This window comes from Symphalangus syndactylus, chromosome 3 (genome assembly GCF_028878055.3).
Source record: "Symphalangus syndactylus isolate Jambi chromosome 3, NHGRI_mSymSyn1-v2.1_pri, whole genome shotgun sequence".
NCBI classification, from domain to species: domain Eukaryota; kingdom Metazoa; phylum Chordata; class Mammalia; order Primates; family Hylobatidae; genus Symphalangus; species Symphalangus syndactylus.
The window spans coordinates 62,816,073-62,888,161 of record NC_072425.2 but is presented as its reverse complement, the minus strand read 5'-3'; the positions used below and the strand labels follow the sequence as shown (position 1 = coordinate 62,888,161).

The 72,089-nt window shown below is 40.4% G+C and overlaps 1 pseudogene; it reads left to right on the top strand.

Moving 5' to 3' along the window:
• The first annotated feature begins 40,116 nt into the window (after positions 1-40,116).
• On the top strand, positions 40,117-40,484 carry LOC129478331 (CST complex subunit TEN1-like; annotated as a pseudogene).
• Positions 40,485-72,089: the final 31,605 nt, after the last annotated feature.

Sequence of the window (72,089 nt, the reverse complement as noted above, 5' to 3'; positions counted from 1 at the left end):
TTCTGATGGGAATTGCATTGAATTTGTAGATTGTATTTGGCAGAATAGTCATTTTCACAATATTGATTCTACCCACAATATTGATTCTACCGACAATATTGATTCTACCCACATGGGATGTGTATCCATTCGTTTGTGTCATCTATGATTTATTTCAGCAGTGTTTTATAGTTTTCCTTGTAGAGGTCTTTCACCTCCTTGGTTAGGTATATTCCTATGTATTGTATCGTATTGCACTTTTTATAGCTATTGTAAAAAGGTTTGAATTCTTGATTTCTCAGCCTTGTCACTGTTGGTGTATAGCAGTGCTACTGATTTGCATCCATTTATTTTGTATCCTGAAACTCTGCTGAATTCATTTATCAGTTCTAGGAGCTCTTAGTGTGAGTCTGTAGGGTTTTCTAGGTATACAACCGTATCATCAGCAAACAGTGACAATTTAACTTTCTCTTTACAAATTTGGATGCCCTTTATTTCTTTGACTTGTCTGAGTGCTTCCAGTACTATGTTGAATAGAAGTGGTAAAAGTGGGCATCCTTGTCTTGTTCCAGTTCTCCGGGTGGATGCTTCCATCTTTTCTCCATTTAGTATAAAGTTAGTTCTGTGTTTGGTATAGATGGCTTTTATTACATTAATGTCTTTTCAATGCTGATTTTGCTCAGGGTTTTAATCATAAAGAGATGCTGGATTTTGTCAAATGCTTTTTCTGTGTCTATTGAGATGGTCATGTAATTATTGTTTTTAATTCTGTTTATATGGTGTATCACACTTATTAACTTGGATATGTTGAACCATCCCAGCATCCCTGGTATGAAACCCACTGGATCATGGTCGATTATCTTTTTGATAAACTGTTGGATTTGGTTAGCTAGTATTTTGTTGAGGATTTTTGCATCTATTTTCATCAGAGATATTGTTGTATAGTTTTCTTTTTTTTTGTTATGTCCTTTACTGGTTTTGGCATTAGGTTGATACTGGCTTCAAAGAATGATTTAGGGAAGACTCTCTCTCTATCTTGTAGAATAGCATCAATGACTCTTCTCCCTGTAATATCTACAGGTGTCCTTATTTATGAGCTCTTGATTCTTAGAAAATAAAAGACCTTTTGTTCCTTTCATTTCAGGGGCTAATGGGTCTACCTAAATAGCTAAAAGTTTATTTTGATTTCTAGCTTGTTTGCTTTATTGCTATTCTTTGAAAATGTTTACCACGTTAGAAATTTTCTAAATTGGCAATTTCCCATTCCAATCTATTTTTTCTTTCTGAGTCCACTTACAAAAAGAGAAGACAGGGCTCCTTTTACTTCAGCTGTACAATCTACTCAGAATTTTATTTGAAAATATTATTAAGTCTATTTTTAAATTAACTATTGACTTGTCTTTATTTCATTTATAGTTTTTACATATTTGTCTAATTATTGCTTAAGGAAAAAGCTTCTAAATGGGCTTATATAGTGCATTTTCTGTATTCTTACTCTCCCACGTTCAATTTTTTAAATTATGCCCAATTTGGTTATTTAAATCCTCTCCTGTCCTTCCCCTTTTTGCTTCTTTTAATCACTTTTCTCCCTGATTGAAAGGCTAACAATGTATCAACTAGGGAGTACAAATCTTTTCTTCTAAAACAGTAAGTACATTTTTAAATATCCTGAATTCTGCAATATACTTGTCTATATTCCTGATGGTATCAAAGTGTACCTGGAATTTGTTTTAATCAGACATGAGAAGATATGAATATAAAAATGATTGTTGTGAAAAAAGAAATTGATACACACAGATCCTTAGAAACAAGAGGCACAGCAGCCATGCAGGCCATGTAGGGAAACAGCCAGGTGAGGAGGCAAAGTGGGGGAAAAGAGCATGGCCTGAAGCTTTTATGGGGTTCTCAGGGAAGAAAGAGTGGGGCAAGATAGGTATGTTGAGTAAATTTAGGATTGGATAGTTAGAATAATTTCAGTGCACTCTGGAACATAGGGGTGGTCCCTAGTTGTCCACTACCTGGTTCTAGGATTATCTGGGGCAAGGTGATAATTGACTTGGTGTGTAGGAATTTGATAAAGGAGATGGTTGGGGTATGGGCTCTAGATTGGCTTATTTGCATATGAAATCTGTGCCGGAAAGGAAGTCATTTGCTGTCTCTAGGAATTAGCTACCCCTGGTAGAGGCAGCCTCACCAGGTTCTAGACACCAAATGCCAGGGCATCAAAAATATAGAAAATAAGAAAATATAGTCAATACACTGATTTTTTAAAATATTTTCTACTTCTTAATACAGCTCAAAGTCAGTATTTAAGTTCAATTTCTATATATCTGTCTTCTTGTCTAACAATGCAATTATTCCTTTCCTAAAAATAAAAAAGCTATATTGGCCAGGCCCAGTCTCCCTGAGCAAACCATACTGCTGATCTTAGATAGAATTTTTGAGAAGTTTCCATGCTTTGCATTTTTATTCTCACATACTAGAATATAAGCCTCTTGAGGGGAAATCTTTTGTTCACTGTTTTATCCAAAAGTTAGAACAGTGCCTTTTATACAATAGTCCCTGAAGAGTTATTCATTAAATAAACAAATAAATCAAACTTAAGCTTAGCCATTTTACCTGTTCCATGAGCTTCAGCCAATTGCTTTATCTTTTAATAACTTCAGTTTTGTCTGTAAGTGGGTTAATTCATTTATTCCACAGAGTTATTGGGAGGATTAAATTAGGTTGTGCATGTAATGCATTTGGTAAGGTGCCTGATATATAGGATAATTCCAATAAGCAGTGGTGGTCTCTGTTTTTCTTGTTATTGTAGATGTCAGGATAAAGCATAGGAAACAGTTTACTTCCCCGTCGTACTTCCCAGTATCCATACTTTGCACTGACATCCCACTACCTGAAATGGGCTCCAATCCTTCCAAATACCCCTTTATTATTAATTACTTAAAATGTATCTTTTGTATGTCTCATTCTCTAGGGGCCATAACTTAACTCTTTTAAGAGCTAATAACAGCTGATAATGTCATATACATTGATTTTTTTTGACAGGGTGTATTTTCTTACTAGAAACCAAAATAATAACTAATGGTGGAAACCTAGAGTCCTGAGGCAGCTTAGAGATGATGTTCAGCATAAAGGAACAATGTTGTCTACCACCCTTGAACTCACCCTGAGTAAGATGGGGAAGCCAAAGTCCCATGCCAGCCTGCCTATTTCAATTCCCACCAGTGCTTTCTCGTGATGATAAATGTGTCAGTCACTCAGATGTATCAATCTGGAGTTGAGTGGGAGAGGACTGTCAGTCCGGAGATACAGATTTGGAAATCAAGCAAAATAAGTTCTTTAATATGTCCCCTGACCACCAGGCCAGGTATCATGCTCTCCTGAAAGCAGTTTAAGTGATACACTGATGTCTGCAGAAGCTAGACTGAGTTGTTTAGGAAATAATTGAGAAGAAACAAAGGCAAATCATCCTTTCAAGAAGTCTTTGGGTAATAAGGTATGACAACTTGAAAAATAAGGTAAAGGCAAAAGTAGTGGTTGCTGTTGGCCCGTTTTGTTCTTAAAAGGGGGGCAGCTTATGGTAAATTATTATAGAATTAAGAGAAAGAACCAAGATCATCTAAGAGTCTCAAAACAAGGTCTTGGCTGGGCACAGTGGCTCACGCCTGTAATCCCAGCACTTTGGGAGGCTGAGATGGGTGGATCACAAGGTCAGGAGATCGAGACCATCCTGGCTAACACGGTGAAACCCTGTCTCCACTAAAAATACAAAAAATTAGCCAGGCGTGGTGGTGGGTGCCTGTAGTCCCAGCTACTCGGGAGGCTGAAGCAGAATAGCTTGAACCCAGGAGGCGGAGCTTGCAGTGAGCCGAGATCATGCCACTGCACTACAGCCTGGGTGACAGAGCGAGACTCTGTCTCAAAAAAAAAAAAAACAAGGTTGCAAAGGGGCTTACAACCATATGCTATATTGATGATGGAAATAAATAGTAATCCTTATTAGGAGTCACAGTGGCTCCCACCTATAATCCCAACACTTTGGGAGGCCAAGCCAGGCAGATCACTTGAGGCCAGGAGTTTAAGACCAGCCTGGACAATATGGCAAAACCCTGTCTCTAACAAAAATATAAAAATTACCTGGTAGTGGTGGCATGTGCCTATAGTCCCAGCTACTAGGAAGGCTGAGGTGTGAGAATCTCTTAAACCCAGGAAGTTGAGGGTGCGGTGAGCTGAGATCACACCACTCCACTCCAGCCTAGGCAACAGACTGAGACTCTGTCTCAAAAAAAAAAAGGACTTCTTAGGATTCCAAAATGACTATTTCCTTAATTTAAGGTAATCTCAAAATTTTAATCCCATGATATGTACAACTGTACAAAACCATTACACCCCTAATTTCTTTCATGTTTCTTATAGTAATGATAAAATTGTAATTCTATAAACTAGATACTGTGGTAAGTGCTTTGCATGCATGCATTCATTTATCCATTACAACATTGTATTAAAGATTATTTATAAAAGAAAATAACCAAGGTTCACAGGGGTAAGTAACTTGCTCAAGAGGCACATATGGAAAGTGAAGTAACTGGGAATTGGTTGCAAGAATATAATCCAAAAACCCACATTCTTAGGCATTTTTTTTCTCTACAGCATCAGAAACAAGTGGGAGTAAACATCTGTCATTTATTAATTTGCCTCACACTCCCTCCTTTTTGGAGCCTTCCCTCAGTGTGTCTGATTATGGTGGGGTTGACTACGTGGGCCTTACTTTCTCTACCAAAGAATTGGGCACATGAAGGAAGCTGGCCAATCATAGCTATCCAACCCCTTTCCCCTAGGCAGGGTGGGATAGGACTCAAGCTGAGCCAGTCAGACAACTTCAGGGACCACTCATCCAGAGTATTAAGGACAAATATTTCTTTTCCCTTGAGGTTGCTAAGATATCAGTATTTGGCTCTTGAGCTGTCAGTCATATGGAGAAAGTCTATCTGAGAAAACAAACAAAGCCCTGATAATATAATTTAGAACTCCTGGATCCAACTGTGCCTGAGATGATCTTCCTCAGGACTTAGAAGGGCCTATTAATTCCTTATTGTGTTTAATCCTATGTAACTTAGATTTCTGCCATCTAACAACTGAAATATTCCTAATAAAACATAGAGCAATAAAATAAGATTTGGAGTCACACAAATTAGGATTCACATCCCAGCTCCCCAATCTTCTAACTGTATATCCTAACCACATTCCTGAACTTCCTTGAATCTCAAAACCCTTGTCTGTAAACATGAGGATAACAATACTACGTTACTGTATAAGCAAACAGGCTTAGGAATGGTCTATGTTTAAACTCTCACTCCATGGCTAACCTGCTATGTAACCGTAACCTTGGATAATGTATTTGCACTTATTCTCTCTTCATTTCTTCTTTCCAACTTTCCATCTTCCAAGCTATGTTTCCAAAAGAACCTAAGGAGATGTACAATAACTATTCATTCAACAAATATTTATTGAGAACTTATTATGTGCCAGAAAATGAGCTAGTGGCCAGGAAATTAAAGATGAGCAAAATAGACACAATCTCAGCACTCACGGAATGCAGACAAATATTACATAATAATCACATGAATAGATGCAATCCATGTGGCAGCCGAGGCTTTCCATCCCTTTGAGATCCTGAACTGTCCCTCTTCACCCCCATGCCATGATCATGACTAACAGAAGTCTTCCCCAAGATATCTGCCAATTCTGTAGAGGAAAGGGGAAGCTTTACAATCATCTGGCTTTCGGGGCACTGATTTCCTTATGTGTGTCTTGATCAAGCTGCATGGTAATTCCTACATTAAACTGGGCCTGCCTTATTCAGTTTCCACAATAAAATAATCTAACCCAAGCAATTGTAATATTGGTGGTCATTATTGATGGTTTCAGTTGGATCCCAAGAAAGGGTCGGTCCCCTATGCATAGTACACAACCTTCCTCTAATCTCACTACTTTCTCCCTTGTCCCTTATTTTCCTTGTTTCAATTCCATTATGGAGTACAATGCATAGAATATGGAATGGCAAATATGATAATTCAGCAAGAGTTCCAGACTTTTCTCTATCTCACAGGACAGGTACCGCCCCTTGCTGAGCCTATAGTACAGACCAATTCCAGTCCCTCAGGGAGCTTGCTTCAACTCTGAATGCACTCTGAAGAATTTTCCCAAAAGTGCTTTTCCTAAGGGGAATGTTACTGCTACCTGTGAAAGTAACAAGATTTTTCTGCCTTGTGACATGGTTATACACTTTAAATAGCAACAAGATAGAAAACGGGAGTGTTATGAGAGTGTAAAACAAGGGTTGTGACCCAATCTAATAGGTGGGAAAAGTGTTTGCTGGGCTAGATGAGGCATAAATAGACGTTAACCAGGAACAGGAGAGAAGGGGGGGCATTTCAAGGAAAAAAAATACTGTTTTTAAAATAAGGAAGAAAATTAGAATTAAAGGTTAATAAAGACAAGAACATAAAGATGAAGCCAGCTTTGTAATACAGAAAATACGTACAGCAAAGCCCTAATTGGGCTTTACCAGAGTAATTGCCAGAGGTGAGCTACAGATTCTGAACTGAGGTTTCTATCAGCCAACACAGGGAGAAAAGCATTACCATAGTGTAACTGAATTTGCATACAATAAATGTGCACTAAGATGTGTTTCTCCAAGCACATGGCTGATGACTGATGAATAATAACAATGTGAATACACACTGAATGCTTACTTATCTCATTCAATCATCACAACAGATCTAGACAGGAGACATAATGATCACCATTCTAGAGCTGAAGTTTAGAGAGGTCACCTGAGCTGTGCATGGTTGCTCAGCTGCTAAGTGGCAGGGCCAGGATTCCAATCTCAGCCAGCCTTTTGGCTCTTGAAGTGTTTCTCTTATCTACTGAAGTACACTGCACTCAGGTCCTCTGTGTTCTCTGCTTTCCTAGGACAGTACTGAATGGCAAGGCTTTAATACTTGCAACTCATGGAGAGCTACCCTTCCCTGACATCAGCTGGCCACTGTTTCCTAAAAATGAAAGGCTGAAAAATTTCCCGAATTCATGAGACTTGTTCTCCATTTGGTCAAACCACATTACTTTTCACTGTAGATGTATACAGAGCATTCTGTAATGTGTTTCTTGTGTTACTTTTTGGTTACTGAGAACTTCGATACATTCAATTTTTGTGGTCTGTGTAGAGGAATTCCTGGTTTGACATGTAATGTCCTTTTAATAATGGTACTGACAATGCCAGATAATATATTTTTAATCACTGTCATGGATAAAAACTATAAAATGACCAGTAATCTAAGGAGCTCAGACTACAACTAGATCAGCAATGTGAATATGGATTTACACACTCAACCCTGACAAAGTCTATATGACAGAGTAGGTACGATGCAGCCATTTCAGCCATTCACATACCCAATGGGGGTCTTTGCAAGATCAGTTCAGATGTGGTCATCAAAAACTATGGAAAGACTGGAGGAAAGAACAACAAATTCAATTTTCTAAGGCCTGGCCCTGCCCTGCCCTGCCCTGCCCTGCCCTGGGATGGGAGAGGGCTTTCCCCTCTACTCTTTCCTTTTCATTTTTTAGTGCTTTTCTCTCCATCAAGTCATTCTTCCTTTCAGATTGGGGAGTGCCTGATAAAGAAAGCATTATAAGGCTGGATTGCCAAAGCACTGAATTTTTAAACCCTCTAAATAGGACATTAGTTCATAGCTTGAATGTTTTGAAATCTGATCAACATGCCGTTTCTCAATACATTAAGCAAAGCAAGCAAAATTAGTCTGCTTTATGTCAGGTGCTTAGCACAAATCCCTTAATAATGTGCTTGAGTGCAGAAACCATTAATAAATGCATAATTCCCTAAGACAGGCTTGATTAATTAAGTCATATGTGTATCCTTCTAATTAAAAAAAAAAAAGAACATTAGGCAGATGAGTGGAATTTCTGAGTACAAAATTCAAAGGCTTCTTTTGAATGCCTTTTGCCTTTCTCTTCAAGATGAAAGGATGCTGCTGGTTATTGTAGCTGCCAACAGTTATAGCACAAGCACAAAGCACCCAGAACTCTGTGTCTTATTAAAAACAATTTGGTATTCATCTGCCAATTTGTAACTCAGTTCTCAATCAGGGGCCTGTCTGATTAAGTCAAGCAATTCAAATTTGAGGGGGCAGCTGGTGCTGCTATGCAAATAAACAGATGAGGAAAAAATGGGACCAATGAATCAACAAGCAGATGGTAAAAAGCCAAGGCATTCAAAGGGTACTTGAATATTTTTTCCTCTCTACTTCCCAGCACACTATGTCTCACAGAATTTATATTCCAAGGGATTATAAAGATTATCACTTAGTTTAATGATCAGCATAGAACAGTTTCTAACATTGATCCCTTTAGCATTAAGGATTTACACCAAGAAAACACTGGTCGTGGAATGCTAGATTAGATGGTCATCTGCTTCCATATTTTTTCATTTTTTTCTTAATCAATTAACCAGCTACATAACAGAATCAAGACACTCTTATGTGTCCATCTTTATTTCCAACCAAGTGTTTCCCTGCAAAGCTGCAGCACTCTTCATATGAGTAGAAAAGTCTTCCTTTCAGCTTATATAGGTTTGGAATTGTTTGGAAAGCTCCAAAAAGAGACGTTGGGTCCTGAGTCTGTGCAGTACCACAGTTAGCATTTCCTCCTGATTTGGTCAGTGGCATACAGTCCTACTAATTCTTGATCATTTTTCTGCAACTGCTTTAGGCATTACTCATCTGTCCTTATCTGAACTGGATTTATTTGGAAAATGCTCATGGAGTCTACCTTTATTATGGGGCATCTCAAATTTCAAATACAATGTTTGGCAATCATGTTGTCTGAAGCCTCACCATAAACACCTTCATTAATTACAGCCTTTCATCTGCCAAAATCTTTTCTTTGGCTTGCATTCTTCCTGCTGATATCAAGTAGACAGGGCCACATCACGTAGATTGTGTAGGCAATATGATGAGAATAGATGCAGTTGGAAGTTGTCAAAAGGTCTGAAACAAGCATGGTATTATTTGAGATACCTTTTTAAATAAACATACTGGTTCTTATAATGACTTGGAAATTTTGAGAGATTACTTTTAGCACTTTGACAGCTGAGAAGACTTTCTTTAGAATATGGTTACAAATCACTGGTTTTATTAAAAGGGAGGAGAACATTTTCATTTTGATAAGCAAATATTAGCAAAGGACCAATTCTTCACTTCAAGGAGTGTTGAACTCAAGGATGCTTTTCTTGGTAGTAACATAAAAATCATACTATTTTTCAAATAGTTGTTCATACTAAATATTTTTGACCCAGGTTTTGGGGGATGAGTTTCCTTTCTGCTTTCTTAAATATAAAGCACAGTGCATAGTCATCTTGGAGTTCTGAATAGCATGATGCTGACTGCTTTGGGCCACCTTTATATCAGACAGGGCTTAAATGTGCTCTTTTGCATCAGGCAAGGCAAGGCATAGGTTAATGCTACTTTCTCAATTATAAACTATTAAAAGATCCATGTAAGCCAATATAATCTGTGAAAGGATTAGGAACACGGCTATGCAACGTCTCTCTTTTCCTTAAATAACAAAAAGCACCAGAGACCAGGATAAAAAAACCAATTTCCGGAAATCTATGACCAACAGAGACATGCTCAGTTGTGGAAGGTGTTAGGAAGAGTCCACAAATGCAGTCGCTTGCACATATACGAAGCTCAACTTGTACCAGTGTGTTATTTTTTTTTCTTTTTCTTTCTTTCGATACAGAGTCTCACTCTGTTGCCCAGGCTGGAGTGCCGTGGCATGATCTCAGCTCACTGCAACCTTCAACTCCCAGGTTCAAGCAACTCTCCTGCCTCAACCTCCCAGGACTACAGGCATGTGCCACCACACCCACCTAATTTTTGTATTTTTAGTAGAGACGGGGTTTCACCATCTTGGCCAGGCTGGTCTCAAACTCCTGACCTCAAGTGATCCACCCACCTCGGCCTCCCAACGTGCTGGAATTACAGGTATGAGCCACAGCACCCAGCCGAGTTATTTCACTTTAGGGTTTTTATATCTCCCCACAGTACTTCTGTCTGTCTTCATCTATTACTCTACCTGTCAGTTCCAGCTCCCTGGACACTAAATGTACTCCTAAGTTTTTTCCTGATTTTATATTTGATTTTGCTTAGAAATCAGCTGTTGGTTTAATTATTGCTACTTTAGCAATCTCTTGTTCTCTGCCTGCTTATAAGATTTTTCTAGATTAGATAGATATCTAAAGATAGATTTTTGTTCATTTATGCTGCTAAAATGGTACTTCTTGAATATATGGCTTAATGTCTTTAATTGAGTTGGAAATGTGTCAACCATTCTCTCTGTAAATATTACTTTTTCCAGTTTTCTATCTCCTTTCCTTCAAAACTCCAATTACAAGCATATTAGACTGTCACCATATCTTCTATGTCTTTTATCTGTTTACTGTATTTTCCATCCTTGTGTCACTAAATACTTCCATCTGGATATTTTCTTCTGACCTACTTTCCAGTGTGTGAATTCTTTCTTTATTTGGGTCTAATATGTTCAATACCCTATCCACTAAACCCACAAATTGGCTTTATACCTTTAATTTTTAGAATTTCCATTTGGTTCTTTTTTTTAATAGCTTCCTGCTTTCTGCAAATATTCTCAATCTTGTTTTTCATGTTCTTAAATATAACAAGCATTGTTATTTTAAAATCTCTTTGTGACAACTTCAGGGTCTATAGCCTCTATGGGTTTGTTTATTTTGCCTGTTTCTTCTGCTGTTTTTGCTAATGTTTTATTGACTATTTAGAGATCTGGTTACTTTTTATTTTTTGCCAAGCATTTTATTTGAAAAATTATTTGTAGAAATAATTTGATGTGTAGGATGATGATATCTTCCATCAAAGAGAATTTAAATTCGACTTTGGCTTGTAGCTAGAAGAACTAGCAATATGAATTCATTTCATTCTAATTTCAGAAACTGGTATTATTTACATCTGAGCTACAGTCTCAAGAAGGTATGAATTCTCCCAGTTCCTTTTATTATTAGGGATCAGCCCTTTGATTCTTAACCCAAAACATTGAGGGCTCACTACCCCAGCCCTTTGTGACCCTGGACTCCAGTTCCTGCCCCCACCATTTGACATTTGAGTCCTGTCAAGCTTCGCAGCCATTCCCTGGAGAATGAACAAATAGCCCCAGAGGTGAAGGAGCCAAAAGCTCAGCCCTGGGCTCTGAACGCCCCTGGATTCTAACCCAGTTATTCTTCACTCTTTCGAGTTTTAGTTCCTTACCTATAAGAAGATGTTTTTAAATATTTTTCTGGCTATCCTGAGTGGAAGAATTTGTTCATTAAATCAGCTTTGTTCTAAACTTTGAATCTGTGACTCCCAAATCACTCTTGATATACTGATCCTGCCACAAATTTGTGGCAGACTTCACCCAAAAATTAATAATACATTACAGTTTTCACAAACCCATAGAAAACATACACATACCCTGACAAGCCACATTATCACACAGCAACTCACTATCAAAAGAAAATAATGATACCAATAAAGCTGTCAATTTTAATTTTGGGATCAGTTCAAGAGGGCCCAGCCCATACTCACAACTCTGAATCTAGCTCACCTGCACACAAATACACACTGGAACATATAAAAAGATGGCCAAAGACACTGGTCCACATCTGCCTTTCTCCCACACTGTTTCTTCTTCTCATGCTGTCTCTACCCTCAACGTCATCCATTTGGGTCAGTCTCTTGACCCCAGTGTCTCAACTGCCCCCTTTGATTCACAGCTCCCTTGGATCCATGTTGACATCAACACGTTGCTCAATACAAAATCTCTGGCATTTTTCCTCTGGCCCAAATCCCTGATCTTGGATAAGAATCACCCCACAGGTAAAATTCCACCTGGCTCCATTAGATAAGCCTATCAAATTAATGACCCCTGCCCCCCACACAATGCTGCCCAAGGGATAGGAGATAAACATTTCTATACAATTTCCAAATTATAGTGTTCAAATAATTCAATGTTTAACTCAAAAATTACTATTTGCTACCATTTATTCCAGATGTTTTAAACAGAAACTTTTTTTTATTTTTTTATTTTTTGGAGATGGAGTCTCCCTCTGTCACCAGGCTGGAGTGCAGTGGCATGAACTCGGCTCGCTGCAACCTCTGCCTCCCAGGTTCAAGTGATTCTCTTGCTTCAGCCTCTTGAGTAGCTGGGACTACAGGTGCACACCACCACGCCCAGCTAATTTTTGTATTTTTAGTAGAGATGGGGTTTCACCATGTTGGTCAGGATGGTCTCAATCTCTTAACCTCGTGATCTGCCTGCTTCAGCTTCCCAAAATGCTAGGATTATAGGCGTGAGCCACCATGCCTGGCCGGAAACATTATTTTTTATACACATGATAGTAAAGAGTAACAAAAGAATCCAAAAACATGGGTAACAGAAGGAACTGGAGAAGGATTCAAGTCAAACAGAGTTATAAAGACTTCAGACCTTGTGAAAGAGACAGGAAGAGGAAGAGAGAATAGGAGAAATTTGGCTGATTACAAGAAGAAAGGGTCAGAAAATATTCCCATGCACAGCACAGTTTGGGTACAGTTTTCTCAGTAGTACATCATTTTTATTCTTGAGTTATGTAATTAAAGCTCAAGCTACTGGTGAAAAACAAATAGCCCTGAACTTACTTCAGGCTTTTGTTTGCTTTTCTATGATTCTGTTTGGAAATAAGGCACTTTAAAAAATAAGGAGCAAGTAATACTAATGAATAACCGTCACTCCCTCTCACTAGTTTGAATGCCAACTTTCCTCCCTCAAGGAAATCTGAGTTACAAATCTCTAAAAATAGGGGTTTCTTCTAATGGAGACAGAGAAAAGGCAAAACGCAGCACTATAATTTGATAAAGACTTACTTAGTCAAGCCTATCATTTTAAACAGAGTAAAAGGTTTTAAAACATATTTGTTTAGAAATGATTTATTTAGACCACCACTGGCGCCAGGAAGATGAAAGACAGCATTGGCTTGTTATTTAATTGGAGGTCTCTCTAAAAAGGAGGTGATAAATTTCTGACGTATGTCTTACAATTGCTGCTCAGAGAAGAATTAGATCCATATTATAACTCAATTGCTTTATCAACCCACCAGTAACTTCTTGTTGCCTGGGATGTCCTCCTGGTGACTTCAAAACTTGACAAAGATGCAACAATTATGTGGATAAATTCCAGGACCACCCCATTGAGAACCTCGGCCCCTCTGGCTTTTGTGAAAGTTACGGTAATTTATAACCTCATGCTAATGTCCCAAGGCTTTCTAAAGAACAATTACATAAATATTTTTAACTGCATGGTCCTCTTAAGCACACAAACCACAAACCCATCGTAAGTATGCCAAGGTCATCCGTTATCTCCACAAAAGTTTTTACATGATGTGGTAATCTTAAAGACCTTCAGTTAAAACATCTCTGCAAGTTTAGGAGTTTCCAAAGGTCTCCTACTGTTCCTGTGAACTATACAGAATGCACTAATCTCCACGGGCATTTTACTTCTCCCTGTTGCCTGTGCTGGCTAACTCCATGGAACAATTTGCAAGTGATACCAAAGGTATGAATTAATTGTATAGAAGAAACTACAGTCCAGATGTTAACCCTCAGTTTTATGTACACCATAGTTCTCCATACAAGGAAGATAATATGAGGTACGTGCAATCCTTTATTATTGGGCAAAAAAAGTACTTTCTCCCTGCCCTTCCTAAAAAAATTTTTAAAAATTTTTAAAAAATGCTGTAGCAATGCATAGCCACTGTGAATGAGGGTATGAAAAGACAAAGGGCAAACTGAAAGATGTCACACCTAGAACAAAATTATAGAGAAATATATAAGGAGTGTAAAGATGAATATAAGCAGATGAATATAAGAAACTATAGAACCTGACTGGTGCTTTGGCTCACACCTATAATCCCAGCACTTTGGGAGGCCAAGGCAGGCAGATCATTTGAGGTCAGGAGTTCGAGACCAGCCTGGCCAACATGGCAAGACCCCCGTCTCTACTAAAAATACAAAAATTAGCCAGGTGTGGTGGTACGCGCCTGTAATCCCAGCTACTCTGGAGGCTGAGGCAGGAGAATCACTTGAACCCAGGAGACAGAGGCTGCAGTGAGCCAAGATCACACCACTGCACTCTAGCCCAGGCAACAGAGCAAGACTCTGTCTCAAATAAAAAAGAAGAAGCTATAGAATCAATTGCTTCAGGAAAGCAGAGAAATTTTTTAAAGTAACACTCTGCTTGGGAAAATCTGACCCCTTTCCTTTCAAAAAAGTTGGGATGTATATAAAAGCTCTTCTATTGCCACTGAAGAGAATAGAGAACATAAGAAGGGATACCTTTAATCAACTAATTAAAAACTTCAAGGCTTATGTGAGAGAGCAAATTTCACTGAACATTAACATTTCACTATGTCTAGTAACGCTGTTTTTTTTTTTTTTTTTAGACTCTCTCTGTCACCCAGGCTGGAATGCAGTGGTGTCATCTCGGCTAACTGCAACCTCCACCTCCCGGGTTCAAGCGATTCTCCTGCCTCAGCCTCCGGAGTAGCTGGGATTACAGGTATGCACCCCTACCCCCAGCTAATTTTTGTATTTTTAGTAGAGACAGGGGTTTCACCGTGTTGGCCAGGCTGGTCTCGAACTCCTGACCTCAAGTGACTCCCCCACCCCGTCTCAGCTTCCCAAAGTGCTAAGATTACAGGCATGAGCCACTGTGCCTGGGCCCAGTAATGCTTTTAAAATAAAGATAGTGAGTGCTATAGAAGTACTTATAAAAACTCAGTATTTGACCTATGAACTTCAAACAATTGCAGAAACAGGGACAACTGTTAATGAATATAAAACCCCTAATATAAGTCCTGTTTACTCCAACACATGCTGTCATTTAGTATTTCCCACCATATCACGTCAGATAGGCAGATGAGACTGAACCAGTCTAAGGAAATAAGAATCTGGATGTGATTATGACTGAAATATTCTCATACCACTAAGTGGCTAATAATTTCATAAATTCTCTAGGGAAACATGAGTAGTATTTTGTGGTATATGCAAATTATATACAAACAGATTTTCCCACTTAAGTTAACAATGCTATAAATTCAGACAGCATGTCATTATACAAATTCTATCACTCTTCTCATAAATGCATTAGTTGTCTACATAAAGCCTCATATTAAAAGAACTCTGTAAAATATTTTTAAATGTGATTGCATCAGACATTCCTATTTGCCACTCAGCTCCATTCTCACCCATTCCCACCCTGCTGTGTGGTCTGGGAGCCCAACTTCCATGGGTAGCAACAACAGGCTCTCTTATCCTCTGGTTTCCAATTAGGACCAGTCAATGGGAGGTAACAGCATGGAAGGTGAGAGGAAAGAGTTTTGGGGATATTTATTCCACCAGCTATTTCCCTGCCAGGCCTTGGGTTGGCAGCAGCTTTGGTCCACTGCTGGCAGCGATCATTCATGTTAATTCGTGCTGGGCAGTGCTTCTCTGCAGCTGTAGGAGACTGGTAACTACCTGCTCCCCTTTCCCCTTCAGGCCTGCATGCGGTAAGGGCTCTCCACTCTTGCTAGCTTTGGGGTGCTTCACCGTTGCTTACTGCTTCCCTTAACCCTGCCTATGTGTGTCCAAATAGTCCCTTCACTCGTATCACCTCAACTTACCCATTTGAGTCTTCTGTCCCTCTCCTGACAAAACCTGACTGATAAATTATCCTAAGTGAATGGAACTCAATTAAGGAAGTAGCACCTTTACCCAATGAGAAGTGCTCTAATTTGGAAACTTCCTATCTCAGCAGCACATCCAGCCAAATCAGCTGTGTCATCTCTTTCCATAAGCTATAGTGACAGTATTTTCTGCACCAACCGTTTAGACACATGGTCTCAGGCAGTATTTTTTTTCCGATTTATATATTTTGTTTACATGAAAGGTCTTACAATGATATAAAAAGCTAAATCATAGGTGCACATGAAAAGGCCAGTCTTTTTTCCCATAGCTAAATAACACATAAACAAGAGGAATGAAACCCATAAAGCTAAAAAATACTTGGTATTTTAAATATTTTAGGAATGCAGTAATGAGATGATCTTTTCATAGCTTTCTAGCATTTACCATATTTTGATATACTGCTTGATTCATATCTGTTTGCACCCTTGGTATTAATTTCCTTTTTATATGAAAAGGACAAACTTTCTGTTAAAATATTTTGAATGTTTCTCATACAAAATCCAAATAATATCTCCAGAGGAACTGAAGCCATATTCAAAGTAAAGGAGGGGGTGAAACACAATAATAAAGATTTGAAAGTACCTTTCACAAAGAAAGAGACTTCCCGAAATGGAGAGAAAGGGCTGAGGCAGTTGAACTCCCTTTATCTATATCCTAACAAATAACACCTCCTGTGCCTTAAATATTTAATGTGAAATCTGTGGATTTATATAGCTTACAAAATGCCAGGGGCTTATTATCTTTACAGTTTGCATGACAGGAATATTCATACCGCTCAATTCCACGGTCTAAGACAACAGGAATTCCTCCAGGTGCTAATGGCAGATAACTTTCACGTGGCTTCAATAATCCACTAATTATGGAACCCCTCAGGTAGAACAATGTCATTAATCTGATTAAATTATTTATATTGCTGGAAAGCTAAATCTTATTAGGTCTCCAGGATTTTATTTGGTTCTCCAGTATGGATATGCAAAAGGACAACACCATTTCTTTTCTTTACTACATTTTCACGCTGAGAAAAAGAAAAAAAAAAGCAACTAATAAAGAAATAGCCTCATATTTCGAGTTTTGAGGCAAGTCCACCACCTAAGGGCATGGTCCACCCCTCTCCCAGGAACCTTGAAGCTCTGTAGAATTTTTCCAAGTCCCTTTTGGAGCTCTGCTTTTCTGGCTGGGGACTTGTTAGCATGTTTCACTAGTAGGGCCATGAGCCATGGTAAAAATTAAAGTTCTATCAGAGTTATTTGCTGTTAGAGGTCGATCTAAATTAAAATGAAAAGGCTCATTTCTTCTGAAGAGATCACCGAGAAGCTTATGAAATCCGTAATGCTAAATGTGCTACCCAAGTACACTGAACAGACATCCTCTATTGGTTTTTTGGCTCTATACTGAACCATTTTCATATCTGTGCTGGTTTACCAGACATTTAGTTAGAGGGTTAAAGAAGGTCTGGAGATGAGATTAAACCTGCTGCAATTTGAGGGCTACTCAAACATGTACCATTTATCCAAGTACTCTGTGTGGGTAGCAATTTGTAAAATGCTTTATAGCCTATAATTTTAAAATTTCATAGCTGGTCATCTATCATTTCCATTTTACGGAAAGAGGTACTCACTGTAGACATACTTTTATCAGAAGAAATATAAGGCATATAAGAAAATATGCATTTTTTAAAATGGAAATGAAAATACAAAGTGTTGGAAGTGTTATATTCTATCAAATCAATTAGTTGATATGTTTAACTTTATTGACACTTTTCTGAGTCTTGTTGTCCGTATCTACTTAAATGTCTAAAGTTTCTCACTTCTCAAATATTCTTCTTTCTTTCAAGCTTTCCAAGACACTGGGAGAAGCTGTGATAAGCCTTTCTCTTATAGCCCAGGGCTTTCTTTTAATAGATATGTGGTCAAAGACACACAGCCAGCCCAGCTCCTAGCTAAATATAAATCATACGATCCCAGGAATAGAATTCATAATCTTATGTTACAAAAACACCATCCTCTAATAGAACACCCAGGACTTCAAACAACTCTATATTCTTCTTGGACCAGCAGCTAGGAGGCACCATAGAAATAAGCCTGCGTTTAAATCCAGCCCCACACTACTATGATAATTTAAAAGCAGCCAGAGCCAGCAACTTACCCACTGTGTGAGTTTTCCAATTACATTCTTGAAGACAGGCTTTTGGGTCAAGCATGTCCTGAAAGAGTGAGACCACATAAAGTAAATTTTACAGCAGTACACCAGGCCTCTGTCTGTCTCAGGACTTCCTAACCACAGAGTGACTGTATGTGTCCCTGTACCACCCATATTTCTCTTTAGGAATGAAGGAACTAGTCTGCCACTGCTGGAGTGCTGCAGGAAGACCGCTCTCAGCTGTCCTCGCCCCACAAGTATTGCTTCTGTTAAAGAGAGACTCCACATTCAAGATCACTCCCTTCCTGGGGCAGCCCATGTCTGATGAACAATTGTTATGATGCTGTGTCCAGGACAATTCTGAAGGACCATTGCAGCTTCAAAGTTGGGGTCAGGTGCGGTGGCTCACGCCTGTAATCCCAGCACTTTGGGAGGCTGAGGCGGGCAGATCACGAGGTCAGGAGATCGAGACCATCCTGGCTAACATGGTGAAACCCTGCCTCTACTAAAAATACAAAAAATTAGCCAGGCACGGTGGCAGGTGCCTGTAGTTCCAACTACTCAGGAGGCTGAGGAAGGAGAATGACGTGAACCAGGGAGGCGGAGCTTGCAGTGAGCCAAGATCGTGCCACTGCACTCCAGCCTGGGTGACAGAGTGCAACTCCTTCTGAAAAAAAAAAAAAAATTTCCCCATGGGTTTGCTGAGGCTTCCATCATCACTGCATTGCAATTCAATTCTCCCTCTGCCCAGTCTCTCTTTTCTTCCCTTCCACAGCTGCCAATCTCCATAGTACTCCTTAAATTTCATGTGCGTTCATTTCCACTCAGAATCTGCTTCCTGGACAGCTCAACCAGTGCTAAAGTTTAGTCACCATATTTCCTAAGAGCATACCTGCCTCTTCAAGTTCTTCTGGGTTAAATCAGATTTTCTAGGTCTAAATTTTCCTACACTAGTATAACAAAAGATGAGAAGAAACAGGTCTAGTCCCAGAAGATAGAAAGACCAGAAGAATTGAAGAGGCAGTGTGCAAGTGAACACTGCCATATTAGTATTATTATTTTCTACAAGATGAACTTCTTTGGGGATACATGAAATAGGATTGTCAAGGGTGCTTAGTCTGAAATTAACTGACAGGAGAATGACTTAGTACTCAAATGTCAGAGGCGTTTGAACCAGAGCGATTCCATCTTGAATAGGGGCTGGGTAAAATGAGGCTGAGACCTACTGGGCCGCACTCCTAGGAGGTTAGGCATTCTAAGTCACATGATGAGAGAGGAGGTCGGCATAGATATAAGTCTTTCTCTTATAGCCCTTGCTGATAAAAGGCTGTTATAAAGAAGCCAGCCAAAACCAAGATGGTGACAAAAGTGACCTCCGGTCATCCTCACTGCTCATTATATGCTAATTATGGTGCATTAGCATGCTAACAGATACTCCCACCAGTATCATGACAGTTTACAAATGCCATGGCAACCTCAGGAAGTTATCCTATATAGTCTAAAAGGGAAGAACCCTCAGTTCCAAGAATTGCCCACTTTTTTCCCAGAACATTCATGAATAATCCACCGCTTGTTTAGCATATAATCAAGAAATAACTGTAAGTATAATTAGTCAAGCAGCCCATGCCACTGCTCTGCCTGTGGAGTAACCATTCTTTTATTCCTTTGCTTTCTTAATAAACCTGCTTTCACTTTACTCTATGGACTCCCTGAATTCTTTCTTGCACAATGTCCAAGAACCCTCTCTTGGAGCGGGGGTGTGGATCAGGACCCTTTTCTGGCAACAAAAAGACCATTCTGTTTTCACTTCAGCCTAGAGATTGAGGTGTTGTTAAGTATTATATATAGTGCCAATCCTTTCACCACTGGGACAGATCAGGCTGAAATTCAAAATAAGAACTTTATAGGTACATCTCATTCCTGGGAACTGTCATTGGTACCCTGAAATATGGTTACAGGGATATTAGCAGTTTGAGCCATTAAGATAATCTCTCAACTATATCATTTACAACTGCTCCCAAATTCTAAGTGTTCTAGGGCAGGTTCCCTAGAGACAGAGTCTGAAACAGGGAACACTGTGCAAATGACTGATTGAGGGCATGCTTGCAGGTAAAATCTGTAAGGGAGTGATGGGAGGATAGAACAGGAGAAAAACCTAGAGGAAGATGCAGGTTAAGCCAATGTCTACACTTTGTCTTTTTCCACAGGAAATTTTGGAGCATGAATAGCACCACAATCGTCCCACTTTCTCAAAAAGCCCAGATGTTTTTATCCACATATTTGTCAGTCATTGGCTTGGGGTTACCCTCAGTTAAGGGTAGACATGGCAAGAAACATACCTCCCAAACATTTCTAGATGAGGCAGCTTTCTAGGCCCACAACAGGGACAAGTCTGAACTGCTAGCAACCAATGCTCACAGCAGCGGCCAACAGGCACCGTGGCCCCATGTAAGGAATCTGAGAGGGAGGAGGACCACCACTGACTATAACACTGAGCAAATACCATGTGCCAAGGTGCTGTGCAGGTCAGAACTATAAATGCAAGGCTGAATCACAACAAGCATTGCCTCAATGGCTTCCTCTGTCCCCACAGCTATTCCAGGCTAGTCCTAGGCTTTGATTGTGTCGTAGGCTATCTCTTGAGAACAATTTCTGTTCTTGTCAGGAAGGACCCCTGCAGGGATTTCTGTAGGAGGATCCAGACAGGAGAATGGAAAAGAAAAGGCAGTGCTCTCTCAGTCGTTTATCAAGCATTATTCTCTTACAGATTGACCATGTTGAATGATCCTTTTAAAAATTATGAACTTTAGTAGTGAAGTTCCTTCTTGGTTTATACGATTCTCATGAGTCAAGTCATCAGGAATATGTGACTGCAGGGAAGCCAGAGTCCCCATATTCAGAAACAGGCTGAAAGAGGTTGATTAAATTCCAACTACAGAGTCATAACATTCAAGCTAAATCAAACATTTAGCTTAAAATGGACTTAGTCTCACCGAATACCTGAATGAGAGGCTCAAGAAACTATTTCCACTACCTTTGCATCATTGCACAACTAAATCCAATGCCTGATATAAAAAGGGATGGATCCAGTTATTAAGTCTCCATGTTGCACTGGGCAAAACACTTCACCTCGACAACCCTAATTTCTCATTTTATTATGAGGAATTTGAATTAAGTGGTTCATTTATTGAACAAATATCTCTTGAACACCTACTACGTGCAAGACAGTTTGCTAAGAGCCCAGGACAGAATGGCAAAAAGAGACACAGAGCCACTGCCCGAGTGGAGCTCACAGTCAAGTAAAGAAGAACCAACACAAACACGCTCAAAAATATTAACTGTGATAAATGCTATGAAAGAGAGGGGATGAAATCAAAATGGCAAGGATCTATTTTGGATGGGATTTTTATAGAAGGCCTCTGTATAAAAGTAATATTGAAGCTGAAACCTAAAGATGATAAGGAGATAAACAGGTCAAGAACATTCCAGACAGAGGGGCTAGACCATGCAAAGGTTCTGAAATAGGAGTGAACTTAGCATGTTTAAGAAGCTGCAAGAAAGATTAGGGTAGATGGAGTATAGTGAGCAAGGGGCACAGAGACAACACAAGGTTGGACAGAACCTGGTTGTATAGGTCAGAATAAAAAGTACAGATTTTATCCCAAGAGCAATCAGGAGCCATTGCAGAATTTTAAACAGCAGCAAAACATTATCCACTTTACATTTTGGAACACACTAGCTGCTGTATGGAGAATTAACTGGAGGTGAGAGTAAAATCTAGGCGACCTGTCAGGGATGACTATTGTAGTCTAGCAAGAGATGATGGCAGTCCAATTAAGGTACTGGCAGTGACAATGGAAAGAAGTGGAAAGAAGATGTATTTTGGCAGTGATGACATGTATCTGATATATCTGTTATATTGATTATGGTTTGGATGCAGGAGATTGCTAAAAGAGGAAAAAAAATTAAGAATGATGCCTGGGTTTCTAACATACACAATGAAATGATGGTGATGATATTTACTTTTGAAGACTGGTGAATGGGTAGGAAAAGCTTTGGGATAAAGCCAGGAATTTACTCGGACAAATTAAGTTGTTTAGGAGACATCCAAGAGATATGTCAAATAAACAGTTAAATATGTACATCTAAGAGATCGGTGGAAAGATCATTATTAAGCAAGCCATTTAAGACGATGGAGAGTCAGTTTCTTTATAAATGAAATAGGGCTAATAATATCTACTTTCCTAATTCATACAATTATTATAAGGATCAAAATATAATAATATATGAGTAACCACTTTGCAAACATACACACACACATTAAATGTATGAGTATGCGTGTATGTATGAATAATATTTGGCATTTCAATGGAAAATGTGAAAATCTTTTTTTTTTTTTTTTTTTTTGAGACAGAGTCGCACTCTGTCACCCAGGCGGGAGTGCAGTGGTGCAATCTCTGCTCACTGCAAGCTCCGCCTCCCAGGTTCACGCCATTCTCCTGCCTCAGCCTCCCAAGTAGCTGGGACTACAGGCACGTGCCACCATGCCTGGCTAATTTTTTGTATTTTTAGTAGAGACGGGGTTTCACCGTGTTAGCTAGGATGGTCTTGATCTCCTGACCTCGTGATCTGCCCGCCTCAGCCTCCCAAATTGCTGGGACTACAGGCATGAGCCACTGCGCCCGGCCGAAAACCATTTCTTTATACTTGAATTTCTATCAACTATATTCACACATTGTTGCCTTAGAACGTGTTAATTCTACCAGTTCTTAACAGTTAAATCAATGAGAATTCGTCCTTTGACTCTCATGATGTGTAATTGGCTCTAGATTATGATTTCCTTGTGTCTGTTTAACCTATGTGTGTGATTTCTATGTGTCTGTCTAAGGAGGTATAAGAGGTATATATAAAAGTAGTTCTGAGCATAGAAAGAGGGCAACCAAAATTGTCAAAGTTCATATTATATATAGTTCAGTAAATATTAAGTATTCAAAAGGTAGGACTTCCTTCAACAGATAACAAGAGTCTATAGAAAGATACTCTTCCTTGTGCTTCCCTTCACTTTCCTTATTATACTAACCCATGAAATCATTTTCTCCAAAGAAACAAGAAATATTTTCCTGTTAAAATTTCCTGTGTATATAAAGGACACTCCTTTGGCCTCTAAGAACACCATTCCAGGAAGATGCAAAGTGAGTGTTGACGTTCCAGTAACTTCTGAGGGGTTAACCCTATTTATACAGAGCTCTGTCTCTTTGAACAGACCTTCTGGAGTCATAACCAGGCTAATTGATCCTCTCCATGGAATTGCTCTGCCAGACAGAGTCTGGTGCCAATGCTATAAAAATGTAGAGATAGAAAAAGAAAAGTACTGGAGTTTTATCACCAAATATCCTAAACTGACAACCAGATAAAGTGATCAAAGATAATAAAGCAAAACTTCTGGAAACCTGTCATGGAGCAGGAAGTATTTGTCTCAATGACCAATTTCTGCAATAGACTTGGTCAGTTGAGCTTCTTTTTAAAGCCAGTTAAAAGATAAAATACATTACTATAGCTATTGTAAGTAGTAGTAGTGGCATTTTCAGAAACTTATTAATCTTTAACTTTGCAGCAGGCTCTGAGGGTACCTTTCAGAAATGTAAAAATAAAATTATCAATAAGATGTTTGAAATTATCAAATTAAGCTTTTTAAAATTTATGTTAATTGATTTGATTGCTTAAAGATAGTCAAGACTATAATCCTATCTAAATACCAATTGTTAGAATTCATTATCATGAAGAATATTGGGTGTCTTTAAAAAGGTTAGGTTGGCCAGTCGCAGTGGCTCACCACCTATAATCCCAGCACTTTGGGAGGCCCAGGCAGGCGGATCATGAGGTCAGGAGATCAAGACCATCCTAGCCAACATGGTGAAACCCTGTCTCTACTAAAAATACAAAAATTAGCTGGCCATGGTGGCATGTGCCTGTAGTCCCAGCTACTCAGGAGGCTGAGGCAGGAGAATTGCTTGAACCCGGGAGGCAGAGGTTGCAGTGAGCTAAGATTGTGCCGCTGCACTGCAGCCTGGTGACAGGGTGAGACTCCATCTCAAAAAAAAAAAAAAAAAAAAAGCCGGGTGCAGTGGCTCACGCCTGTAATCCCAGCACTTTGGGAGGCCGAGGCGGGCAGATCACGAGGTCAGGAGATCAAGACTATCCTGGCTAACACGGTGAAACCCCTATCTCTACCAAAAATACCAAAAAAAAAAAAAAAAAATTAGCCAGGCGTGGCGGCAGGCGCCTGCAGTCCCAGCTACTCAGGAGGCTGAGGCAGGAGAATGGCGTGAACCCGGGAGGCGGAGCTTGCAGTGAGCCAAGATCGTGCTACTGCACTCCCACCTGGGCAACAGAACAAGACTCCATCTCAAAAAAAAAAAAAAAAAAAGGTTAGGTTGATGTGACTAGAATTTGAGACAGACACATAGAAGGCTTTCTGAGTTTAGGGTGATGCAGTGGGTTGGGTAGTAGAAAAGATGAATCTCTCAGTGGGTGGGGACACAATTTTTCTTGGACGTATAGCCATTAGTAGGACAAAAAGGGGCCCATTTTAACCATCTTCCCTATTCTAGTGATCTCCTGATCTCCAGAGTTAATTCACAAGATCTTCTGTTTACATTTATTATTTCTTCCTTCTTATTGTATATATGATATATTTGCACACTTTTAATTTTTTCCTGGTAATGAGGAATGATCCACATATTTGGAGACCCTGTCTGAGTCTAGGGCATGACCCGTGAGGTTCTAAATACATGCATAAAGTAGCTTGCCCTGAAACACTTCTTATGAGTATTGCAATCACTGCAACACAAAACCAAACTCCTTCTGCAAATTGGAAATAAAAAAGCCCCTTCTTCCAAGTGGACCTGCTTGGGGAGTGCAGCTTTGAGAACTAAGCAGGGGCCGGGTGGCAGCCTCACTCACTGCGCAGTGAGCAAACTGCACAAACGTCCAAACGCGTGGGCCCCGCGTGTTCCACTTTCAGAGAATGTGCTCAGAACAGTCACTCCCCCCTGCCTCCATCTGGCTAAGCTTCTGGGCAGCCTCACAAGATGGCAGTTCCTTTGTGGATTTGCTTGATCGCAGTTCAGAGACTCACTCTCAGCTTTACAGCCTCAAACGGGAGACAGATCCATTTACTTTAACCCAAGTCAGGAGTTACCAAATTTAATTTTGACTCAAGAAATATGTGCCACAGAAACCACAATTCTTTGTGCAAGCACAACGTGCACATCTCCTTATATTAAGAAAAAGGATTTGCCTTCAGATGGAAGATATCCGTCAAGTGAATCAAAAGCAAAGAGCATCAGATAAAGACGCCCAGGTGTCTGCAGCTGACAGTAGAGGCGGTTTTACCAATAGGACCCAAAGCGCTCTAGCCACAACTCTTTGAATTACCAAATTAGAGGAAATCTGACCAGGGGCTTTGCCAGTGCTGTTAGCCAGCATACTAAACACCCACTGCAGCCAGCATACTAAAGTAAACACCCACTGACTAGGGTGTTCTCTTCCCACATGGCACTTGGAAAGGTACAGCCAATGCGTGTCTCACTGGTACATCCCTCAATGATAAAACATCCTCTCTTTCTGGCAGGCAATTTTTTTTTTCTTTGCATATTTTATGACACTAAACTAGTTAGTCCTGGAGGGAAAGTTGGCCCTCTCACGATTCTGTGTATCACTGCTACTGTCCCTTGAGCTTAAAGTTTAACTTTCAGAGGAAAGAATTTTTCCCATTTTTTGTAGCTTCTTGGGGGGTACCATACTGTCCCAAAAACAATGTGTTTCTCACCAATACAATGTGCTACTCACACTGCTTCCAGAACTGCAATAACCTTTGACTGAGAGTGGTCAGATTCCCAGGAATCAAGCAGCCACTCTGCAGATTCCCTGGTCAACAAGGGTTAGTCACATGGCAGCTTCAAGAGGCGGCCCTTGTCATGACTAAGACATCCTTACTGTGTTGCCCTTCTCATAACTAAGAATGTCTACATGGCAGGCAACTTCTTTTGATGAATTTATTATTGTCAATTTGGCAACCAATAGTGATGTAACAAGGAGAAAGCAATGTATTTAGACTCAACTGAAAATAAACACCACCAGAGGAAAAATGTGCCCATTCATAAGGATGTTTATACCAATAGGGTCAGTAGAAGAAAATTATTTATTTAAAACCCAAAACATTTCTCTGAATGATAAGTTTGACCTCAGCTTCACGTCAGAGTTTAGTAGAAGACTGTATCTCTATGTATTTTCATTTTCCCATTAATATATGCTACACAGAGAGAAAATAAATAAGTAAAATCTAAGTCAATGAGGTAAATGAACTGATGTGAATTCGTTATTCATGTTTTAAGCTTGGCAGCAAAAAATGATTGCCAAAAAGTACAGGCGCTCATAGATCCCCAAAGTCAGCTGTTTTCTGTAAACATAGTTTCTAGACGATTAATAACATGTTGTCGAACCACATTCTTGGGCCATTGCTCTGTTTTCTCATTAGATCTCCTGCATGTGCATAAAATATCTCTTCTTATTTTAGTGGATGGGAATTGCTGCCCCTTCCTTATAATGGTCATTTTTTACCTTTGAGCAAATTGTTAAATTTGTTATTGATCATGAATGAAAATAACTATCTGTTATTTTCCAGGCCTGAAACCTGGAAAAATTTATCAGACTTTTCTAGTTGATTTGCTGTTTTTGAAGGTAAAATATCATCTATTACTTAGAACTATATTAAACTCTACTCACACCTCTTCTAGAATTGTGATTTTCTGTTTTCTACTTACACAGAAAATAGTAGTTAGTTTCTCCTATGCCAAAAGCACTGGGCTAGACAGTGAGGAGAATGGAAAGTGAGTTAGGTGCGGTTCCTGACCTCCAGGAATTTGACATTCTGCAAGGATGGATAGAAAAGCCATGCACACAATGGCCAAAATGTGAGGCCACATTAAAATGGGGGCCATGGGGAGAATGACCAGGTACTCTAAATCTCAAAGGGAGAATCGTGTCCAGCAGGCATGGTCAGGGAATGCTTTTGCCACAGAGGGGAGGCATCTGAGTTGGGCACTAAGCCACCAGTCAGATTTCAGAAAGCACAGACGGGGGATGAGGTATGACCAGCAGGTGGAATGGCATGAGCAAGGGCAGAAGTAGAAAAGCACAGGGAACATACAGTGATCCAATTTGGCTGGACCATGGTGTACCGTAGGGAGTGACGGTGCTTGGGAGGTAAAGGTAAGTTGAGGTTAAATGGCGAAGAGCTTTGAAAGCATGAATAAAGAGTTTAAACTCTTTGGTGAGCAACTGGGAATAACTGATCATCATTATCAACATGCAGCTTAGTGCAATTGGTCAGAAAGTCATGTGCAATGTGAAAAAGAGGGAATGAGGAGGAAGGCAGGGAAACGATGGTTGATGTCATCCATCTAGGAGATGATGAGCAGGCTTCCCAGTAGACTGCAATGAACAGAAGAAAGTCTGAATGGTGGGAGGAATTTTTCTGTGTCACTTCTTACTCAACCTATTCTCTATTTTTCTGGCTACAAGAGTCAGAAACGCTAAAATCCATGATGGGATTCATCAGTCCAAAATGCTAGATGTGATTTCTAGGAAACCACAAAATCTGAAGGGGCCACAGTTGGGTGCTGAAGTCAAGTTGCAGCATTAAACTTCTAAACCCAGAAAAATAAGGACAACTGAGGGCAGGAAGAGTCCTTAGAATAGAATTTTTAAAATTTTGTGATTTATTTTAATGATAAGCTAAAAAAGTTATGAAATATACTTGGGGCCACATGGATAACCACCTTATAAGTGAGTATTTCCACTTCATTTTAGTGTCTGTGCTTTCATTTTTCTATTGCATCATCAGCAAGTGATACTATTTTAATGCACGTGGGCTAATGTAGAGAAAGCTGAGGAGGAATTAATATAAAAATGACACACGTGTGCCAATTGAAGGCCAAGTGAAATTTGGTGAATGATGATTTCTTAATGGTCCGACTAAATAAATAGGAAGATTGAGTTTATGATACCAAAACTGCACAAAACTGAAGACTTGGAGTTACCTTGGGGTCAGCAACTATGTTTTCTTAAATCAGTGTAGAATTTGGATTTCATTGGTTTAGTAATTTTCTTAATATTTAATTTGTAAATCAATTTTGATTTTATAATTGTTTTGTATCTATAAGAATAACAAGGCCAAGCACGGTGGCTCACACCTGTAATCCCAGCACTTTGGGAGGCCGAGGCAGGTGGATCACCTGAGGTCAGGAGTTCAAGACCAGCCTGACCAACATGGAGAAACCCCATCTCTACTAAAAATACAAAATTAGCCAGCATGGTGGTGCATGCCTGTAATCCCAGCTACTCAGGAGGCCGAGGCAGGAGAATCGCTTGAACCTGGGAGGCAGAGGTTGCAGTGAGCTGAGATTGTGCTATTGAACTCCAACCTGTGCAACAAGAGCAAAACTCCATCTCAAAGAAAACAATAAGCTTATATATAGTTACATTTGCAGAGATATAAGTACCATTATCTTAAAAAGGTATCAGCTCATTTAATGAGGGCAGAATGAGTGAAAATGTTGTCCACTAAAGTAAGCCCATATTTTACTTCTGTTTGGAAAACACAGCCCTGGAACATACATTTGGCCTTGTGGTTTGCTTTTATAGGTGAAGGTATGTTGACTGCTTAAATGGTCAAGACAAAGGGGACACTCATACATTTCACATTCTAAGAGTTCAGCCTGTTCATCTGTCAAGTTGTAAATGTCTAAATAAAGGCAAGAAAAATATTTTATTTAGTACCTATTTGTTTGTTGCATTGAACTAGCTTATTTATTATGGGATTTAACCAGGTAACCCCTCCTTTCCAGTGTATGAAACGAAGTAATTGAACCTAGATTTTGAAAATATGTATTGTAGAAAAAATTCTTCATGTATTTCAATTTTGTTTTTATTCCATTCTAATTTCAATAACAGGTAAAGTCAGAAAACATAATACACTCTTGTGGTAGCTCAACAGGCAAATAAAATCAGCATATCGGTCACCACTGGGATGATATTATTTTTAGCATGGCTGATGTGGTTTAGTGGGACTCTCTTATTACATTAATTGGCTACCAGTTCTGCAAAGCGTAATTAGCACCACTATTCATATCTCAGCCCGTGTGCGAATTTGGCAGCACTGTCAGCAAAACACACCTGTTTTCCAAGCCTAGGATAACAACTGAGCAACATCTGACTGATATCCTGAACTATATTAAATATATTTAGAAGTATGTCTGACATGTGTTCAAAGGAGACAGTATGGAAATTTTTTTTTTTGTGCTCATAACCGTAATAAAGAAATATGTAATTTCCTGTGAGCTTCACAGATTATTAACTGAGTCATCTTTAAGCTATCCTGAGATATTCATCCCATTATCTCCATTGTATAGATTTGGAGATGGAGACACAATGGGAAGAAGGGTCAGGATGTGGTGTCTTAAGCTTTAAGGCGCTGCAGCTTATCACATTCTTAAAGTTTCCTCCTTGCAAATAAAGCCTCATAATAAATGCTTCCAGCAAGTGGTGGAACGTGCGTGACAATTTAAGAATGACCAGTTTTAGAACAGGAAGTCAACGGAAAATGTTAGATTACTGTTTATATAAAGGCAAGTGTTTAAAATAAGACAAGTTATTGAAAGTAGGTATCTAGCACAAATAAAGAATCCAAGTAATGCCAAATACACAAAATTCTAAATTAAAAAATTACGGGATTCTATCTCATCTTTTGACTCCTAATGACACCCTCTCAGTCTCTCAGCCAATTCCCACGCTTACATATCATCTCAATTGGTCAACAAGTGAAAGAGCCATTACATAGTGAAGTCTTGAATACACATTTTTTTCTGGTTTCTCAAAGCAGCCTATTTCCACTTAGCTGTATTCTCTCTTCTGGAAGCACACTCAAATAATTAATTCTAGATCCCTAATCTGTTTCATACTAAACAAATTGCAACAGTTTCCAATCTACCCACTCTATTCCTTTATACCAACTCTGCATGATTCAGGAGTCTGCTTTTTCAAAAGGGACAGCTTATTTTCAACCACAACCAGCAATATGCTCCTAAAATCATGATGAATCAGTCCTATAATCCACCAGATCCTTATTCAGTGTGAATTAAGTAATGTCAAGGCCCACTCCTGCTCCAAAATGTCAAATTGTCTTTTCTAGCTACTGCCTTAGTGCCAGAAATATTATCAATACTCCTAAATTTTAGAATGAAGCATTATACCCTGAACACTCCCATTAACATTGTAAATTATGTAGACAACGCATTAATCCACTGATTATTAAATTTTTATTATTTATTTATTTATTTTCATATAGGGACTCACTCTGTTACTCAGGCTGGAGTGCAGTGGCACAATCATGGCTCAGTGCAGCCTTGATCTCCCGGGCTCAAGCAATTCCCCCACCTCAGCCTCCTGAGTAGCTGGGACCACAGGCACACATCACCATGCCTGGCTAATTTTTTTAGTTTTTATAGAGACAGGTTCTCACTATGTTGCCCAGACTGGTCTCAAATTTCTGGGCTCAAGCCATCCTCCCACCTTGGCCTCCCAAGGTGCTGGGATTACAGGCATCAGCCATCACACCTGGACTGATTATTAAATAGAAGTGTGGAAAAGAATCAGTGAAAATACACACACTGAGCCTCCCCTTCCAGAACATGTGATTCGGTAAGGAATCCAGAAATAAGTGTTGCTCTGGAAAATCATTTTAGGCCTGATGTTCATCCTAGCTTCAGAGCCACTGCAGTAATCCCTCATTAAGTATCCAAACACAACAGAATGAATTTGTTCTTTTTAAGTGCCATGAAATAATAGGACAAGGTAAGTTTGATGGTGAGATAGCAGTTAGCAAAGAAAAAAGCAGGCCAGAACAGTTTGCTTTGGGAAAAACTCTAAAGTCCAGGGGACAAAATGAAGAAACTGAATACTGGGAAGTGTGAAGGGAACTAGAATAGGAAGAAGGAAAGCTTTGAAACTACATTCTATTAGGTTTCTATTAATAACTTATGCTGAAGTGGGCATCAGTGTTGAACATTTCCAGCCTTAAAAGTTCTTTAAAACTGTGAAAAATAGTTAGCAGTTCCTCAAAAAGTTTAACATAGAATTACCAAATTACCCACCAATTCCATTCCTAGATATACACCCAAAAGAACTGAGAACTGGTGTTCAACTACTTGCACATGAATGTTCATAATAGCCCCATCCACAATAACCAAAGGGTGGAAACAACCGAAATGCCCATCATTGATGAATGGATAAACAAAATGTGGTATATCCATACCATGGGATACTAGCCATAAAAAGGCATGAAACACTGATATATGCTACAACAGGCATGAACCCTAAAAACAAGTTAAGTGAAAGAAGCCAGATACAGAAGGTCACATATTGTGTGGTTCCATTTCTATGAAATATCCTTTATAATCAAATCCATAGACACAGAAACAAGGTTGGTGGTTTCCAGAAGCTGGGAAGGGTGATGGCTTACACGGGAATGGGAAGTGGTATTAATGGGTATAGGGTTTCTTTTAGGATGATGAAAAAATTTCAGAACTAGATAGTGGTGATGGTTGCACATCATCTTGAATACCCTTAATGTCACCGGATTAAACACTTAAAATAGCTAAAAAGGTAAATTTCATGATTCATATATTTTGTCAGAATTTTTGAAGTGCTTTACAGGTATACATTTTTTATCCCAACTCAGCCCCCTTGCCTAGGAACCTTGAAGAAATATCCTCACAAGTAAGCTTCCCACAGGCCTGCTGGTGCTTCTGCAGACATCTCTCCCTTCAAACTTGAGTGCCCAGACAGGACTGAGCAGGTGTGAACAGGAAAGACTGCTCAAGTGCGGATCTCAAGTTACCCTGTGCCCTGGATGAGGAGATGGGTGGAGGAAAGCGATAAGAACGTCTGAACAGTGTGGCTCCCTAAATGTCACTGGGCTTTATGTGATTAAGTTTCCCCCACACTCTGGAAACTTCAGGGATTGACAGGCAATGACTGCAGCGTGCACCCTGCAATTTAAACACAACACAACAGAAAGGAGGATTCCAAAGCAGACAAAATACCAAAGAAAATTGCCCTGTGAGCAGGCACTCTCTATATCCTTAGAGCTGGCACGAAAACAAAAGTGCCCATTTCTTTTTCATGCCACCCAGCTCTGCCTTACATCTCATCTACAATGCAGAAATGTGGGGGGGAAAAATGAATCTATTTTCTGGGAATTCAGAGAATTCCCTACCTACCTAATGACTGCCCTCCAAAACGTTCAACTGTAAGACTTGAACAGTGGAGAAAAATGTTTTTCTAAGGGGAATCTGTCTTCTGATTACAGATACAGAGAGTCCCTCATTCCATTCCTCTGTGGCTGCTCTCGAGGGGTTTACAGTAGCCAGGTCTTCGATTCATAGTTCATCACAGCTGATTGTCCCTGTTCTGCTTAGATAACTTAGATAAACAGAATGCACTGCTTAAGTGCACATGTGATTGGACATAAGCAAAAGGAAACTTTTAAAAATCTGTAAGTCAAATTCAAGTTTTGTAAACGTATTTTAAGCAAGTGTTGAATGAAAGGTCGACAAAAACTTTATAAAGATTATTTTAGGATGACAGGATTATTGGTTATATGTGGTTATTTTTCCTTTTCTTATATGTTTCTGTATCTCCTGCAGTAAGTACATCTTTCTCATTTTTAATGTAAGAAATTTTTTGAAGAACAATGTTATTTTTGGTCTGATGTTAAGTACATGTCTATGAAAACTCAACTGAATTATTGTTACTGTTCTATTTCCTTACAATCTTCGTCAATCCCCAATTGGTTCACATTTTTCTGGCTATTGGGATCTCTATTGTGGATTCTTAATTTTCTACATCTTTTTCCACTTGATATCTTTGATAAATACAGGTGATTTTTTAAAAGATGTTGGGGTCAGGTCAGTAGCATAATCTGTAGATTTAAAACAGTGATTAGGAAATGGATAAAGTCCAATGAGAGATACCTTCATTCAGAATTTTCCTTTACATGGACTTTTTATTGCAGTATAATATACTTACAGAAGAGTACAAATAAATATACAGCTAAATCACAAAGTGAACTCACCTATGTAATTGACACTCGAGTTGTGAAATAGACCATGTCCAATACCCAAAGGCCTTCGACATGCCTGCTCCAATTCCCAGCTCCTGCCTCCTCCCAAAATTAACCACTATCCTAATCTCCAACACCACAGGCCAGGATTGCGTATTTCTAAACTTTATATAAATTAATCCGTATGTATTTGTGTGTCTAGCTTATTTCATGCAACATAGTGTTTGTCAAGTCATCTGTGTTGTAACAGTAGTTCCTTTTTCATTTTCATTGTTTTATAATGTCTCTTTGTACACATACAACACAGTTTATTCTACTGTTGGTGGATATCTGGATTGTCTCCAATTTGGAGCTATTATAAATCATGCCACTATGAACATTTTATATGATTTTTAGAGGACCATATGTATGCTTCTGTTGCCAACTTCTGTTGCCCAATTTATACCTGGGTGTGAATTATTGGGTCATAGGGGCGTGTGAATGTTCAGCCCACGTAGATATTGCCAAACAGTATTTTAAAGCATTATACCAATTCATACTCTCACCAGGTCTATAAGAAAGTTCCAGTTGCTCTACACTCTTACCAACCATTGATATTTCCAGCTTTTTAATGTTAGCCATTTTATCAGGTATGTAGCATATGGTTGTGATTTAAATTTGCATTTCTATGATGAATTATAATGGGATTGTTAACCTTTTCATATGTTTCTTGGCTATTTTGGTGATCCTCTTTCATGAACAGTGCCTGTTCAAGTATTTTGCCCACTTTTCTATTGGATTGTCTGTATTCTTTGTGTTTTAAAATACATTCTAGATACAACTCTTTTAACAGGGATATGTATTACAAATGTATTCTCTTCTAGACATGTGTTTCTGCCAGGGTACAGGAAAGATCTTAATGCATCAAAGACGGAGATAATCAGAGCTGAAATGCAGTCCGTGTGGTGGATGATCTATTTCCAGGGTTTTATTTATTTATTTATTTTTTTGTTTGTTTGTTTGTTTTGAGACGGAGTCTCGCTCTGTCACCCAGGCTAGAGTGCAGTGGCGCAATCACGGCTCACTGCAAGTTCCACCTCCCGGGTTCATGCCATTCTCCTGCCTCAGCCTCCCGAGTACGCCCGGCTAATTCTTGTGTATTTTTAGTAGAGACGGGGTTTCACCATGTTAGCCAGGATGGTCTCGATCTCCTGACCTCGTGATCCGCCCACCTCAGCCTCCCAAAGTGCTGGGATTACAGGCGTGAGCCACTGCGCCCAGCCCAGGTTATTTATTTTTAAGATTTGTTTCTTCAGAATCCCAAAAGAAAGCCTGGGATGACTACTAAGACCCTTTCTCCTTGGCAGGCCTTTAATTCCAATTATTTCATCCGAGCCTCATAAGAGTACTTAAATCTCTGCTCAGCCTCTTGGCTTCTCCATTACTAATTGCAAATCAGCAAATTTCTCTACTGGAAAAGTCACATGGGGCCAAATGTCCTCTCTGTCCTTCCTTACTTTCTGGGAATCTTGGCCTGCAAATCCTCACTGCTGCTTTTTTTGTGTTTTTTTTTTTTTGTAGCTTTATAATATTTTAAAACTTCAAACAGATGAATACACATATATATGCATATATATGTAACAGGTATGTATGTATATGAAGATTGACTACAACAAGCTTGTTAGCCATGGTTTAGAAACAGAACTTCCAACCAAACTTTTTGGTGGTTTTGTGTTTTGTTTTTTTTTTTTTTTTGGTTTTTTTGAGACAGGTTTTCACTCTGTCACCAGGCTGGAATACAGTGGCATGGTCATAGCTCACTGCAGCCTTGACTCTTGGGCTCAAGTGATTCTTCCACCTCAGCCTCTTGAGTAGCTAGGACTACAGGCACATGCCACTACACTTGGCTAATTTTTTTTATTTTTAATAGAGACAAGATCTCAGTATGTTGCCCAGGCTGTTCTTGAACTCCTGGGCTCAAGCAATCCTCCTGCCTTGGCCTCCCAAAGTGCTAGAAGTACAGGCATGAGCCACTGCACCCAGCCTAAACTTTTCTTCAATACTGTACCTCTTTTCTAATGAGCTGGTACAATTGTTACCATTATACAATGAGAGTTACATAATGTACTGTGTTTTGCTCTGAGCCTACATGTTGAAAATCAGAGCTTATATTTGTGGCTTTTTCAGCTTAGAATTTCATGATTTATTTTTCTCCCTATTTTTCTACCCCTTTACCACGTTTTTAACCTGTTACTCTGATATTTCCCTTTTAAAAATCTTATTTCACTAATAGCATATAGGCCACCTCAATTCATTTTGGCTATAGCTAGGGTGGATGAAGGAATAGATGGATGGATAGGTAAATACATAGAAATACCAGGTTTTCAAATCCCAAATCAATCAAAATTCTATCATTGAAAATACCTAACAAAATCAAGTCCACAGGCAAAAGCATTTAACAGAATCGTCTAGCTGTAGAAAAATCTCAGCTTATGGCCGGAAGTGGTGGCTCACGCCTGTAATCCCAGCACTTTGGGAAGCCAAGGCGGGTGGATCACGAGGTCAGGAGATCAAGACCATTCTGGCTAACACGGTGAAACTCCATCTCTACTAAAAATACAAAAAACTACCTGGGCACGATGGTGGGCGCCTGTAGTCCCAGCTACTCGGGAGGCTGAGGCAGGAGAATGGCGTGCACCTGGGAGGCAGAGCTTGCAGTGAGCTGAGATCGTGCCACTGCACTCTAGCCTGGGCGACAGAGCAAAACTCTCTCTCAAAAACAGAAAAAAAAATTAGAAAAATCTCCATTTACAATGAAACTAAGAAAAAAATATTTTTAAACCACTAGTCCTGGCTCAGAGATGATATAGAAAGACTTCTGTGGCATGCCTGTACTGTTCACCTGTACCTGTGGTGAGCAGGTGAAAGAAAGCCAGGATAGGAAACCTGGATGTCCACTCCTCATAAATAAGAAATTGCTCAACTCTAGACAGTGGACTTTTGAAGACTTTCTAGATAGAAGGTCCTTGTTTCTTGCAACTGTAAAAGCTTCTGGATTTCTTCAAACTTCTTTTACATTCAAATTAAAATTACACTGAGATACTATTACCTGTAGAAAATGACACAACTCCATTGGAGAACCATTAGAAATGTCCATCAGGATTTCATATATATTTACCCTTTAACCGAGCAAACCTACTTCTAGAAATACATCCAAACGATATACTAGCTTCATTATTGTTAATCAGAAAATATTAAAAATCATATTTATATAGCTATTGCAATACAATCAGTAATAGCAAAAAAAAGAAAACAACCCAAATATTCATAAATAGGAAATTAGTTAAATAAATATAAGTACGTTCACACAATGTAGTATGATGTAATACTGTGCAGCTGTAAAAATGAATAAAGAATATCTTTCTATATCACTATGAAGATATCTCCAAAAACACTGTTAAATGAGAAAAGCAAAATGGAGAAAAGTACGCATGCAATGATGTCATTTATCCAAGGAAGAAAGAGAATATAAATACACACACGTGCGCGCACGCACGCGCACACACACACACACACACACACACACCTTTAAAAACAAAGCAATGTGGAGAGGTAGGGTATGGACAGGGTAAAAGGGATGAGGTAGATGCTGGACTTATTTGATTTTGGAACGCTGTATGTGTTTTATAAGATTACGAAATAAATTTTAAGCAAAAAATTTCTAAAAACTTAAAGCAAGATAAAATAAATTAACCTAGATTTTGTACTAAAGCGGTAACATTAACATAGAGAGAAAAATTATTTCAAGTGATTTTAAAGCATAAAAATCAGACCGCATGTTCTTAGATGAATATACCTGAAGAACAAAAAGAACTTCTTGGAAACTGTTTTCAGTGATTCTAGAGTCTGAATGTTTGTGTCTCCCAAAACTCATGTGTTGAAATCTAAACCTCAGTGTGATGGTATTAAAAGGTGGCACCTTAGGAAATGATCAGGGCCCCACCCCAGTGAATGGGATTAGTGTCCTTACAAAAGAGGCCTAAGGGAGTTTCTTTGCCCCTTCCACCATATAAGGACACAATGAGAGGCACAGTCTATGAACCAGGAAGTGGGCCCTCACCAGACATCAAGTCTGCCAGTGCCATGACTTTCCAGCTTCCAAAACTATGATAAATAAATTTCTGTTGCTTATAAGCTACCCGGTTTATGGTATTTTAGTATAACAGTCCAAATGAACTAACACAAGTCATTACATTGTTTGTAATCATATTAAATTTAATATTCTGAAAATATTGTTTATAAGATCAAACTAAGAAATATTCATGTTAATATCATTAGGGGATAAATGCTTGAGGGGATGGATACCCATTCTCCATGATGTGCATATTCCACATTGCATGCCTGTATCAAAACATCTCATATATCCCATAAACATATAAACTTACAGCTAGGCACGGTGGCTTACGCCTATAATCCCAGCACTTTGGGAGTCCAAGGTGGGTGCATCACTTGAGGCCAGGAGTTCAAGACCAGCCTGGCCAACATGGTGAAACCCTGTCTCTACAAAAATTAGCTAGGTGTGGTGGCGTGCACCTGTAGTCCCAGCTACTCAGGAGGCTGAGGAAGAAGAATCACTTGAACCCAAAAGATGGAGGTTGTAGTGAGTCGAGACTGCACCACTGTACTCCAGCTTGGGTGACACAGAAAGCTCTGTCTCAAAAAACTGTATATATACACCTACTATGTACTCATAAAAATTTAAATATATAGGCTAAAAATTTTAAATATATATATCCCAATGATACATATATCATTCGGATACAAGATTTTCAGCAAAGAGAAACAAGAAATTTTCAAGTTAAATAAAAACTTGGTAATTCTAAATATCAATTTGAAATACCAGTATAAACTTAAGATGTATTTTCTCATTAAAAAATACACAAATACATTTCCTAGCTCTGTCCATTGAAAAGGCTTAGAAATAATCAGCATTCGAGTATCAATAAGCACTCTAACACTCAGATTGTGATTTCTAAATACCTTTTCCCACCAAAAGGAACCAGCTATATTTGAAGAAATGGCCCATTCTAGATGAACCTGGAACATTTTGCCACACTAGAAAGCAAGAAAACTATCACATGCTATCATAATTGTCAAAATGGTCCAGGAGCCAATTTGAAAAGCATTACGGTGGCAAAGATGGAACAATGTGAACATTTAATATTAATCATCACTGCAATGGGCCAAACATGGTGACTCACACCTGCATTCCCAGCCCTTTGGGAGGCCAAGGTGGGAGGATCACTTGAGGCCAAGAGTTTGAGACCAGCCTGAGCGACACAGTAAGATCCCAGCTCTTAAAAAAAAAAAAAAATTAAATAACCAAGCATGATGGTGCCTGCCTGTAGCCCTAGCTACTCAGGAAGCTGAGGCAAGAGAATCGCTTGACTCTAGCCTGGGCAACACAGTAAGATCCTGTGTCAAAAAGTAATAATAATAACTGCAATGGATTAAAACACATTGTATGTGTTTAAATGCATTAGGTAATTATTATTCTAAAATAAATACTCACTGGCTACCTTTGGAAAGTGTTAGGGAATTAATTTAATATTCTGAAAACTGATGAATCAAAAGAAAGCATCAAGCAATACCCTTCCTCTCCTATACCAACTATACTTGAGGATAAGCAAATAGTTAATGAGGAATAGTATATTTCTTTACAGAAATATTCCAGCTTATAAATCAGGAAGGAATTACTGAATTGTATTATCATCATTTTTGCAAACTCTGATAAAATAATGAACACAGAAAATGATCATTATTGGCTCCTAACATCGCCAAAAGAGAGATAACCAGATATATGTCTCCTTCTGAAAGTAGATACCACCACTTATACAGAGAAGCTTGTGGGTCACCCAGTTTCTAATAAATATGTAGGGGAATAAGAATCTCACTAAATGACAGTTTGAGGATGCAAAATTAAGAATGTGAAAAGTCCTACAGGACCAATGACCCAAGTTTTTCAACTAATAAATTGCAAAGAAAAAAAAAAATAAGAGAGGAAGAGACAGCCTATAAATTAAAAGAGAATTGAGAGACATATCAACCAATTGCAATAGACAAACTTCATTCTAATCTTGATTTGAACAATTGTTTAAAAAATAGATTTCTAGCCTATCTGGGGAATTTGACCACCAATTAGCTTTTTGATGATATTAAGGAATTATTATTAATCTTATGACAATGGTAACATAATTATGTTGTCTTAAGAGAGTCCTTACCTCTTAGATACATACTAAAATTATGAATAAAATGATTCAGTATCCTGGATTTGCTTCAAAATGATCCATCTGCGAGTAGTAGCAGGGAGTTAAATAAAACAGGATTTGCCATGAGTTGAAAGTTGCTCAACAGGTAATGAGAATATGGGTGATCTTTACTGTTTTCTTCTCCTTTTTGTGTAAAGATAATAAAAGTTTAAAATTCCAGAACAATCACAAATATCCAAATTATCCATCTTCGATTTAAAGGTATCTTATTTCTCTGAATGAATATTAAGGCTTTGAAGAAAACACCTATTTTATAGCTAAATCAAGAAAGACCTCATGTATTAATAGTTCCATGACCAACCATTAGAAAGGAGGGACAATATTATTTTAAAGGATCTTGGCAGAATTTCTTATAAGAACAGAACTGTCTTTTGTTAAGCAAAAAATGAGCCATTTAGGTAGAACAATGGTGGTAGTCTAGAAGAAAATAGTAGAAGAATGAGAAGAATAAATGCCTTTTTATGACTTTAAAAAATGAGAATTGGGACATGCACAGGAAGCTGAGAAGTGAATGGCCTCAGAAGGAAGGAGGGAAGATCTAAGGAAATACAGACAGCGAGGGAACCGAAGGAAGTCTTTTCCATAAATAAATCTTCCCCTTGGCAGGTGACCAACAGCAACCCAGGTGGAGGAGGCAGAGAAGGAGCCAGCGATGCTGCCCAAACCTGGGACCTATTCCCTCCACTGGGAGGTCAGTACAAGCCAAGTTCCTGGTGGGGTCACACTGAGAACATTTGGCAGGTTGTGCCTCTACGACATGATCAGTCCGGAGTGACGCTGATGGCTCAGAATGGATCTGATCGACACCAGGTTCTTGTCTGTACCAAGTTGGTGAAGCCCTTCCAAGCCCAGGTGGGCTCCCTGTACATGGTCCTCAGGGGGCTCCAGGACCAGCAGCACGGAGGCTCCATGGTAAAGGCACTGGTGCTGAACTGTGTGGAGGGGATGGACCTGCCTTTGTGAGAACAAGCCAAGCGGGAGCAGAAGCAGTACCAGTGTGTGAGGGACGGCAGCCAGTAGGACACGCAGCCCAGTAACACCCCCTACCTGCTTCTGAGGCTAAACCCTCCCAAGCTACAGGAGCACCCCAGAGCATAAGCGCCTCCCCAGCGACTGCCTCGTCTGGACCCTGAAAGCAGAGGGGCAGGTGGTTAATCCAGCCCCTTCCCCTAATTTGGGATTGACTCAGAAATGAAAACTCAGAAAACAGGCCCCAAATCCAACACTCCATACCCCCACCCCCAACCCCACCAGGGACTGCAAGTGGCCGAGCTCCGGGCTGCTGGGGCTGTGCCTTGTGTGGGGTCATGGAGGGTTTCAGAAGGCCCTGGTGAATAAAGCCCTAGAGGGCACGACCTTGAAAAAAAGAAATTTTCAGTGCTAGCTATGGCTATGAGACTATGTAAAACAGGGATGGCTAAAATTCAATTTTGAATTATCTGCTGTGTTATAAGGTGCCATGACCCTCCAACCCTCCATTACTGCCAACCTTCAGTAAAAGCAAGACTCATGCAGCCATATGTGAGTGGTTCTTGGAAAAGAACCAAAGACAGCTGCTGTTTATATTGAGCTGATATGAGCAGAAGAAAGAGTCAACTGCAAAAGAGGAAATGTGTGGTTAGCAGAAGCAGAAAACTGGAGCAACATATGACTGAGAGATATGGACACCCCTCAAGAATCCTCAGATATGGATGGAAAGGGTGGTGAGAAGCTTATATGTAGAAGCTCAAGCCAGTTCATTTGACAATTAAAAGAAAATGTAAATACATAATGAAGGATGCCTCCCCAAGGCTGGAAGATTTGGAAATAACCAAGAAACGAACACCTGGAGGACAGTTAGAGGGCAATGTAGACCACCATGTTCTGTAATCCCATGCTATTAATTTTGAAAAAGACCCAAGAGATCACCCAGAACAGCAGTTTTAAATCTCGTCCACCAAGCCCTGGGTTTTTCATATGTGACTCAAGGGCTTCCAGACAGCCCCTCGGTTTGGGTCTGTCTTATTCCCTTCACACTGTCGTAACAACACACCATAGATTGGGTGGCTTATAAACAACAGATGCTTATTTCTCATAGTTCTGGGGGTTGGGAAGTCAAAGATCAAGGCACCAACAGATTTGCTGTTGGGTGAGGGCCCACTTTCTGGTTCATAGATGGCACCTTCTTGCTGTGTCTTGACATGGTAGCAGGGGATCTCTCTGAGGCCTCTTTTATAAGGCAACAATCCCATGCATGAGATGCTCTCATGACCTAATCACCTCCCAAAGGCCACACAATTCCTACTACCACATTGGTAATCAGGTTTTAACACAGGAATTCTGGGTGAACACAAACATTCAGACCATATCGGGCACCTAATCCAATCCTCGCTTCATCCAGAAGAGTTGAATCTATACTACATCTTAAGATTCCATGTCAGATGTTATTTTTTAAAAATATTTTTGCTTCTACAAAGAAGAAAGAAGCAATGATATCATCTAACCTCCTTGCAATACAGAAAGGCAAAGTTGAAGAATGCTAAGTAAGTTGCAACAATCACACAGCAGAGTTGATAATAAAAGCCCGTTCTGATTTTCGCTCTGCTCATTCCTCCTTCTCAGCTTCAAGACTGACAAAGGTACCAACAGAAAACAGATGTACACTCACAGTTAGACTGGCTTCTGCAGTATTATGGGTTCTCATCAAACAGAAGTCACCATTGTCCAGATATCAGGAGTCTTCTCACTGCCATAACCAGGTAGTAGAAAACGCTTATAGGCCAGAGGAAACTCCTGCCCTCTTTCTGCCTGCTGCGAATATCTATTCTAATACAGGTTCAAGGCTCTGAAGAAAGCTTGAGGCTGATAGAAAACTCCCCAACATTTTCTTAATCTATCCTCCTGACACGGGCTCCAAGGATGTCTTGCTTCCACTCCATGAGACAGTCTGAACTGCCTTCCCTTACATTCCCGCAATTTGTATCTAACAGAGTCAACCACCGTCTCTCTACCAAATTGTATCTCCTAAGCCAAAAATTAAATTTTAGGAAAGTTCCAGGCATAATGGAAAGAAGACTGGATTGAGAACCAAAAGACCTGGGTCAACGAGTCAGTTCTGCCAATTTGCTGTGTGACCGGAAGTAAGTTGATTAACTGTGGGTTTCAGTTTCTTCATCTGTAAAATGGTTACAATAATACTTACCTCATAGTGTTATTGTATGAGGAGCAAATGAAGTAAGCCACTTAAAACAACCAACCCAGGACATGTGAGTCATTCCATAAACATTGGTTGATTTTTTTTTTCACATTTTAGTTCAACCTCACAAAGAAGTACTACAGTACTTGCTTGGCAGTCTATCATTGGCACTCAGCTAAAGCGAAGAGACTGGCAGCAGCCGAAAGGGCTGTGAGGAGGGATTTCTTGTCTGTGACTGAATTCTGGATGTGTTTCCTAAGATGCTGATGTGTCCACACTAAAAGGCAAAGATGTTTGCCAGTGTCCCTCCAGAACATACAATCTGAAGAAAAAAGGCAGAGTTGTTATGTGGTCAGAGTTGACTGTCTGCCCAGACCACTCTTCCTCTGCTGGTCTCTTGTGGTCCAGGGAAAATGTTGGCATCACAGAAAATATGTCATTCTGCTGGTTTAAGCTTGGAGAGTGAGTCAGCCATATAGTGCCTCATGAAGCAGGTGAATCCAACCACCTCTAAAGGAAATTAAGCTCTCTTCCTTCCCACAAGATATTTTAGAATAGTAGACCACCAATTTCACATGGCAGCAGCAAATCCATACTCTCATCTTCCCCTTTCGCCAGGAACCATTATAGGGCTCTTCCTCAACTGCATATGCCCAATCAGGCCACTTACCTAATTCACATAACAGATGCAATCCCTAGCAATGAAAAAACTGCCCCGTCTCCCTTGTGATGCATGCCCAGTTGTCCATTTGTCTAGTTTTTATAGCTATTCTATAACCTTACACACAGTCCTCTATCCTGTCCTCAGCTGACAGCCATCCTTTCTCATCACAAACTCTACTCTGAATAAACCAAAGGTTTGATTTTCATATTTTGGGTTTTTTTTATTACTGTTTCATCCAACTTGCAACCATAAAAGCAAACTTAATGTATAAGAACAAGCTCAGGGAAAAAGAAATTTGCACATAAGTTGAAACACACTTATTATATCAATCAGCAACTGTCACAATAATGCTGAGTAACTAGCCAACCTAGAACTCAGTGACTACACCATAAGGCTCTGTGATATGGTTTGGGTCTGTGTCCCCATCCAAATCTCATGTTCAATTGTAATCCCCAATGTTAGAGGTGGGGCCTGGTGTGAGGCAATTAGATCAGTTTCTAATAGTTTAGCACCATCCCCTTAGTGCTGTTCTCATTATAGAGTTCTCATAAGATCTGGTTGCTTTAAAGTGTACAGGCTGGGTGCGGTGGCTCACGCCTGTAATCCCAGCACTTTGGGAGGCTGAGCGGGTGAATCACAAGGTCAGGAGATCCAGACCATCCTAGTGAACACAGTGAAACCCCGTCTCTACTAAAAATACAAAAAATTAGCTGTGTGTGGTGACACACGCCTGTCCCAGCTACTTGGGAGGCTGAGGCAGGAGAATTGCATGAACCTGGGAAGCAGAGGTTGTAGTGAGCTGAGATTGCACCACTGTACTCCAGCCTGGGCAACATAGCAAGACTCCATCTCAAAAAAAAAAAAAAAAAAAGTGTGTAGCACCTCCCACCTCTGTCTCTCTTCTGCCCTGGCCATGTGAAGATGTGCCTGCTTCCCCTTCATCTTCTGCCATGATTGTAAGTTTCCTGAGGACTCCCCAGCCATGCCTTCTGTACAGCCTATGGAACCATGACCTAATAAAACCTCTTTTCTTTATAAATTACCCAGTCTCAGGTATTTTATAGCAGTGTGAGAAAAGCCTAATACACTCTTGCTTAGGCTGCAAGTCAGCTGAAATAACTCTATTCCACAGTGGTCATTCTGGGCCCTTTGCTAGAGAGACAGCTGCTGGTATCAAGGGAAGAAGTTGAAGGCTTCCAGAGGTTCATGTAGACACATACAAGCATCTTAAGGCCTGGAATCAGAACTCACACACTGTCACTTCCTATGTATTCCATTAACCAAAGCAAATCACAATGCCAAGTCCACATCAGTAGAGTGGGGAAATATACTCCTCTCATAGAGGTAGTGGGGATAAAGAAAGTAAATATTTGCCAAACAATGATCTAATCTACAACACCTATGTACACATCAGCTAGTTACTTCTTACACACTAAACATTTCCCTGCAACTCAATATTTATGTCTTTCTTGCCAGATATTGCCAGAGTTAGAAGTTAGATAACACAATACCTCTATGGATAGGGAAGTTGTCTCTAAAACAAAACCTTCATGAGGTCTACCCATCATTGCCTACTCAGCATTAGGTAAGAGAAATGAGATAATAAACAGATATTAGAACATTAGGTAAGAGATAAGCCTTTCTTCTGGTTTTATGTAGCAGTCATTAGAAATAGATGCACGTATAATAGATGTGTAATTCAAACACACACACATACACCAACCACAGACATTTTTGCAAATTTGGCAGTGCCATGGGGAACCTCCAGCTTGTGGTTTGGCCTTTCATGTGGAGTTTCACTTGAGTATTTGCTTTGGAATTTGATAAACACAGCTATTCGCAGGGCTATCATCACATAGTATATTCACTACCACAGAAACACAGAACGTCTTCTGAAGGAACAGCCCCTATTTATCCTGTAAGCTGAATTCCTGCCATTTCCCAAAGATCCCACAAAATGACTCCCTGGGTTCCTACTTCATGGTAATTTGGAATAGGGGTAATGCATTTGTTTTCCAGAGATCCTCTTTTGCCTCCTTCCTCTGGCAGAATTACCTTCATCATGCTTTATTTTAAAACATAAAAAAAAAAAATCAAGAAGTAGAGAAAATAGTCTCATTTTAACCATTGAAAAGTGGGAGTGGGCAGGGACGAAGTTCTGGCTAGCGTGGTCTTCTGGACCCTCCTATTTTCCTAACAAGGTCTAGGAAAAAGAATTAACAACAGGTTGGCACAACATTATCTTCAGAACTTCTTCGCCTGTAATTTAACTTTTTATTGTTATGATGTAGGACAACGAACCTTTTTATCCCTTCTGTGTGTCCAGGAATTAAACTAAGAGAAATTGAGTGGGACACCTAGTAGAAAATGAAACACCAATCTAAAAGTCCCAGAAGAAGGGACCACACAAAGTAGCAGAGAGTGGCCAGCTCTGTAATCAGGCAAATGTGGGTTTGAATCCAGACTCCGCTCCTTCCTCTGTCATCAGGCAAAATTGCTTAATGAAATACTGTTTAAGTTACTTATTGCTGCATAACAAACCACCTCAAAACTCAGTAATTTAAAACAACCATCTTACCATAGTCATGGTTTTGCGGAGTCTAGAATTAGGGCAGTGCACAGCAGGGACAGATTATCTCTGCTCTACAATGTCTGTGGCCTCAGAGTAGTACAGAGAACTGAAAATGACTGGGATGGCCCAACTCTGTTCATACGTTTGGGGCCCACATTTTAACTGACAGTCATGGTTTCCTGAGGGGACTGGGGGCAGGTTTTTTCCCCAGTTTCTAATGAAGCTAGAATATGTCCAAGATAACTTCTAGATTAAGATGGCTGGTGAGCTAGTGCTGGCTGGGTATAGATCTCTGTCTGTCTCTCTGTCTTCTTCTGCCCCCTCCCCAGGTAGCCTCTCCACATGGCTAGCCTGGGCTTCCTCAAAGCGTAACAGTCTCAGGGTACTTGAAATTCTCACATGGCAGCTAGAACTAAAGCAAAAGCTTCCAGGCCTCTTAAAAACTAGATCTAGAACATGCCGTGTCCCTTCTGCCAAATGCTGTTGGTCAAGTCGGCCACAAGGGCCAACTCAGAGTCAAAGGAGGGGGGAAAACATCGACTTCTTGATGGAAAGGTGGAAAAGAATTTGCAGCCATTTTTAATCCACCCCAGACTCAGTTTCTTCATTTGTGAAATAAAGACCACAAAAAACCTATTTTATATGACTGTTTTGAGGATTAGATAAAATGTATGTAATATATCTGACATTTAGTTAGCACTGTAAGCAGTAGCCTTTATTAATGACAGTTTGTTTGAACATGAGAACATCTACAACTCCAAGATCAGACCTTCACCTTATCAATATGAAAGGAACGAGAGAACAAAAATTTCCAAGTATGTCAAGATATATCTAAGATAAAATATAATATATAATAAATGTCCGTATTCTATTATTTCCTGTTGATTTGCTCCCAATGTTATTAGCCTTATATTGTTTTCATGGCTCAGGTGAATCTAATATCCATTCCTAAAGGTGGAACAGGCCACCATTATGGTGAAGTGTTCAGTAACATGAGGGTAGATGAGGAATGTCCAGGTGGTGAAAGCAGATGCATAGAAAGAAGTTCTATTGTCGAAAATGGCCCATGTATGTCAAGCCCTCTTCAACAGGCAATCAAAGCAACCTTCTGCACAGCCACACCCTTACCTGATGGGTGGACAAAGAACCCTTCTGGTGCCTCTAGACTTTTGACCAGCAAGCAAAAGTCTTAGAGAACAGGACTCGAGGTGGAATCCCAGCTCTGGCCCTTGCCACATGAGCCAAATTCCTCACCTCTCTCCACCTCTATTTCTTTCACACAGGAGTGTACAGTGTGTGGTAAGGCACAAGGGAGATGCCCAAAGGCCCTTCTGTCAGGAGCTAGCACTGTCAGTGGATACAATACTCAGTGTCCCTGATTTTTGTATCCATTACTTTAAACTACCCACCTGCGCAAGTGCACTCATATCGATAGCACACGTGACTTATGCCTGGGTTGGAGAATTAACTTAGTTGGTCGTCACCAAAGAAACTGAGACTCTGCAGGGAAGGGGGCAGCCCAGAGCCCCAGGACCCGTTCAGAAAACTGGGAGCTCTTCTGTTGCTACAAAAGCCTTTTCTGAACAGTACATTTGGTTTCTGGCCTCTCACCAAGGTGGCAGCATGCTTTCTCAGGGAGTTGATGTCTATCACTCCCTTTCTAGGGCCTCAAAGTACTGCAGTCTGGCTTCTACCCCCATGAATCCATCAGAACAGCTCTATGACATTCATATCCACAAAGACAGCGGACTCTTTCTTCTCCCACTTGACCCTGTGTGGCAGCATTTGGCACTGTTGACTTCTTTTTTTAAGCACCCTCTTCTCAGCTTCAAGCCGTCTGTTTTTTCCTGCCAGCCCATTCTTCTCATCCTTTTCACAGGTTCATCCTCCTCTACCTGCCAGTTAAATTTTGGAGTTTCTCAAACTTTGGTGCTGGGTCTTCTCTTCTCACTCATACTCCTTGTCTCCTGACAGCCTCACTTAGGACTGTCCCTCAATCACCTGATGAAAGCACAAAAATGTACATCTCCAGTCCAGGCCTCTCCCACAGACAACTCCTGAGAGGTATCTCCATGGTACCGTAAACCCAAAATGTCCAAAGCTGAACCCATGATTTATCCCCACCAAGGCTGATCTTCCTCTAAGGTATCGTTTCTCTATTTATGAAACCACCATCTATACAGTTTCTCAAGCCAGAAAACTAAGTCATCCTTCATAGATTTCCTTATCTCTTCCCTATCCTGTTATCTCTCAGTTTATCTCACTCTCTATTATCCTCTCATTGAGACCACTGTAATAGACTAGTAGCTATTATAGCTCACAAAGTTTTTTGTTTTTTTGGTTTTTTTTTTTTTTTCTCTTTCGCCCAGGCTGGAGTGCAGTGAAACAATCATAGCTCACTACAGCCAAAAATTCCTGAGATCAAGCCATCTTCCCACCTCAGCCTCTTGAGTAGCTGAAGTCTACTGGTGCACACCATCACATCTAATTTTTTCTATTTGTTTTTGTAGAGACAGGGTATCACTTTGTTGCCCAAGCTGGTCTCAAACTCCTGACTTCAAGCAATCCTCCTGCTTTGGCTTCCTGAAGTGCCGGGATTACAAGTGTGAGCCACCATGCCCAGCTTCAATCAGTATTCAGTATTCTTTTTTTTTTTTTTTTTGGAGACGATGTCTCACTCTGTTGCCCAGGCTGGAGTGCAGTGGTGCAATCTCGGTTCACTGCAAACTCTGCCTCCCGGGTTCAAGCGATTCTCCTGCCTCAGCCTCCTGAGTAGCTGGGATTACAGGCACATGCCACCACGCCTGGCTAATTTTTATGTTTTTAGTAGAGATGGGGTTTCACCATGTTGGCCAGGCTGGTATTGAACTCCTGACCTCAGGTGATCCGCCCACCTCGGCCTCCCAAAGTGCTGGGATTACAGGTGTGAGCCACTACGCCCGCCCTCAATCACTATTCTTACAAACTGCATACCATTTGTAGACTGTGAAATAAATGAAGTGGATGGCAACCAGCCCTTTTTTAAAAAAACTAAAATAGACTAGATAAAACATAAAAGAAATATTCATTCATAAAAAGGCTTAGGTCTTGACACTAACTTCTGGTGTGTGTCTGCATGTGTGTCTATATGTGAGCATACTGAGTCACAATACAAAATGTATTTCTTATAAGGAATCACCTACAAAAAACGTTTGACAGCCACTGACATAATACAGTCTGGCCTCCTGCAAAACGTTCCCTACAAGACAACCAGAGTGATTCTTTCAGTACATGAATCTGATGTCACTTCCCACAGCTTCTCCCACCATCCACAGCTAACGCTGGCCACCTCTCCACCTCCAACCTTATCTTGATTTACCCTCTTTTCCAGTGGTCCCCCTTCATGGGGCTTCTTTCATCTCCTTCTGATTTCCATGTTTCCTTTTAACATAGAAAAATGTCATGAGCTGTTCCCTTAGTCTGTTTCCTTCCCTTTAATTGCCTAATTAACACCTACTATGCTTCTTGCCTTATATACTAGAACACATTTACATTTTTATGTGTTTTGTATGAAAGTTTGGTTCATGTCTGTTTTACTCACTAGACTTGAAGGTCAATAAGATCACAGACTATGCTTTTATATACCATTATATCCCCAGCATCTATCTCACTCCTTGGCACACAGTAGGGCCTTTATCAATATTAGTTAAATAAATCTGAATGTGAATTCCAAGTCTGAAACTTCTAAGTTATGTGAGTTCCAGTTTTATCTACACTGAGTTTCGGTTTTTCTATCTGTAAAATAGGGATGATAATACCACTCTGGTTTACTGTGACATTAAATATGTCTAAAGCACCCTGCCTCTAATAATGAGTAAATTATTTGATAAGTGAATGTATGATATAATTTCCCAAAGAATCCGTTTCCCTAGTGCTAACATCATCGCTGTCAGTGTTCTTCAATCTCTACCTCTGATTTTAACCGATCTCAACTTTTGTTAGAGTGGCTTTTTTTCAGTGTTTCTTTTACATAAGGCACCAAATCCAAGCCATCCCATGTCCTTGGCTAGTTAAATAGCTCTCAAATTTTCCTGAGTTCATAACCCCTGCTACGTCACTTAATGCTGATTTGGTCTTTACTTACATCATTTTTTTCCTCAGACCATAAATTCCTTGAGAGTAGGGTCCATAGGCTACATTATTATATAAATTTTACCATTTTTCCTGCAGGAGCATGAAAGGCATCCTGGTATATCAGTAAAAGTACAAGGTTTAGACTCAAATGGTCCCTTCATTTTACCGTTTGGTAGCAGGGTAATTCTCAGCTAATCTCTTAAATCTGTTTAAGCCAGTGTTTTCCAAACATGAAATTACTGTACATTAAAATCGTCTTTTTCATTTGTATTTTTTAAAAATACTAATGCCTGGTTTCCACCCCTAGTCATTCTGATGCAATGGGCACAGGTTGCTGCCTAGGCATTGAGATTTTTGAAAACCCCCCAGGCAATTCTACAGCCCTATTTGGAAATCGTTGCTCTAAATCACAAATTCTCTTCTTATCTGTAAAACAGTGGTGAAAATGGTTCCAATTATAAAGTTAATGAGATACTTTAACAAGATTGTAGATGGTAGAAGTCTTGGCACATTAAAAGTAATCAGAGAATAACTGTTACCATTGTTAGCTGGTGGTGGTGGAAGTAGTAATATATAGTCATGAGGAATCAGATGGTGAAGATTCATGAGGACACTCGTCAGCCTAGCTGGTTATGGAGCATATTTAGAACCCTTTAAATGTCAACCCAATTTCTATACATCTGGAACTTTTTTCTGACTTGTAGAAAGCACCTCACTGCAGAGGCATCTTTTATTTGGATTTACCTGCAAGTGACATAGAAATTTGCCTTTCTTATCTCATGAGCCGAAGGTACAACACGTCCTGTGAGTCTAATAACTACTCAGGAAAACTTTTTCAGTACCTTCAGCATTTACAAGGCTAACTTTAATATGTGGGGAGAAAATTTTGATATCGAGTTGCATCTGAGCCTTTGAAACTATTTTGGGTCAGCTACACAGCAGAAGTTGGAGGCTGGCAGAGAGCCGTAAAACTGAGCCAAAAATAAACCAAAGACCATTATAAAAATGCTTCAAGTGCCAAAAGCATGAGATGTTAAAATTGCAACATAATGGAGTAAAAATTTACAAAAGAGGCTTTCCAATGGTGGCACACAAAGTGTTCCAACCCAGAGAAAGACAGTTCACAGGGAAACGTTTGGAGAGTAAACTCAGCGCCTGAAAATTAGCCTTCCAGACATGTAAGAATGCCCCCATCCAAGGCTATTTACAGTGTATTACCCATCAAGAACCAAGAGCATTAATGTCCTTCCCCTATTGGAGAGCACAGGCTGGATAGCTGGGGTACAGGAGAAGTTTTCATAAAAATTAATTGGGACACTCAGCTTTTCCCAATATTCAGCAAATGCTGCTCTACTTGCCCGTCTCTTAGCCTGGACACGTTCTTCCTCTCAATATCCAATCATTCCACAATGCACTCGGGTGTACCTATTCATTATTTATGGTCTTATTTTCCTGAGCTCCAGAAAAGGTGGTAATGTATGCTCAGTGCAGTCCCTTGGTGGAGGCATTCCGGAAGGGTGGCATCAAGTGCTGGGTGTCTCCCTCCTGGCTGTGCCCCGCCTGCCAGTCTCAGCTTTCTCTGCTTCAGTCCGTTCCCACCCTCCTTTTCCACAATTAGGAACTGCTACCAATTGCACATGGACAGATTTATGCATGGCTGGAGACCAGCCAGTCTCCCACTGATGGTCTAAAAGAAGAATATGTTCTGTGTCAACAATCCTTTGCACAGAGTCCAAATGGCTTTTTGTACATACTTCTTTTGACCTAGGCCCATAATTTTTTTAGGTTAGAATTTTATGAGCCCGATGCAAAGTCTTTCAACATTTTCTTTGTGAGACATATTCAGGGTACAGCATGTTTCTGAAGTGTGCAAAGATTTGGGGATATTTCTATCATTCTGTGCCAAGAGAAGGCACTGGGAAAAAAGAGGGAGGGGAGATGTGGAGAGGCAGGTCTAATGACCACTTACTAAGGGAGTTTTAAATACCAAGACAGATAACGATTGTCCATCAAAACATTTTGAAGTAGCTTTGCATTAGAACAGCAGATTCAATTATGCACTCCTCATTCAGGTGGTCCCCCACAGTGAGGCCACCAGGGCTACTAAGACCCAGAGAGTGGCTTCATCAGCCAAGAGCTGTACCATTCCATGCCATAACCCTGCTATGACCCCTGGCTGAAAAGATCAAGGTGGTGATACAGTCAACAACACTACAGTGTACCAGACCACAACCTCAATTTTCCCTAAAGATTTGCCCTTCTTGTCTATAGCATGGTGTGACCTTTGAGTAAGCTAGCAATACAATGGACTGTGGTCTTGAGGGGCTTCAGATTGATAAGGACTATTGTATCTCTTCAAACAATTGGAGAATAAACAGTCTTGATGCTCATGCTATACTCACTTATGTAGAAATTCAAAGAAAGTTCTCTGCTCTCTAAAAATGGCAAGTTGATGAGCATAGACAGAAAGCAAACTATAAAATGCTTAAGAGACGATCATACTTTCCCTCAATATCCCATTGAGTATTTTCATCAACGTCTAATTTTTAAGAAAAGCCCAAAGAAAGCACCCAGACTCAAAACTCCATGATGTTACCAGCAGACACCAGGAGTCTAAAATGAAATGATGAGAGAGGGTTTTTCTGCCAGGCCCATTTTCCTCCCTACTTTTCTCTTTTCCATCTTCCCAAGGTTATTGCAAGATTTATGCTAAGGAAATGATAACCTGCTCTGTAAATGTAAGAGATTATTCATTTTATTATCACCCTTAGCCCATTCTTATTCTTCTTTTCATGTTATCAATCCCATTCTACCCTAGTTGGGGTGTTGAGACTGCTGCCTGGCCCTCTGGGCCTTTCCTGAGAAATCTGAGCTTTCCCTCTCAGCCCTCTCCTGACCCCTTACCACTGCATCAAAAAACATCATTCCTGATCATTGGTTTTAAACTGCTGCAATCACAGAAATGTCATCAAGGTCAAGAATGTGAGAATGTGTGTATGCATGTGTGTGTGTATGTGAGTGTTTATATGCGTGTGCTTATTGTGTATGAGTATATAATTTTGTTGTTTAGTCAATTAAATCTTAAAAACATGCATTTTTTTCTGTCCTATTCCCACATACCTTGATCTCCCAATCTAAATTGATCATCCAATTCAAACTAAGATCTTAACGACTAACCATAGAATACTGTGTTAACCTAAGCTGAAAGGTATGATGACTAAAATAATGAGATCTAACACAAAGATAGCATAGATAGCAAAGATAGACCAGTACCTAGTCTAAGTGCTTTGTATATAGTAGCTCCCTTAATCCCTCAAACCTAATGAGGTAGGTGTTATCTTCAATTTAGAGATGGAGAAACTGAGACACAGGATTAATGTAATTTACCCAGAGTAACACAACTAGGTAAGTGGATGAGTCAGCTTTTAAACTGGTACTGTCTAGCTTCAGGCTCTATGTCTTAACTATTGTACTTGCCTACCTCAATATAGTATATGATAATTTCCAAGTTGGTGCTGAGACTGTGGAAAATATATTTGTGAATACTTCCAAACACACCATTTGGCAAATAGACATTATTCCCCTATGTGATACTGACCTTGGTGTGCTTCAGATTGGGTAAATAAGTAAATCTTTTCGTCACTTTTGGTACATTTAACCATAAAAACCATTGTCAAGTAAAGGGAATAACCTCTTAAATAGCAGGTGAAACTGAGGTATTGCTTACCTAGCATGGCAGAATGATTCACACAAACTTCAAGACCTTCAGTCACAGCAATAATAGTAACGGTAGTAGTAGTAGTGCTAGAAATACAAATAATCATACTAATAATAATACCTGCAGTAGTAACATGAGTCATAATAGCACCATGTTGATCAACTGTTATATACCAAGCATCATGGAAATGCTTTCATATGAATTATTTTCTTTAATCCTCACTAAAACCTCTAAAATAGGTCTTGTTAGCCTTTCAGCCTCATCTTACAAGAGAAGAAGCTAAGACTTATAGGATGAGACTTTAATCCAGGTCTTAACTTAGTTCAAGGCTGTACAACTCTCTATTGCCAATCAATTCTCTGATAAGTTTGCCTACCAGTAAGAGGAAGAGAATTGAATTCCAAGTTGGCTTCCAGCTGTACAATGAAGGATTGAACACCATTGAAGGGACATAAAATTGGACTTCATTAGAAAAGTAAGTAGAGATGGGATGATTCGATTTTTTTTTTTTTTTTTTTTTTTTTTTTTTTTTTTTGAGACAGAGTCTCGCTCAGTCACCCAGGCTGGAGTGCAGTGGTGCGATCTCAGCTCACTGCAACCTCCGCCTCCCTGGTTCAAGCAATTCTCCTGCTTCAGCCCCCCAAGTAGCTGAGACTACAGGCGCGTGCCACCAAGCCCAGCTAATTTTTGTATTTTTAGTAGAGACGGGGTTTCACCATGTCAGCCAGGATGGTCTTGATCTCTTGACCTCGTGATCCACCCACCTCGGCCTCCCAAAGTGCTGGGATTATAGGCGTGAGCCACCATGCCTGACCAGGATGATTTGATTTTTAAAAAAGACTAAAGATAATCTAGTTTTGTGGAGAGGATATAAAGCATTTCTGCCCACAAAACCACACCTCTGTATATACAGAAACAAAGAAGTCAAGGTGACCAAAGGCTGAAATAATCAACTTCCAAATCAGAGATCAGAGTCAAAGAGAGCTGGATATGAAGGAAACAGCATGGTGTTGGTAGTTCAAGTTTACCACACATTTGGGAATTGTACCAATATGTACTAAAATGTAGAATAGGTATCACTTGGTAGTAAGAGAAGCTATTTTACATGGTGTAGGACATGGTAAGAAAGTGATTTTCTTGTTTCAATATTTCAAGGATAAACTCTCCATTTGGTGTTTATATGCATTTAATACCTTTATAGCATTTGCTAATTGCACTTTTAATAAAAGGAGAGCAAGCTTAAAACTCAGAGCCTCTGCAAGCAACAGCATCCAGCTAAAATTTGATGTGGTGGATCCATTTTTATTTTCTGTAGTTCCTTTCATTGATAGCAACTGATGCTGGCTTTCAATTGACAATAATGCAGTGGTGCTTAAACTTGAATGTGCACAAAAATCAATGGAGAGTTATTAAAACACAGATTCCCGGACCTCATCTCTAGAGATTCTGGCTCACTAGGTCAGCAGAGGGACCATAAATTTGCAATTTTAACTAGTTCCTACGTGATGCTAATGCCATTGCTCAGAGGGCTATACCTGGAGTACTATCAGAGTAATTACACAAAATTTCTTCTTAAAAAAAAAAAAAAAAAAGTTACTTTAGACTGGGTGCAGTGGCTCATACCTGTAATGGCAGGACTTTGGAAAGCCAAGAAGGGAGAATTACCTAAGGCCAGGAGTTCAAGACCAGTCTGGGCAACAAAGCAAGACCCTGTCTCTACATAAAATAAAAAATCAGCTGGGCATGGTGATGCATGCATGTAGTCCCAGCTATTCAGGAGGCTGAGGCAGAAGGATCGCTTGAGCCCAGGAGTTTCAAGTTACAGTAAGCTATGATCGTGCCACTGCACTCCAGCCTGGGTGACGGAGCAAGACCTTGTCTCTTAAAAAGAAAAAAAAAAGTTATTTTAATAAAAGATGAGTCATATTGTGTCTGGAATTGGTGGGTTCTTGGTCTCGCTGACTTCAAGTATGAAGCCACGGACCCTTGTGGTGAGTGTTACAGTTCTTAAAGATGGTGTGTCTGGAGTTTGTTCCTTCAGATGTTCAGATGTGTCCGGAATTTCTTCCTTCTGGTGGGTTTGTGGTCTCGCTGACTTCAGGAGTGAAGCTACAGACCTTCCCAGTGAGTGTTACAGCTCTTAAAGGCGGCGCGTCTGGAGTTGTTCGTTCCTTCCGGTGGCTTCGTGGTCTTGCTGGCCTCAGGAGTGAAGATGCAGACCTTCATGGTGAGTGTTACAGCTCATAAAGGCCGCGGACCCAACGAGTGAGCAGCAGCACGTTGTCACCTCTCATTATGAGAATTAATGTTTCCTTTTTCTTTCTCATTTATCCTCTGGTCTTTTTGCTCTTCTTTGCTTGGTATATAGTCATCTGATAATCTGAAAGTTTTGTATTGTTTTTGTATATCATTTTTAGCCTTATAGTTACAATCTTATGTATATGCTTAATCCTCACTATTGTGAACACTGATAAAAAATGTTCCTGCAATTTTGTCTACCCCCATTTTCTCCCTGCCTCACCTGATTTTAGCTAATTATATTGTCTTTTTTTGTTTTCCTAGTGTTTCCCCCACCACCCCCCCACCCCCCCGAGATGGAGTCTTGCTCTGTCACCCAGGCTGGAGTGCAATGGAGTGATCTCAACTCACTGCAACCTCTGCCTCCTGGGTTCAAGTGATTCTCCTGCCTCAGCCTCCCGAGTAGTTGAGACTACAGGCGGGCGCCGCCACGCACTAGTAATTTTTGTATTTTTAGTAGAGATGGGGTTTCACCATGTTAGCCAGGATGGTCTCAATCTCCTGACCTCGTGATCCGCCCGCCTCGGCCTCCCAAAGTGCTGAGATTACAGGCATGAGCCACTGCGCTTGGCCATTTGTTTGTTTCTTTTTGAGACAGTCTCATTCTGTCACCCAGGCTGGAGTGTGGTGGCATGATTATGGCTCACTGCAGCCTCCATCTACCAGGCTTAGGCGATCCTTCTGCTTCAGTCTCACAAGGAGCTGGGCCATAGGCATATGCCACCATGCCCAGCTAATTAAAAAAAATATTATTTGTGGAGATGAGGTCTCACTATGTTGCCCCAGCTGGTCTCAAACTCCTGGGCTCAAGTGATCCTCCTGCCTTGGCCTCCCAAACTGCTGGAATTACAGATGTGAGCAACCACACCTGGCCCCTAGTGTTTACTTTAAACTTTTAAATACATTTATACTTCTATACTGGATTAATCAGAATTAAATGATCCATTTAATTTCAGACAATGTAATTGCACTACATTCTCATGTTCTCTCAGTCCTTATTTTCAAACTTTTGTTATTAACTGGAACCAGAAGAAATTGCCATTTTTATAGGTTAAAATGGTAGTATATTGCTAGTTTCATGGTTGTTATTGGATGGCTACCCAAATAACTATTTCATTAACTTTACATTTAATTACTTTCCTGAGGTATGTCTTGATGTTTATCTCTCTGATTCATTATTTCTTGGCATGTAGTATAACCTTCAATCTGTAGTTTTAAATCTGCTTTTACTTAAGATAATGTTCAATTATATCTTGGATTTTTTTTTCTTCTGTTCGATTCTTTTAGCAATAAAAATTATTTGAATGTAGGATCTCTTTTGTCTCACAGCTATATCTTCTATCTCCTCTCTAATCCTATAAAAGTCACCATATTCATTTAAGTTTATTCTCTTTTCTCGGTCCTATATTTTCTGTGGTGTCCATTTTCCTCTTTGATATTTCCATACTGGCCTTAATTTCTGTGGCAGCTTCATTTTTTCTTCCACTTATCTCCTGAGCCCTGGCCACTTCGTATCTAATCTTCTGATGTGTCATCTTTTCTTCCCTCTTGAATATTTGTGTCTTTTCTTTGTGCTCTTGTTTTAAATTAACATTTATTTAATTCTCTGAGATTCTGGATATGCATTTGTGACTTTCATCTATTATAATATTTTTTATGATGTGTATTTTTTGCCATTTTTTCTTTTGTGTTTTACTATAGTATCTTTGTCTTGATCTTTTGCTAATTCCTTTATATTATCACTCATCTTTGAGTGATAAAACCAGATTTTGGGAGGTGTTTGGTGTTGCAGTGTTCTGGAGTGGCAGGAAGCCTTGATGGTGCACAGTGAAACTCCTTAGCTTTAGGGTTTTGAGTGTCAGCTAGTTAACTCAAACATCTCTGAGGCTGTCAGAGTTCAACATCTCAAACTTCAGAATCTTTCCTCTTTCCTACCTCAGCACCATACAATGCCAAGAAATGATGGCAAGTTTGTTTCTTTTTCTATCCTGGAGTCTCTTATTCCTTCCTGCTAAAAAGAAACCAAGGAAACTCGCACTGTCACTGCACAATCTCACCCTGTGGCTGCAAATAAAGGACTATTGCTTCTGCCTTTGAGGATACCACCTTCTTCGGGCTCTTTAACCTCCAGGTACCGTTGTCTTTTCAGCACAGTTCTGTGCTCTAGGCTGGTATTTGCTAAGTTTGAGAACTCATTCTCTTAAAATTTGGTTCTCAAGTAGAGTATACCTAGTGCCTAGGTTTTGTTCACGTTGAAAGCTGCCTTACTGCCTTTCAGATGTCTTGTTGCCTTTATGCAATTTCAAAGCAAAATGGTGGAAGGATGTGTTCATTTTGCCTTTTTAAAATTGGAAGGCTCTGCATCATTCATTTTTGAAATTTGTAATATGAGTTTAATGGGATTGAGAGGGAAATTCAGTCATTCTCTTAAGCTACTTCAGAGAGGTAACCATTCAGGAGTAGACACACTTAGTAAAGTAGGTTGAACAATTTTTAACCTAACTGTATAACCTGTTGGTTAATTCTAGGATAGCCTAGCATACTTGCATTAATGAACGGCAGGGAAATCTTAGGTATTTTTCTCTCAAAATAATCTCATTTAGGGAAGCAAATGGTTTAATTACATTCATGTTCAAGTTAAATTTAGGAGACTTTGAAAAGATTTTAATTTCTTAAAATGGTATTATTTTGACACCTAAAAGACTTCTAGTTAGACTTTTATAAAGTTTACGAACAGATTTCAAAAATGAAGCCTCACTAGAGTCATGAGAAATATTAAGAATGTCTCTAGACTTTATAGATGAGGAAACTAAGGCTTGGAGAACTCAGTTATCACATCTAGTGAGTATTAGAGTGAGTTCCAGATGAGCATATTCCTAAATTCAGTTGTATATAAGAGTTTCATGATTTTTGCTATATCTGCATATTATTTTACATAACTTTTTCTCTATATAATATTTTCCTGTAATATTGAGAGGTGACAACGTGCTAGCAGCCCTCACTCGTTCTTGGCGCCTCCTTGGCCTTGGGGTCCACTCTGGCTGCGCTTGAGGAGCCCTTCAGCCTGCAGCTGCACTGTGGGGGACCCTCTCTTGGCTGGCCGAGGCCAGATCCGGCTCCCTCTGCTTGCGGGGAGGTGTGGAGGGAGAGACGCGGGCAGGAACTTCGGCTGCGCGCAGCAATCGCGGCCAGCGCGAGTTCCAGGTGGGAGAGGGCTGGGTGGGCTCCGCACTCAGAGCCCCCGGCCGGCGCCACTGGCCCCAGGCAATGAGGGGCTTAGCACCCGGCCAGCAGCTGCGGAGGGTGCACCAGGTCTCCCAGCACTGCTGGCCTGCCTGCACCCCACTCGAATTCTCACTGGGCCTCAGCCGCCTCCCCGCGGGGCAGGGCTCCGGACATGCAGGACATAACCAAGCCCCCCCTCCCCCCAGAGGCTCCCACGGGGCACAAGCCTCCCCAACGGGCGTCGTCCCCTGCTCCACGGCCCCCAGTCCCATCGACCACCCAAAGGCTGAGGAGTGCAGGCCTGCGACTCGGGACTGGCGGGCAACCCCACCCACTGCCCTGGCACGGGATCCACTAGGCGAAGCCAGCTGGGCTTCTGAGTCCCGTGAGGACTTGGAGAACTTTTATGTCTAGCTGGAGGATTGTATATGCACCAATCAGCATTCTGTGTCTAACTCGGGGTTTGTGGATGCACCAATCAGCACTCTGTATCTAGCTAATCTGGTGGGGACTTGGAGAACTTTTACGTCTAGCTGGAGGATTGTAAATGCACCAATCAGCACTTTGTGTCTAACTCAAGGTTTGTAAATATACCAATCAGCACTCTGTGTCTAGCTCAAGGTTTGTAAACGCACCAGTCAGCACCCTGTGTCTAGCTCAAGGTTTGTGTATGTACCAATCAGTGCTCTGTGTCTAGCTAATCTAGTGAGGACTTGGAGAACTTTTGTGTCTAGCTCAGGGTTCGTAAATGCACCAATCAGCACCCTGTAAAACGGGCCAATCTGCTGTCTGTAACATGGGCCAATCAGCTCTCTGTAAAATGGACCAATCATCAGAATGTGGGTGGGGTCAGATAAGGGAATAAAACCAAGCTGCCAGAGGCAGCAGCTGCAACCTGCTAGGGTCCCCTTCTGCCTGTGGAAGCTTTGTTGTTTCACTCTTTGCAATAAATCTTGCTGCTGCTCACTCTTTGGGTCTGTGCCACCTTTATGAGCTGTAACACTCACCATGAAGGTCTGCAGCTTCACTCCTGAAGCCAGTGAGACTACAAACGCACCGGGAGGGATGAACAACTCCGGGTGGAAGGAACGAACTCCAGATGGAAGGAACAAACAACCCCAGACGCTCCACCTTTAAGATCTGTAACACTTACCACGAAGGTCTGCAACTTTATTCCTAAAGCGAGCAAGACCACGAACCCATCAGAAGGAAGAAACTCTGGACATGTCCCAACATCTGAAGGAACAAACTGGACACCCATCTTTAAGAACTGTAACACTGCGAGGGTCCGCAGCTTCATTCTTGAAGTCAGCGAAACCAAGAACCCACCAATTCTGGACACAATAACATATAACATGGTGCCAGCAGCAATAAATCCCCAAAAACCTGTCATTAGAAATTGTGATTGGAATGATCCCACATATTCAAAATTTACTCAGATAACAAGACAAAACCCAACTATTAATGCTATGCAAGGTCTACCTCTAATGTAGACTGATTTCAACGTGGCAAAAGCAAACCTTGAAAATGAAAGAGGGGGAGGAGGTGGGAGGAAGAAAAGAGGGAAGGAGGGGAGGAAGGAGGAAAGGAAGAGGTAATAAATTCCAACAGTTTTTAAAAATGAACTCATAGTATTAAAAAGCAAAGATCCATTAGGCATATATCTACGCAAACATAGCATCATTAAAACTCGCAAAGGGGCCAGGCGCGGTGGCTCACGCCTGCAATCCCAGCACTGTGGGAGGCCGAGGCGGGCGGATCACGAGGTCAGGAGATCAAGATCATCCTGGCTAACACGGTGAAACCCCATCTCTACTAAAAATACAAAAAATTAGCCGGGTGCGGTGGCGGGCCCGTGTAGTCCCAGCTACTCAGGGGGCTGAGGCAGGAGAATGGCATGAACCCTGGGAGGCGGAGCTTGCAGTGAGCCAAGATCGCGCCACTGCAGTCCGGTGTGGGTGAAAGAGCGAGACTCCGTCTCAAAAAAAAAAATAATAAAAATAAAACTCGTAAAGGGATTGAGATTATTGAAGCAGAGGCGGCAGCGCAGTTTTTAGATCTCACAATCTTCACATAAAAGCAAACAAAGGAAATACATGATAAGCCAAACATGCAAGAACAACAATTACAATAAACCATGAATACCAACATATAAATAAGTAGGGACAAATGACCAATAGCCACAAAACTTGGCTAAAAGAGCATCTGAAGCTCTGAGAGCAGGAGTACAGTATTCACTGGAGAGCCAGCTGGTCCACCCTGGAAGAGCAGCAAAAACAAGGAGGAGTTTCAGCCCAAGCAAACGGCAGGTGAGTGTGAGGTCCCAAGGTGCTGGAGCAGCCTGGGCCACATAAGCCCTGGGAGCTGCCGGGCAAGCTCCCTTCTAGGAAAGGGTTCTGCCCTAAGAAGGACTTTATGGAAATGGAATCAAAAGTGAGTGGAACAGAGACCTTAGAACCAATGCAAAAAGGTCCACATCAGAGTCAGGGAGGGAGCAATGCTAGGAAACCTCAGACAACAAGTCTGTTTGAACAGGACATGCTACAGTGGAAGTGGGAGCTGGGGATATTAGAAAGCCTATTCTAATACATTTCAAATAATGGAAAAATAAACAAAACTGAAGACATTACACACATTAGGCTTTGACAAGTCAAAGGTGTATGTAGCCATTTCTGGTCTAGCCACTAAGAAAAGACAAAAAGAGAGTATTTAATTTCAACCTAATAAAGGACAAAATAGAATGATAAAAAAATGACTGAACAAAAAGAAGGCAAGATGATCTTGGTTTCTAATTCTCCAATAAAAGGAAATCACTCGAGCAAGGCACCATGGCTCATGCCTGTAATCCCTGCACATTGGGAGGCTGAGGCGGGAGGATCACGAGGTCAGGAGATCGAGACCATCCTGGCTAACATGGTGAAAACCCATCTCTACTAAAAATACAAAAAAAAAAATTAGCCGGGCATGCTGGCAGGTGCCTGTAGTCTCAGCTACTCGGGAGGCTGAGGCAGGAGAATGGCGTGAACCCGGGAGGCAGAGCTTGCAGTGAGCCAAGATCGCGCCACTGCATTCAAGCCTGGGCAGCAGAGCGAGACTCCCTCTCAAAAAAAAAAAAAAGAAAAAAAAAAGAAAAAAAGAAAGAAAAAGAAATGGGTAAGGAAAATGAGGCTGCCCCATCTTATGGTATCAGAATGTAAGAAATACACAAAGAACAGATGGGGTCATGTCAAAAGGACACAGGAACCAACCTGAAAGACCTTCCAATGGCCACAGCTGGAACAATTTAGACAATACAGTAAACAATGTAGTATTAGATTATTATAACTCAAGTATTAAATGAATACATATCCATGAGTCCACTCGAAAATAAATGATTGAAAAGATGATTGATACATAGATAGATAATAAAGTGCAAATCTTTCTTACAGAAATACACCAAATAATATGTGTAGAGACTTCTTCTTACTGGATAGGGTATATAAAGCCAGGAACTAGGGCTTAATTTCCACCTCCAACACTCTGTAAGGGTAAGCTAGACTTAATGATTCACTTCCAAAGAATAGAATAGGAAAAGGGGAAAGTGTACCTTATTCTTTTTTTCATTTTCTTTTTTTAGAGGGAATCTCGCTCTGTTGCGCAGGCTGGAGTGCAATAGCACGGTCTCGGCTCACTGCAACCTCCGCCTCCAGGGTTCAAGCAATTCTCCTGCCACAGCCTCGTGAGTAGCTGAAATTACAGGTGCCTGCCACCATGCCCAGCTAATTTTATATATATATATATATATTTTTTTTTTTTTTTTTTTTTTAATAGAGACCATGTTAGCCAGGCTGGTCTTGAACTCCTGACCTCCAGTGATCCACCTGCTTCGGCCTCCCAAAGTGCTGGGATTACCGATGTGAGCCACTGCACCCAGCCAATACTACCTTATTCGAATAATCAAAGTTAACATCCTCAGTGATGCCATGAGAATATTATGTATGCCTTGATAAAATATGATCAGTAGGGCACTGTGGTCTTCTTTCTAAAATCTCATAACTTCAGTCTAATCATGAGACAAACACCAGACAAACCCAGATTGGGGAACATTCTACAGAATAGCTGTCCAGTACTCCTCAAGACTGTCAAGATCATGAAAAACAAGGAAAGATTGAGAAAATGTCAGAGACCAGGGGAATATGACAACTATATACAGCATGACCCTTTTGGTTGGGTCCTGGAACAAAAAGAGGACACTAATGGAAAATTAGTGAAACCCAAATAAAGTCTGCTGGCCAGGCACGGTGGCTCATGTCTATAATCCCAGCATTTTGGGAGACCAAGACAGGTGGATTGCTTGAGCCCAGGGATTCCAGAGCAGAATGGACAACATAGCAAGATCCCATCTCTACAAAAAATACAAAAAATTAGCCCGGCATTGTGGTGCACACCTGTAGTCCCAGCTACTCAGAAGGCTGGAGGTGGGTGGACCACTTGAGCCCAGGAGGCGGAGGTTGCAGTGAGCCGAGATCGTACCACTACACTCCAGCCTGGGCAACAGAGCCAGACCCTGTCTCAAAATAAAATGTTTTTTAAATAAAAATAAAGTCTGCTATTCAATTAATAGTCATGTGCCCATATGGGTTTCTTAGCTTTGACAAATGTACCCTGGTAATATAAACAGTGAGGAAAGTGGATAAGGGGTATAAAGACATAAGTGAATAAGGAACTTCTTTACCATCTTTGTAACTTTTCTGTAAATGTAACATTTTGAATTAAAAGTTCACTTTTTAAAATAATGTCAGTAAATATACATTTTTTAAAAAGAGGGCAGGAGGCCAGGCACAGTGGCTCACACCTATAATCCCAGCACTTTGGGAGGTCGAGTCAGGCAGATCACCTGAGGTCAGGAGTTCATCTCTAGACCAGCCTGGTCAACATGGCAAAACCCCATCTCTACTAAAAATAACAAAAATTAGCTGGGTGTGGTGGTACACGCCAGTAATCCCAGCTACTCAGGAAGCTGAGGCACGAGAATTGCTTGAACCTGGGAGGCAGAGGTTGCAATGAGCCGAAGTGGTGCCACTGCACTCCAGCCTGGGACCATCTGGTGGGGGGTGGGGCGGGCGCGGGGAAAAGAGGCCAAGAAAGGAATACAAGAGTGGTTCTATCAAGTTGTATCTTTTCAAGAAAACCATTTACTGTGTAAAGCTTTCAAATTAATTTGCACAAAGCTTGAGGAGAGCATTTATTCTAAAATTTTTCTAACAAACATAAAAGTATAAAAGACATTATAATGAACTGTTAGGTACTCATTAATCCACTGTCAGCTACTTTCACCATTTTGCCAGTCTTGTTTCATTTAATGTTCACACACACACACACACACACACACACACACACCCAACTAGTGAAGCAGATGAAAACAGCAATGACTTAGAAATCAGGAAAAAAAGTGGCAGTACTAATAATTAAATTCACAATTTTGTTTCTTGAAAAAAACAAATCAAATAGATAAACCATTAACTGATCCAACTGTTTAATGGGAAAAAGCACAAATTAACAAAAGATATGAAAAGACAGTTCAAAGAGAAGAAACTAAAAATGACCTTTAAACATTTCAAAAGATGTTAAACATCATTAATAATAAGAGAAATACAAATAGACTTATAATGAGATTCTGTGGTTTAACTAGCATATTGGCAAAGATCAACACATTTGGTAACATCCCATGTTGACAGAAAGAATGAGGAAACAGCCACTCCTGCGTATTGTAAGTGGAAGTGTAAACTGGCATGTTCTTAATGAATGACAGTTTGGCAGTGTCTTTTCAAATTATTCACATACTCTTGACCCAGCAATTGCACTTTCAGGAAATTATGCTTCAAATACACTTACAGATGCACACAAAGATGTATGCACGTGAAATTTATGTACAGCATTCCTCCCAAAAAAGACCATATTTGTGTATTGAAAGTAATTAAAATATTCAATAATAGACATCATTTTAAACCACTACAATACAACAAAATAACAAAATATTATGGCACTATTGAAAATGCTAAGGTAGCTCTATAAGTAATATTATGAAACAATCTCCAAAATATACTGATAAGTTTAAAAGCAAGGTTCAGAAGAGTTTGTACACCATAGAGAAATGTGTGTATAAAATAAGGAAGGAAGGAATCCAGTTTGGTTTTATGGAAGTCAGAGTTGGATCCTTCTGTTTTCAGCAGCTGAGCACAAACATCACTTTGTTCTTTAGCATGAAATTTTTGCCCTTTGCTAAATCTGTGCTCTCTTCTGCCTTTCTTGTTGAGCCTAGTATCCAATGTCAATATTCATCTTTTTTTTCTGTAATACGACTGCATATGTTTCTCACCCTATCATTACTGACTACCTAGTTGGGTGTAGGCCTTTTCAACAATTTTTTTTTTTTTTTTTTTTTTTTTTTTTTTTTTTTTTGAGACGGAGTCTCGTTCTGTCGCCCAGGCTGGAGTGCAGTGGTGCAAGTGGTGCAATCTCGGGTCACTGCAAGCTCCGCCTCCCGGGTTCACGCCATTCTCCTGCCTCAGCCTCTCCGAGTAGCTGGGACTACAGGCGCCCGCCACCACGCCCAGCTAATTTTTTGTATTTTTAGTAGAGACGGGGTTTCACCGTGGTCTCGATCTCCTGACCTCGAGATCCGCCCGCCTCGGCCTCCCAAAGTGCTGGGATTACAAGCGTGAGCCACCGCGCCCGGCCAACAATTTTTTTAAGGTAATGTGTTAACATGACAATTGGCTTATCATAAAAAGTTATGAAAGCAGGAATTTTTCTGTTTTACACATGATACAAAGATTTGTTTTCAGACAAAAGCATTATTGTGGGCTTGCACTTTTACCCATCAAAGCAGTTTATCCCCCAGTCACCAGGCCCACCCTCAGGCCCCTAACTTAATAACTAGAAGCCTACAAGAAGTCACCCCAGAAAATAAATATGGCACCATTTTGGCATGCTAGCTCTTTTGATGTCATACTTAGGTACTCTTGTTGGAAGAGAATCTATGACACTGGAGACTTGAAAGGGAGGAGAAGGAATTCAAGGAAGAAAATTCAGGGAGAAAACTTTCAGCCAGAACAAAAAGCATCATCTAAATCCACTTAATGCCCTGTGGTCACGACGGAGAAGTCTCTTGAGGTACTCTCAGGATATGCACCGTCAGTTTATCTAATTTGATACTGGACGATATTTTTGCTTGCATGATTATAGCATTTAACATTTTGCCATTCTTCCTTTGTTTCCTAGGCATAATTCAGTAAGACAGAAATAGTTTAGAAAGCGGGAAGGGGATTCTTTTCAACTTCAAATTAGCCCAACTGATCTCTCACTAGGCCATCTTTCTCTCCCACAGTTTCTAGAACCATCAGGGTGAGCAAGAAAATGGGTCACTCTGGACTTACCTGAAGTGTCAGAAGTAAGTAATGCCCTTCCCAATTTAGGGGATTACATTTGTTTCTGTGGCTTCTCTGAGGAAATAGAAACCCTCACAAGGGTCAAGATTAAGTCACCAAAAGACCCTCCTCACATTTAAACCAAGAAAACCAGAGTCTTAGCTCTTCCTTTTAACTGCCCCCCCTCCTTTTTTTTTTTTTTTGAGACCGAGCCTTGCTCTGTCGCCCAGGCTGGAGTGCAGTGGCGCGGTCTCAGCTCACTGCCAACTCCGCCTCCCAGGTTCACACCATTCTCCTGCCTCAGCCTCCCGACTAGCTGGGATTACAGGCATCAACCATCACGTCCAACTAATTTTTTGTATTTTTAGTAAAGGCGGGGTTTCACCATGTTTGCCAGGATGGTCTCGATCTCCTGATCTCGTGATCTGCCCATCTCGGCCTCCCAAAGTGCTGGGATTACAGGCGTGAGCCACCGCGCCTGGCCCCTTTTAACTCTTAAAATCACAGGAACACTTCCTCAATTTAGAAAATTTTAACTCAACATTTGCAGTGATTTAATCATACAAGGCCTGCCGGGCACAGTGGCTCATGCCTGCAATCCCAACACTCTGGGAGGCCGAGGCGGGTGGATCATCTGGGATCAGGAGTTCAAGAACATCCTGGCCAATATGGTGAAACCCCATCTCTACTAAAAATACAAAAATTAGCTGGGCATGGTGGCATGCACCTGTAATCTCAGCTCCTCAGGAGGCTGAGGCAGGAGAATCACTTGAACCCGGGAGGCAGAGGTTGCAGTGAGCCGAGATTGCGCCACTGCACTCCAACCTGGGTGACAGCAAGACTCCGTCTCAAAAAAAAAAAAAAAAAAAAATACAAGGCCAATGTTTGCCCATTTTACTGCATACCAAGTAGAAGACAAACAACTATTTACTAAAGAAATTCACTTGTCTCCAATCATGCTAAAAATTTTGAGGCTGATTTGCATACAGTTATTATAATAATTATGAATGTTACATATATAATCTTAAGCAAATTCAACAGAATCTTTACTTGGCAAACTTTAGTAGATATTTGCACCAAGAAATATATGCTTAATGGCCAGCATGGTGGCTCACACCTGTAATCCCAACACTCTGGAAGGCCGAGGCAGGTGGATCACTTGAGGCCAGGAGTTCAAGACCAGCCTGGCCAACATGGTGATACCCTGTCTCTACTAAAAATACAAAAATTAGCTGGGCATGGTGGCGTGTGTCTATAGTCCCAGCTACTTGAGAGACTGAGGCAGAAGAATCGCTTGAACCCAAGAAGTGGAGGCTGCAGTGAGCCGAGATCGTGCCATTGCACTCCAGCCTGGGCAACAGAGTGAGACTCTGTCTCAAAATAAAAAAAAATAAAAAAATAAGAAAGAAAAATATATACACTTAAAGCTACATATTCGTGCATATGCAAGACTGAAAATTATTAATTTAGACAGTCTCTCCTCATCTCCTATTGTTCTAAACAAGCAAAGGTAATCTACATACAACATTTCTACTGATTTTATGTCATTCTCAGTCACAATTTATTAAAGCTGAAGAAAACGTTTAGAAGAAAGATGGGAACCTGAGCAGTACATGAGGTACCATTGCTTACAAAATGTCTGCAGAAGTATTCATGCTTCTTGAGCAAATTTCTTAATATCTGTGAAAATGTGTAGCAGATCAGGACAGGATGGGGATAATCACAAGGGAACCAGATGCCCTCCTGACAACATTCTTTAAAATGACACTTTTTCAATAACTACAACTATAATGAAAATGTAAATGGGGGGAAGAATGACATAGAATCCATTATTCCTCGCTTCACCAAATGCGTGTGCCAGGCATTGTTCTAGGTCTGGGTATATGCAGTGAACTGAACAGAGTCCCTGCTCACTAAGACCTTAGGTTCTAGTTGAAGAAAATAGACACTGCATAAATAAAAGGAAAAAATTAAGTAGGGTAAGGGAGAAAGAGTAGAGGAAAGATTTCAATAAGGTAGTCAGAAAAGGCTTCATTAGTGAAGTGGCATTTGTGCAGAAAGCCTAGTGAAGTGAGAGAGCAAATCATGAAAATGTCTCAAAGAATACTCCAGGCTGAGAAAACAGTGAGTACAAAGGCTTTAAGAAAGACCAGATCTTATAGGACGTGGAAGGTTACTAGAAGGGCTTTCTCTTTCATTCCAAGTGTGATGGGAAGCCATTTAAGGATTAAAGTGACAAAATGACATGATCAGATTTATGTTTTGAAAGAATCATTCTAACTACTGGTCAGCGACTAATCTATAACATGACAAGATTGGGAAAAGACAAGCTACTTGAGGCAATTGACCTAATCCATGCAGAGATTACAGCAACTTGGACTAGGGTGGTAGCAGTGGAGATGTTAAGAAAGGGTCACACAGCAGTTAAGAAAGGCCAAACACAGCAGATACGCTGATAGAGTGGGTACAGATTATGAAGGTGAGCAAAGGAGTCAAAGTTTGTGGCCTGAACAATTAGATAGATGGAGGTCCCATTTATTAAAATGGGGAATACTGAGGTCACAAAGATTTGGGGTATGGAACTGAAGGTTTCAGTTTTATAGTTTTTAAGGTGGAGTTGCCCAAGAGGCAAATTGGACGTAAGAGTTGAAAAGTCAAGGAAGAGATTTGGACTAGATATAAATTTGGGGATCATTACCTCATGGGTATGGACCAGATGTGATCACATCTATTTGCATGTTTTCATAAAGTAAAGAAATGGGAGGGCTGACCCCTTGGTTACACTGACATTAAGGAGTCTGGAAGATAAAGGGCACCTCACACAAGAGACAGAAAAAGAATGGATAACCAACAGGAAACAAATGTTGTCCCTAGAAGCCTGATGAAGAAAGTGTTTCAAAGAGGGAGTGATCAATTGTGTCAAACATTCTAAGGGCTAGAGTAAGACAAAGACTGAGAATTAACTACAGAATTTGACAATGCATAGTCACTGGTGACTTTAACCAGAAAGATTACCATGGAGGAGTAGGGAGAAATATCTAATTGGAATGAAAAGTAAAATATCAATGATCAGAGAGGGTGGTCAGCACATAGCTCATTTAAAATGTGCTTGTTTACACCACCAACCAAAAATATGGCCCTTGTGTGCCCATGCAGACACACACACACACACACACACACACACACACTTATTCCTGCTTACAAGTTCATTCTCCGTGAAATTAGAACTTAACTTCCAGGGCTATTGACTTCTTTGTAGTCTATTTCACTTCTATGTACAACTTTGCATAGCTACATTTTTATTTGACAATTTGGAAAAAATCCTTAATAAAGGATGTCAGAAGATAGAGTTTTGAGGCACCTGGAAAATATAGTTTATATGGGGGATAATGTTCCCACTAAAATAACTACTCCATTCAGTGTGGCACGAAGATGACCTCAAAGACCTTAGTGTCATTACTCTGTTGACTTTGTTAATAAGGGTAAACACATTTTTCTTTGACAGACAGAAGCCACAGAAACTTCTCTCCCCAGCTGCCAAACAGAAAGGCAAGCTGTGAATGCTGGGTTAAGCCTAGACCTGTCTAAACATGGAAGCAATCTATTCATTGGTCTGGGTCTAACAATAGCCAACAAATTAGAAGAGGATACTTAAGTGGACTACTCCTGTTTTTACCAAATGGGTTGTTTAATATGTTGACCTTTATTTGGGGTGTCTGAGCTCACCAAAGAGCACAAACATCACCTCTTAACTTTATGAACAAAAGAATAAACCATACAAGTCATCACTTTACCAGGAGGGATAAGTACTGTTTTAATTAATATGCTAATCTAATGAAACAGCAGACATTAGTTAAATAAGCAAACCATTAGGATGGGAACATAAATGCTGGTGCATGGCATAGGTCTATTGATGGTGTCTAGATATTATCCACAACTCATAAATCCTAAAAAGAGAGAAGTGTGGTCTGTTTCCAAGATTCAAAGTTCTACCATTAAATGAAATTGATTGGGTCTATATTACAAGAAATTAACTGGCTCTGTCAACATGGATAGATCATAAAATCATAATGTTGAAGGGAGGGAGGTGATAAATGATGCAATTTGATGCCATTTATGTAAATTTCAAAAAGCACTCACAAAATACTACTACATATTAAATATGGATATGGAGAGAGAGATAAAAATAGATAGCTAGACAGGATAGAGTTTTTTGTTTGTTTTTTTGAGACAGTCTTGCTCTGTCGCCCAGGCTGAAGTGCAGTGGCACGATCTTGGCTCACTGCAAGCTCTGCCTCCCAGGTTCACGCCATTCTCCTGCCTCAGCCTCCCAATTAGCTGGGACTGCAGGCACCCACCACCAGGCCCAGCTAATTTTTTGTATTTTTAGTAGAGGCGGGGTTTCACCGTGTTAGCCAGGATGGTCTCCATCTCCTGACTTCATGATCCGCCCGCCTCGGCCTCCCAAAGTGCTGGGATTACAGGCGTGAGCCACTGCCCCGGGGCCAGGACAGAGGTTTTTTTTTTTTTATATAAAGGTATATATGACACACACCAAACTATTGATGATGTTTGCCTGTGGAGGTATTGGGGAAAAAAAGTGGGACAAGAAATGAGGGTTAAACGGGATATTAACAGTTCTGGGTGGTAGGAATACAGATGTTTGTTATGTTCTCTTGTATAGTTTATTATATTTGGAATTTTAAAAAGTATTTATAAATAAATGATAATATCTTGAGAACCTACTTCATGAAGTTCTCTGGAAGGAAGGAATTGTGGAGACCTGCAGTCCACAGGAAGAACCCAGGAATGGACACCTCATCTTCAGTCACATGGACTTGCCTGTGCACAGCCCTCAAGGCCCCCCCTCCATGTGTGAAGTGCTGCCATGCAGTTGGCTGTCTGTATTCATCCATTTTCACAGTACTGTAAAGAAATGCCTGAGACTGAGAAATTTATAAAGGAAAGAGGTTTAACTCACAGTTCCACATGGCTGGGGAGGCCTCAGGAAACTTAGCGATGGTGGAAGGCGAAAGTGAAGCAGACACCTTCCTTACAAGGCAGCTGGAGAGAGAAGTGCAAGCCAGGGAAATGCCAGAAGCTTATAAAACCATCAGATCTCGTGAGAACTCACTCACTATCACAAGAACAGCATGGGGGAAACCGCCCCCATGATCCAATTACCTACCTACCTCCCTCAACACGTGGGGATTACAATTTGAGATGAGATTTGGGTGGGGACCCAGAGCCAAACCATATCACTGTCATTTCACAATCCATCTATCCTGGGTTAGAGTGATCATGGAATTCAAGATAGAGTCACAATTTAACTGTAAAGAGCTAATGATGGTTATAGCTTTCAGCCCAGGCTATCTTTCAGGTGCAGCTTCTCGGCCAATTGCTCAATGACTCATCAAGACCCACTTAGCCACATATCTGAGAACCAGGAAA